At 39.1% G+C, this 72,089-nt stretch overlaps 1 non-coding gene across 1 annotated transcript; it reads right to left on the reverse strand.

Moving 5' to 3' along the window:
- Positions 1-35,907: 35,907 nt before the first annotated feature.
- Positions 35,908-35,979, reverse strand: TRNAM-CAU (transfer RNA methionine (anticodon CAU)). Its single transcript has one exon. It is a non-coding gene; the product is annotated as a tRNA-Met (tRNA).
- Positions 35,980-72,089: the final 36,110 nt, after the last annotated feature.

Below are 72,089 nucleotides of genomic sequence, written 5' to 3' on the forward strand. Positions count from 1 at the left end.
TCCGTACAAACAACACAGGTTAATGCACACAAATGCAAGCTATAAGCTCAAGCTCAAGCATCACAACCTACAAAACAAAGTCAAATTAGTTCACAAGCATCAAACAATCTCAATTTTATTGACTTGAAGCAATCTCCTTAAGCATTGTGCATTTCATCCTGAAAAGTCAAACCAAATGTGAGAAACAAGACCACTAGGCCAAGCCTAGGGTCCAAAAGGGAGAAAAAATCTAAACAGCAAGCCAAACCAATCCAAAATCAAATTAAAACAAATCAAAAGCAAATGCAATTGGTCCCATGCTTATACCATTCTCCATTATCATTTCATGCACAATATACCACAAACTAGGTCAAATACAACACCAAAAGTCCAAACAGAATGGCTTCAATCAAAGGCATACCAAAACAATTCCAAAAATCCTCAAATAATTCACACCTAAACAGGACACAATCAAAAAGTAGCATGTCAATTTTCAGCTCAATTGGACAAAAGAAAGTAGGTCAATGAAAATCAAAAAGTCCAGACACAATTATGTAAGCCAATTCAAGACATCCAAGCAAGCATCCATTTCAATAATTCATAAAACAGTGACAACAATTAAGAAATGAATGGGATCAAAAGCATAATGTCCTATAATGTGTCTAGAATGCTCATATCAAATTTCATCTTCATCCAATACCATATGAGAATTTCACAAGCAAAATGCCAACATGTGTCACACAAGGTTACCAAATGAGCATACAGAGAAGAAAATTATCAATCAATTTGAAATTGCAACCAAACATTCCAGCAAAAGTCACATGTTATCTTGACATATCAATGATCATTCATGCAAAAAATTGGAGCAATCAAACAATCCTAGGTCATGCAAATAAAATCAGAAAGTTGACCTAGCTAGGTGTGACACAAATTGTCACATCTAGATTCAAAAAATCATATCTCAATCATCAAGTATCCAAAAATTACAAACTATACATGGAAATCACCATCAACATGTCCAGAATGAGCACAAAAAATTTCAATCATTTCTTTACAAGTATGAGCATTTCATGATAGATATGGCAAAGTATACAAAAATGTGACACATCACATAATCCCTAAGCTCATTATTTTTCTACTCATGCAAAAAATTCCAAAAAATATCCATTAAATTCTACACATTCTCATGAGAAAAATGCAAAAAATTGCACTCAATTTGGATGATTTTTGAATCCTATAGGAATTTTTGAAGTTCAATGAATCAAATGAAATAATGAAATGAAAAAGAAATAGAATAATTATTTAATTAAATAGGCAGTGGCATTTTTGAAAATATGTGGAACTTTGCCAAAACGGCGCCGTTTCAGGCGCGGAAATGAAATAATCTCATTGGACGCTGGGCGCGGCAAACAGAAGTTTGAAAAGAAATTTGAACAAAATGAATCAAACACTATAATTTTCCAGAAAATCATCATCATCATCATCAGTTTTCCAGAAAAACTCAAGAACACATGAACATCAAATCTCCACAGAAATTAACATGCTTATAACCAATGGAAAGGTCTGAACACCAGGATCACGAATACGTAACTAATTTCACCTAATTCTAACTGTAGCTCACGGATCGAGCGATTTAGGTTTTGACATCCAATCTTAAAATCCACATATCTCGTTCTACAGTTCACTAAATCAAAAACTACCTACATCATGATCATCTACATAGAAGGCACTTCAAAACGCATATGAAAATTCACAAAATCATGAGATTCGAATTCACACCTTAAAGTGATGGCAGTGATGAATTTGGAAGCCTTTGCGCGCAATTCCTCAAAACAGTCCAAGCTTGATGATAGGGAAGGTGAATGCAAAAGATAGATTAGCTCAAGATCACTCCAATTGTGAGAAATTGCAATTTGCCATTGATGAACCAAAGATGAACAGTTGCGAATCTTGATGGTTATGGTGATGCTTCCTCAAAACAGTCCAAGATCATGATCCATGGAAGAGGAAGCAAGAAGAATTTCGTGAATTGGTGAAGAAATGAGGAAGTTCCAATGAATTTTGTTGATGAAGCTTCTTGATGAATTTGGGAAATTGGAGGGAAAAACAGTTAGAGATTCTTGTGATTTGTGACTCTCTCTGCAATTCAGTTATGATTAGGATTAAATACTCCAGCTCTAATCACCTTGTTAATCACTAATTAACCAAATGCAATGTAATTAGCATAATGTGCAATTTTCAATGCAAGGGCAAAATGGACATTTCCCCCTAGGCCTTGTGACAGCTGTATGACAGCTCACACATTCTCCAATTATCAGTTATGATGTGTTGGCATTGGTCCCACACCAATTGGCATTGTATTTTTCAATTTCACTATGCTATGCCACAAAATGCATTTTCAAGTGAAGTTCCAAAATGGCCTATCCAAATATTGAACTTTGTAAGCTTATGAAAATTCAAACCATTTCTAATTGGCATATGTGAGGTGTTGCAAAAACTCCCATTCCAAAATTCCCATTATTTCTCAAGTTGGACCATTTTGCCCTTGGATTTGAATTAGTGCACTTGAAAATTGACCTTTTGCATTGACCACTTTTGATGAATTTTAATTATGCACCATGAAAGTACATGTCAAATGGAGTTTGCTCATAAAAAGATCACTCATTTTGGACACTCCATGTGAAAGTTATGCCACTTTGATTATGGGTCATTTTTGAAATTGAATGGACCATAACTTGCCAACCATACATGAGAATTTCAAGTTCTTGGACTTTTTGGAAAGGTGAGAACAAGATCTACAACTTTCATGTTGAACAAATTTTCATTTGAAGCTCCCTTGGACATGTAATTTTGTGGTGAAAAACTTTCCATTTTTGGAAACTTCCATTACAAGTCACCTTCTATTTTTGGCAATTTTTGTTCTGACTTTATTTTCTCCATTCTTGAGCTTTGAAATGTCAAATAACACTTGTTCCAACATGAATGAAGTGTATCCAACTCTCTCCCACCTCCAAATCCATAAAATCAAGCACAGTTGACCACAGTTGACTTTTTCAACTGATAGATGAATTTGGCAATGCACTGATCAATCTGAGCCCCAATCTTCTGATGAAATGGCTCAAGGATGAAACCCTAGCCTCAATAAGCTCCATAAAATCATGGAATGATCCTCATATCCACCATAGACCCCATCTCCTAGCCATGCCCTGATTGGCCCAATGCAACTGATTAGGGTTGACCAGTGGTCAAAACCCTAATCTCAAGGAATATGCTCCAATACTTGATGATGACAAATCATGATGATGATGTATCCTTGCAACCAAGATCAAGACCAATCCCCTTAAGAATCACAAAACCCTAATTTGGTCCTCCACATCCTCAGATGATTAATGACCAGTCCAAATGAAACCCTAGCTTGCACCATGACCTCTTCATCTTCTGATCAAGACTTGGGAGAATGGCTTGCACAATGTAACCACATGATATGCAATATGCAATGCCTAATGACCTAAAATGATATGTAATATGTTATGCTAGTCCCAAGAGAGGAGGGCAAATTTTGAGGTGTTACAGCTGCCCCTATTCAATCCACTGTGAACCTGTCGATATGAATAGCCTCGGCTTTCAGATGATCAGGATGAAGAGTGATTGAATACCAAGAACAGACGAACAATTTGCACTCTGATGGGAAAATAATTAACAACGCCCGTCAGCATCGGCGAAGAAACAATCTTGAAACAAAAATCCGTCTGGAACGGAGAAAGTCGGCCTGAATACCGAAACAAAAATGTCGACCTGGATACCAAAATAAATGGTAACGCAGGGATAACTATGGCCTGAACACCACATCCGCTCGGGATTACCATCTCTCTTTTTTATGCTTTTCTTGAACCCCGAAAAATTCTCTATTTTTTTCCATTTTCTTGAACCCCGAAATTTTCTCTTGTGCAAATGATCCTCGGATCACCGCATTTGAACCCCGCTCTCCTGTTTGCCACATAATGAACCCCATTCTCCAGTTTGAACCCCAGTCGCCTGACGATAACTCACGATCGCCATTGTGAATCCCGTTCTCCAGAAAATGCCTCAACATTTCCCTTTCTCCATTTGAACCCCATCTCCAGAAAATGCCTCAACATTTCCTTTTCTCCATTTGAACCCCGATCTCCAATCTCTCGTGATAATTCCGCTGGCAACGTCGGAAATAACACCAAACACCACTCTGAGGGCGACATGTCAGAGGGTATACCTTCACAAAAGGAAGGTAACATGTGCATCTCTTCCTCAGAAGACACCTATAACGACCTCCATTGGCCTCAGCCAGAGTCTAAGGTGACACATGAACAGAAGATAATCCTAAGGACCTCATCCCGGATACAATCTTCAACTCCAATCTTCATTTGAACCCCAGAAAATGCCTCAGCATATACTCTTCTCTGATTGAACCCCGATCTCCAGAAAATGTCGCAACACTTCCCTTTCTTCATTTGAACCCCATCTCCAGAAAATGCCTCAACATCTCCTTTTCTCCATTTGAACCCCGAAATCGCGCTGATCGCGTAACGTCTTCTGATATTATTTCCATCTCTGTCCGACGGAAACATTTCCTCCAATATCGCACTACTGGGGAACCTTGCTGATCTTACGTCATGATGCTGAACTCCTCAGAGTAACACTTTCAACCAGACACTGACTGATGACTGGGAGAAAACTCGACGTTTACTGGACATCGAACAATGATGTTGACAGGCATCAAACAAGGATGTTGACAGGACATCAAACAAGGATGTTGACAGGACATCAAACAAGGATGTTGACAGGACATCAAACAAGGATGTTGACAGGACATCAAACAAGGATGTTGACAGGACATCAAACAATGATGTTGACAGGACATCAAACAATGATGTTGACAGGACATCAAACAATGATGTTGACAGGACATCAAACAATGATGTTTACAGGCATCAAACAATGATGTTGACAGGACATCGAACAATGATGTTTACAGGCATCAAACAAATGATCGACAGGACATCGAACAATGATGTTTACAGGCATCACGCAATGATGTTTACAGGCATCAAACAATGATCGACCAGACATTAAACAATGACTGGGAAATAACTTGACGTTGACTGGACATCGAATGATGATGTTTACTGACACCAAAGAAAACTCGACCAGACACTAAACAATGACTGGGAAATACTGCTGCTCCAAAATCTCGATGCTGAACTCCTCAGAGTATCATCTTCACTGTCCGGAAAAACCAATCCTCAAGCGGTAACCACGGCTTGAATCGCGTTGATCGCGTAACGTCCTCTGATATTATTTCCATCTCTGTCCGACGGAAACATTTCCTCCAGTATCGCACTACTAGGGAAATACCTTTGATCAAATCATGAGGCCAAACTCCTCGGAGTAACACCTCTACTTCTGGTAAAACCACCTCTCAAACGGTAACCACGGCTTGAGACTAGCTTGTGCTTGCAATATGATGCATGATTGATTTTTTCTGCGTAATGCTCCATAATTATGGAAATGCTACGCGCTTTATTATTTTTCTATGCAACATGCTATGCTGTTTTTTTCATGATGAATGTATAAAAAGTATCCCCTTCAAGGGATTCTGCTGAGGAGCACGAGACACTCTGTTGAGGAACTCGTCAATACTCCGATCTCCACCCCGCTGGGGAATAGCACTGCTGTTGGGACAAGGCAACCCTTGCTGGGGAAGAACCTCCTTTGCACTCTGTGGGGATACAACAATCTTTGACTTGCTGGGGATGTACATCCTACCTCTGCTTGGAACCCTCACAGATATCTGACGACTTTACTGGGGAAATGTTCACATATAGCCCCGCGGGGAAACAGCAACCTCCAGGCCTGGCGACTGGGGAAACATCGATCTGACACCTGCTGGGGATAACCATCCAAACCCTGCTAGGGAAAACGAATGCTACTCCGCTGGGGACAACCCATGCAATCCACACGTAGGATACACTCAGCTGGGGATGCAGATATCGGCCTGTTACGGAAACTTGTCCAATCCACTGGTAGGATGAACATTGCTGGAGATATATTTCATTGAAACCCGCTCCACTCGGGGATTAGCAACCTTCAGGCCTAGTTGCTGAGGAAACACCGTTTAAACCTGCCGAGGATAACCATCCTGACTCGGCTAGGGAATCCACAGACCTTGGATCTGCTGGGAATTGGTCCTCTCAGCTCTGCTTGGGGACCTCGCTGGGGAAATGAGAAAAGTTGGTACAGAACACCCATCGACTCGTCGAACCATGGTATCCGCCTCCCAATCTCGTATCGGCTTTCCACTTTTGAGAACTCCCAGACTCGTCTGGACCTTTTCTGCTCCATCATCTTGTATTCCCAATCGCTCCGCGCTCGACGGAAAGCGTACTCCTAGGACTTATATAGAAATTTCAATTTTCCGACTTTGAAGAGTCTTCTTGATTAATTCCAAAGGTCGTCGGACGTCTCTCGTCGTCTTTCTACCCATTCACTCGTCCCTGATTGGACCCTGCGGGGAATTTCTACAGACTTTCCAATCTTCCGATTTTGAAGAGTCTTCTTGATTATCATTCAAGGATCGTCGTACGTCTCAACGTCTCTTCGTCATCCCTTCATATTCATTCGTCCCAGATTGGACTCCATAGGGATTTGTTTTGTAACAGCTTCCACATCACAACCTGCAAGTGAGTGAAAAATATCTAACGGTTCCTGCAAAACAGATCGTTAGATAAAACCGTGCCCTAGGCGTGTCAAGATTTCAACACTTGGGTCACTCAACCTTCCGGATAAGATTTCCAACTTTCAATCTTATAAGCATGCATTGGAAGGGACCTGTATGTCTTAAAATGCAAGATTCTTTATCAAAAATATCTGGATGTTTTTGCAATCAAAGCGGTAATGAAAACAAAAACAAAATTATTTGACTGAATATGCATTCTATTGATTGGAAAAGTGTGGCTCAAATGAGCAATACAAAGGAAGCAATTCCTGAAAAGAGGTAATTGCGCACAAAAGGAAAAATCTATCCTAATGGCAATGTGAAACCCGTGATCTCATCGAGTTCCAACTCGGTTACACCCCATATGTCCTCAGACTCTCCGTGCTTTCTGCCTTCTGAACAAGACGATTCTGATTGATCCCTACCGGGTATTATCCATGATGCCTTAACCAAAGCGCAAACGATCATGCTGGACGCAGTTGTTCGTTTCAATCCCTCTTTTGCCTGGACCGCCCTTTCGGGTTTTCAGTCCACCGGGATACCCTTTTTTGCCCAAGTCGCCTTTTCAGGTTTTCGACTTGCCGGGTGTACATTTTTCATTTTTATCCCTAATTTTTGCCCGAACCATTTATTTCTATTTTTGGTTCGCCGGGATGCCCATTTTTGCCTAGACTATTTCGTTCTTTTCGTCCAGCGGGTCTTTTATACGAAGTATTTTTTAACTGCGTCCGCATTCACAGGGGATGGAAAATCCTCGCCATCCATGGTCGTTAGCAACAAGGCTCCACCAGAGAAGACCTTCTTGACCACGAATAGGATCCATAACTGTATCCACTTGCCCCTACGATCGTTTTGAGGAGGAAGGATCCTTTTCAACCCCATATCACCCACGTGATATACCCGAGGTCGTACCTTTTCCGTCAAAAGCACGCTTCATCCTTTGCTGGTACAACTGCCCATGACAGATGGCTGCTAGCCTCTTTTCTTCAATCAGGCTTAACTCTTCGTACCGGGTCCTTACCCATTCAGCCTCTTGCAACTTCACGTCCATCAGGACTCTCAAAGAGGGAATCTGAACCTCAACAGGTAATACAGCCTCCATTCCATATACCAATGAGAAAGGAGTTGCCCCAGTAGGCGCACCGAGGTTCGATACCCAGGATACCAGTTTCCTACTCAATCACGCCGTCGGTGCATTCAAACGTTATCCGGGCAACACAAGCTTATTCACCTTAACCTCCCCATCAGACATCAGAATCCGTTCGGATTCAGGGTCAGGCCCCTCCTCCGGGATCGGTTACTCTCAATCTTTCGATTAGAGCACCTCGAGATGTCCTCATCAGGGAACTCAAACCTCCTCGATTGATAATCCTCAATGGGTTGCAAAGATATGTAATCAGGCAATACACCCCTTGATTGCTTTCTGAGAGTATCACAAATCAGTCAACATTCTTTTGCACTTTCGCAACCCGTCCGATTAATGCTGGTTTCTCAGAAATGTACCTGATCAGATCCATCTTGAAATCCACAAAGTGATATGAACCAGCATATACTGTCTCAGTCGGCGAGTAGCCTATGCCAAAGTACAACAAGTTTTCCCAAACAGTGAATGTATTGTTTCACAGTCGGTAAACTTTTTGCTAAGGTAAATTGCATGCTCTTTTCGACAAGACGCGTCATGCTGACCCAATACACCTCGTAGACCCCTCGAAGGCCGTCAAGCACAGATTAACAATCGCTCCTTCCACGAAAGGTATCAGAATCAGAGGTTCCTGCAACTTATTCTTTTATTTTTTCAATGCCCCTTGGCAATCCTCATTCCACCTGACCGTTTGATCTTTTTTCAACAATTTGAAAATTGGTTCACACGTGGTTGTTAGATGAAATGTGAACCATGACAGGTAGTTCAATCTATCTAATAAACCACGAACCTCTCCTTTATGTTCTCGGTTCAGGCATTTTTTTTTTTTTTTTTAGCAGGATCAACCTCGATTCTTCTCTGACAATGAACCCCAACATCTTACCGGACCACACTCCGATAGTGCGCTTATCTGAATTCAACCTCAGTTTGAATTGTCTTAACTGGTCAAACGACTTGCCCCCAGTCTGCCAGATGCCCCTCTTCTGTCTGGGACTTTGCTATCATGTCATAGCATTCGATTTCATGATGAATCATATCATGAAACAGAGTCACCATGGCTCTCTGATAAGTAGCACCGGCGTTCCGCTTCTCTAGAGGACAGTCTTCTCTCCATGGTAGCTTGTGCACAACGATATCAGTGTTCAACCCTGGCATATTCTGACATGACCAGGCGAAAGTATCCACATACTCCTTCAACAAGGCTACCATTCTGCTCTCGACTTGCCTCTGAAGCGGCCCTAATTTCACTTCCTTCCTGACCTCGGCGGTGCTTGGAATAACAATCTCAATCCGCTCCGCATGCGGCTGAATCACCCTCTCCTCTTGTTTCAATCACCTGGCTAATTCCAGCAGATCACAATCTTCTTCGTCTTCTTCTTCAGCAAGATAGATTGGATTGTCGAAGTCATATAAGGTGTAACCAAATTGTTATCAACGAGATCCGGAGAATTATTTTGTTTCGATATCGGAACGAGACAAATCAAAAAAAGAAAAATGAAAATAAACATTGCCATTTTTATTTGTTTTTAAACTGCCAAAATAAATGAAAAACAGGGAACACCGCTTTTTGACTGAAAAACATCCATTTATTAATGATGCAGAAATGTTGCAAATTATGAACATGAGGTGACCCTTACAGTGGACCATTACGTGTCGGGCAACACGTATGGCTTTCATGCAAATAAAACTGAAAACAGAAATTATTACTCTTCGGGTAGAGTGACCGTGATGATCTTTTTAGGCCTTCCAGTTCCCTGGTACGCACGGCTTTATCCAACCATCAAACTTGCAGTCACTGTCAGTCTCTTCCCCCACCACACAGACGTGATCTGAATCTTCAGCAATTGCACTCACCATCGCCTGACCATGCGCCGGCATGGGATTAGCATTAACATTTGGAGACGGTGCAAAGTTAATAGCCTTGGAGTCCACCAGGTCCTGGACAACATTCTTGAATGCTCTACAACCCTCAATGTTATGCCCCGGTGTTCCAGAATGAAATTCACACTGGGCGTTCTCATCATAATTGGGTGGCCTCTGATCTGATCTCATCGGAACCATCGCCCTCGGCTGAACCAACCCAAGATCCATCAACTTTTTGAACAGAACCGCATATGTCACGGGTGGCTTGTCAAAATAGCGATCAATCCCTTTACCTCTCACTTGATACCCGACTCTCTGTTGAGGTGGCTGACGTTGCTGTCGTACTGACTGATTACCAGTAGGGGTGGTTACCGCAGCAATGTGCTGGTAGTAACGATCCCTACCGTGTCCTCTCTGGGCATACACAACACTTGATTCACCGTCATTCTTCCTTTGGCCGTTCCCAAATGGCTTCTTTACTCCAGATGACGGAGCATTTCCTTGTATCTTCCCCATTTTCAACCAACTTTCAATTCTCTCCCCTGCCACCACAATGTCAGCAAAGTTGGTAACCGGGCATCCAACCATCCTTTCAGCGAAAACCCCTTGCAGGGTACCCATGAATAGATCAGACATCTCCCGATCCACCAGCGGAGGTTGCACTCTGGCAGCCAACTCCCTCCACCTTTGTGCATACTCTTTAAACCCTTCACTTGACTTCTGAGACATACCCTGCAGCTGGGTACGACTCGGAGCCATATCAGCATTGAACTGATACTGTTTAAAGAAGGCATCGCCAAGATCCTGCCAGCTCTTGATGTCAGCAGATTTCAGCTTGGTATACCATTCCAGGGATCCTCCGGACAGACTGTCCTGGAAGAAGTACATCCAAAGCTTTTGATTTGTAGTGTATGCAGAGATCTTGCGGACAAAGGCTTGAAGGTGAGTCTCCGGGCAGGAACTCCCATTATATTTGTCAAATGCGGGCGCCTTGAACTTTTGTGGGATCACAATCCCCTCGACCAGCCCCATGTTGGACATGTTGACAAACCCCGGAGTAGCATGGCTTTCCAGAGCCCTTACCTTCTCTGCCAGTAACTGAATTTCTTTGCTTTGCGGCTGAGCACCATATTGACCGAACGGTTCGTTGTGCATGGAAAACTGATCCGCTTCTCTGTCTTCCTCTCTATCATCTTCAACCCCAAAGAATGGAGGGAACAGACTATCCTTCAGATTATGCCCCAGACCGGGCCCACCACCAGTAGCAGCACCAAATCCACCAGCATTATCATTTACCATACCCACAGTTGCTCTTTTTCCACCGTCTCTGGATCCACCCAGCCCCTGATTGGAGACACCATCCATGTTAACAACACTGTTAGCAGCTGAAGCTCGCTCGAGCTTCTCGACCTTATCAGCCAGAGCCTTCTGACCAACTGCAAAACCCTGCATGATGTTGATCAGCTCAGTCATCTTATCCTTCAGCTCGAGGATATCTGTGTTTGGGAAATCCATTAGTCTGGGAGTATTGCGTCTGGTGAAGTATCTGTGAGGACGTGTTGAGTGCAAAGGTACAGTTCTACGAGCACGAGCAATGATTCCTGCAAAACAGCAAACAGGTTAATATGCATGAATGCACGTCTATCCATACGAGGAAGATTCTGTCCTTTGATTCTGGTTTCATCGAGACAGATAATATTTCACCAATAACATTTTGACATCCAGATGTCTCTCAACCAGATTCTCAATCCATAATACTCCCCATATGGCTAGACGTAGGTTCGATGCAGATGAATGCAAAATGAGAATGATGCAGATGTATGAATGCAATGCGTTGCCATCCTCCGAGTCATCTAATCATCTGCACTGAAGCTGGTTTCTGGACCGATCATAATCATCTGAGGAATATGCAACCACAAATCCAACCCACAGGTTCCGAAATAAACGGAAAACAGATACATCATCATCATCATCAGTCTCTGAGCAGACCCATCACGCAATCTCTGAATCGGCCCGGGGAATCCTGAAATAAACGGATCCCCACTGATAAACAACTCGGCCCGGGGAATCCTGAAATAAACGGATCCCCACTGATAAATCACGGACAGCACTCCGGCGTCTCAGCAATAAATGACCATAAATCCGACTCATAAATAGGACTCCAATCCACGGAACCAAAAGTCACCATATGAGTCACCATCTGAACATGCATCTGAAAGAATCACCCTCCCCTCACAGGTAAATTCTAATCAGGTCATCCTAAGGCGGATAATAGTCTCGACAATCGGGCAGAGATACTCAATGGGTTTGCCCTTTCGGGTGTGCCATTGTAGCTCTCCTGAGATCTTCTAAACCAAAGATCCGGGAAATGATCGGTCACCAGAGTCAACAGCTCAGATGAAGTAACTCAACCAAAGTGGAATACCCACAGAGGCAAGCACTATCAAATGAACCTCGTCCGGCTTGTGGTACATCATGCTGCCAGACACATATTGACTTAACATGAAAGAGGCAACATGAGACCACACTAATCCTAGGTGTATACTCGGGCCTGGGTTTTAGCCCCCACTCAGAACACCCACCCCAAACAGAGGAACCACCTGCACAGAGGACGGCAACATGATAGTATGATGCATGCAAATATTTATGCAAATATATACACTGTTAGAATAATAAATGCAATAAATGAAGCGGCACAAGCGACCTAAACTATCCTAGAACGCTAGGAGAGACTCGCTTAGGGAAGATGGACCAGCACAGGTCAACATCTCAGTTAGAACTCCCCAGCAGAGTCGCCAGCTGTCGCATCCGCGAAAAAACAACTGGCGGGCTGAAACAAAAACACAACACAGAGTCGCCACTGCGCGTTATTTATCCCAAAATAGGGAAAGGAAACGCTCAGAGAAACCTGGAAAGACATGGTCTCGCGACCAAAGAGAAAGGGTAAGGGAGTCGGTTACGCAAGGGGAAGGTATTAGCACCCCTCACGTCCGTCGTACTCGACGGGATCCACGCTCTAAGAAAAGAAAAGGTTGCTAAAACATCACACACACACACAAGGAAACGCAGGTGGGGTTAAGAGAAGGGAGCTCGATAGGACATCGCATCCTATGCCTACATATCTCGTCTGGAACGAGAATCAGAGCTGCTGTAGTTCGGCTCACGCGCGCCAAACAACATACGCACCCAAACAGGCCAACATGGAGCCTGAATGCCAATCACTGGGCTTACATCAGCATCCGAACCAAACACACACCAAAGGGCAAACGTGGAGCCCGACCGCCAATCACTGGACTTACGTCGGCATCCGAACCAAACATACACAAGAAGATAACAAGCAAACACACACAAAAAGAAAAAAAGTGCCCGGAGAGACCTCGCACGGTCTCCTGCCTACATACCTCGTCTGGAACGAGGATCAGGGCGATGTAGTTCCCCTGAAAGGGAAAGAAAACCTAGCCAGAAACCAAGGGAAGACACACTACCAGGGAGCTGTACTCGAGCCTAGTGTTGTCATGCATCATTACCCTACGTTGCGGTTTCTACCTACTTGCACAACTGCAAGCTAATCCTATCCAGGAAGAAAGCAAGCATACAAGCATACAAGCAAACAGAGCAAACAAATATTCACAAAGCACACACTATAACCAGTCAAGTGGGCTCAAACAATGGGTTTGACTGCCGAAGCAAGTCATCTGTACATGGGTAGTATTCGCTCTTAACCTTGCCATTGCGAGGCTAAGGTGAAGCAGATGAAAGGTGAGTGAAGATTAGACTTCACAGCTCTTATCCCTGACCAGGGAGAGCTTCAGACAAAGGAGCGTGGGTCCAGAATGGAGGGACCCTTCTACGCTCAAGGACTCTAACTCGATTGTGCAACAGCACATGATCTTGGGTTTGTGTCCCAATGCATCAACACACAGCCGTGTGAGCAGAGGGACGACTCACAGAATAGTGGGGGATAGATTGCATATCCCTTTGATCCACCAATTGCCTCATAGAGGTCTTCACCTGCTTGGCAGAAATGTAAACAACCACAATCATCGCCTCTTAAGGAGGACTTCAGACAGTTGCCTGGCCAAGTAACAGGCCAGGTCTTCCAGACTACATGAAGAATAGAAGTCCTACCTCAAGTGGTTTAAAAACCAAGCAGCAGCAAGCAAGTTCTTAAAGAACTGTAAGCAACTAAATGTACCTGAAATCAATCAAGTATCATCAGTACTCAGACAGACAAACAATAAACAGCAAATGTTAATCAGTTAATCCGTACAAACAACACAGGTTAATGCACACAAATGCAAGCTATAAGCTCAAGCTCAAGCATCACAACCTACAAAACAAAGTCAAATTAGTTCACAAGCATCAAACAATCTCAATTTTATTGACTTGAAGCAATCTCCTTAAGCATTGTGCATTTCATCCTGAAAAGTCAAACCAAATGTGAGAAACAAGACCACTAGGCCAAGCCTAGGGTCCAAAAGGGAGAAAAAATCTAAACAGCAAGCCAAACCAATCCAAAATCAAATTAAAACAAATCAAAAGCAAATGCAATTGGTCCCATGCTTATACCATTCTCCATTATCATTTCATGCACAATATACCACAAACTAGGTCAAATACAACACCAAAAGTCCAAACAGAATGGCTTCAATCAAAGGCATACCAAAACAATTCCAAAAATCCTCAAATAATTCACACCTAAACAGGACACAATCAAAAAGTAGCATGTCAATTTTCAGCTCAATTGGACAAAAGAAAGTAGGTCAATGAAAATCAAAAAGTCCAGACACAATTATGTAAGCCAATTCAAGACATCCAAGCAAGCATCCATTTCAATAATTCATAAAACAGTGACAACAATTAAGAAATGAATGGGATCAAAAGCATAATGTCCTATAATGTGTCTAGAATGCTCATATCAAATTTCATCTTCATCCAATACCATATGAGAATTTCACAAGCAAAATGCCAACATGTGTCACACAAGGTTACCAAATGAGCATACAGAGAAGAAAATTATCAATCAATTTGAAATTGCAACCAAACATTCCAGCAAAAGTCACATGTTATCTTGACATATCAATGATCATTCATGCAAAAAATTGGAGCAATCAAACAATCCTAGGTCATGCAAATAAAATCAGAAAGTTGACCTAGCTAGGTGTGACACAAATTGTCACATCTAGATTCAAAAAATCATATCTCAATCATCAAGTATCCAAAATTTACAAACTATACATGGAAACCACCATCAACATGTCCAGAATGAGCACAAAAAATTTCAATCATTTCTTTACAAGTATGAGCATTTCATGATAGATATGGCAAAGTATACAAAAATGTGACACATCACATAATCCCTAAGCTCATTATTTTTCTACTCATGCAAAAAATTCCAAAAAATATCCATTAAATTCTACACATTCTCATGAGAAAAATGCAAAAAATTGCACTCAATTTGGATGATTTTTGAATCCTATAGGAATTTTTGAAGTTCAATGAATCAAATGAAATAATGAAATGAAAAAGAAATAGAATAATTATTTAATTAAATAGGCAGTGGCATTTTTGAAAATATGTGGAACTTTGCCAAAACGGCGCCGTTTCAGGCGCGGAAATGAAATAATCTCATTGGACGCTGGGCGCGGCAAACAGAAGTTTGAAAAGAAATTTGAACAAAATGAATCAAACACTATAATTTTCCAGAAAATCATCATCATCATCATCAGTTTTCCAGAAAAACTCAAGAACACATGAACATCAAATCTCCACAGAAATTAACATGCTTATAACCAATGGAAAGGTCTGAACACCAGGATCACGAATACGTAACTAATTTCACCTAATTCTAACTGTAGCTCACGGATCGAGCGATTTAGGTTTTGACATCCAATCTTAAAATCCACATATCTCGTTCTACAGTTCACTAAATCAAAAACTACCTACATCATGATCATCTACATAGAAGGCACTTCAAAACGCATATGAAAATTCACAAAATCATGAGATTCGAATTCACACCTTAAAGTGATGGCAGTGATGAATTTGGAAGCCTTTGCGCGCAATTCCTCAAAACAGTCCAAGCTTGATGATAGGGAAGGTGAATGCAAAAGATAGATTAGCTCAAGATCACTCCAATTGTGAGAAATTGCAATTTGCCATTGATGAACCAAAGATGAACAGTTGCGAATCTTGATGGTTATGGTGATGCTTCCTCAAAACAGTCCAAGATCATGATCCATGGAAGAGGAAGCAAGAAGAATTTCGTGAATTGGTGAAGAAATGAGGAAGTTCCAATGAATTTTGTTGATGAAGCTTCTTGATGAATTTGGGAAATTGGAGGGAAAAACAGTTAGAGATTCTTGTGATTTGTGACTCTCTCTGCAATTCAGTTATGATTAGGATTAAATACTCCAGCTCTAATCACCTTGTTAATCACTAATTAACCAAATGCAATGTAATTAGCATAATGTGCAATTTTCAATGCAAGGGCAAAATGGACATTTCCCCCTAGGCCTTGTGACAGCTGTATGACAGCTCACACATTCTCCAATTATCAGTTATGATGTGTTGGCATTGGTCCCACACCAATTGGCATTGTATTTTTCAATTTCACTATGCTATGCCACAAAATGCATTTTCAAGTGAAGTTCCAAAATGGCCTATCCAAATATTGAACTTTGTAAGCTTATGAAAATTCAAACCATTTCTAATTGGCATATGTTAGGTGTTGCAAAAACTCCCATTCCAAAATTCTCATTATTTCTCAAGTTGGACCATTTTGCCCTTGGATTTGAATTAGTGCACTTGAAAATTGACCTTTTGCATTGACCACTTTTGATGAATTTTAATTATGCACCATGAAAGTACATGTCAAATGGAGTTTGCTCATAAAAAGATCACTCATTTTGGACACTCCATGTGAAAGTTATGCCACTTTGATTATGGGTCATTTTTGAAATTGAATGGACCATAACTTGCCAACCATACATGAGAATTTCAAGTTCTTGGACTTTTTGGAAAGGTGAGAACAAGATCTACAACTTTCATGTTGAACAAATTTTCATTTGAAGCTCCCTTGGACATGTAATTTTGTGGTGAAAAACTTTCCATTTTTGGAAACTTCCATTACAAGTCACCTTCTATTTTTGGCAATTTTTGTTCTGACTTTATTTTCTCCATTCTTGAGCTTTGAAATGTCAAATAACACTTGTTCCAACATGAATGAAGTGTATCCAACTCTCTCCCACCTCCAAATCCATAAAATCAAGCACAGTTGACCACAGTTGACTTTTTCAACTAATAGATGAATTTGGCAATGCACTGATCCATCTGAGCCCCAATCTTCTGATGAAATGGCTCAAGGATGAAACCCTAGCCTCAATAAGCTCCATAAAATCATGGAATGATCCTCATATCCACCATAGACCCCATCTCCTAGCCATGCCCTGATTGGCCCAATGCAACTGATTAGGGTTGACCAGTGGTCAAAACCCTAATCTCAAGGAATATGCTCCAATACTTGATGATGACAAATCATGATGATGATGTATCCTTGCAACCAAGATCAAGACCAATCCCCTTAAGAATCACAAAACCCTAATTTGGTCCTCCACATCCTCAGATGATTAATGACCAGTCCAAATGAAACCCTAGCTTGCACCATGACCTCTTCATCTTCTGATCAAGACTTGGGAGAATGGCTTGCACAATGTAACCACATGATATGCAATATGCAATGCCTAATGACCTAAAATGATATGTAATATGTTATGCTAGTCCCAAGAGAGGAGGGCAAATTTTGAGGTGTTACACTCACACAAGGGTTAGGCTACAAAAGCAAGCCAACTGTATCAGGGTGATGTTAGCTCTTAACCCTGACATTGAGAGTCAAGGTGAAGCAGATGAAATAGGAAGTGAGGGGTGTGCCTCACAGCTCTTATCCCTGGCCAGGGAGAGCTTCAGACAAAAGAAGTGTGGGTTCAGAAAGTGGGAACCCTTCTACACTTATGACTGACTCAACTGTACAACTGTACAAGGATCTTGGGTTACTATCCTCAATGCATCAACACCAGTTGTGTGAGCAAAGGGATGACTCAACTGATTAGCAGGAGATGGATTGCACATCTCTTGTATCTGCCAATTGCCTTATTCAAAGGACTTTTCCTGCTTGGGGACAAAAATAAACAATCACAAACATTGCCTCTTAAGGAGGACTTCAGACAGGTGCCTGGCCAAGTAACAGGCCAGGTCTTCCAGACTACATGGAGTTAGTGAGTTCTACCTCAATTGGTTAAGCAACCAAGCAACAGCAAAAAGCAAGTTCACAATGAACTATAGCAACTAATGTACCTGAAATCAATCTAACATAGTCAGTACACAGTTCAAACAGTCAAACAGACAAACTAAAAGTCAACAGTCAACTGTACACAAGCAATGCATCAAGCAAAGCACAAGCCAATGCTCAACACAAATGACTTAGGAGCCACCTACAAAACAAACTTAATGTCAATCAACATCAATCAAGCAAGCAACTTAAGCCAAGTGAATTAATTCCTCCATGCCATATGCTTTTTGTCCTGAAAACACAACTCAATCATGAGAAGCAAACCCCTAGGACAAAGCCTAGGGTCAAATAGGGAGAAATATTTCAAAACAGAACATTAAAATTATCAAAAATCAAGTTCAATCAAATTATAACAACATCCAATTGATCCCATGTTCAAATCATACACCAAAATTATTTCACAAGGCATTTAAGGCCAAACATGCAATCTAGAAGCTCATTGGACCAAACAGAATGAATCAATCCAAACTCAATCCCAAATAATTCAATAAATACAAAGAAAATTCATGGCTAAACAGCACTCATCAAAGGATCATCACACCAAATTTCAGGTCATTTGGACAATTGGAAGCAAGTCAATTAAAATCCCTAAGTCAAAGCAAGGCAAAACAAGCTCATACAAGGCCCAAAATCATGCATCAACTTCAAGCAAGCACAAAACAGAATTGGCACAAGATAAATGCACCAAACCAAAGCCATGGTAAACTTCAATGTGTCTATAATCACTCCACAAAATTTCAAGTCCATCCAATACATATCAAGAATTTCACAAATCATTTAAGATCATGACTCACAAAAAGTCCACAAATGGTCAAACAGAAATGAAATTCTCAAACAAATTGGAAAAGCATCCAAAAATTCCACAAATATTCACAAGTGAACCTAACATCCAGAAGTATCATCATGAAAAAATTCAGCTCATTTCAAGTTCATATGGCATGGCAAATAAAATTAGGAAGTTAGACAAGAAATGGTGTGACACAAATTGTCACACCTAGATTCAACAGCTCATATCTCACAAACTAGGAATGATAAAATCACAAACTCAAAGCCAAAATGTCACTTAAGGTCTCTAGTTTACACATGCAAAATTTCAAGAATTTTGGATTAAGCATCATCATTTCATGATCAAAACATCAAGCAAGGTGCATGGAAGAACACATGTGAACAAACCCTAGGCCATTCAAAAATCCACACGTGCACAATTTTTGCAAAAATATTCATTAAATTTTTGAGATTACAAGGATCATGGCACAAAAAATTCCAGTCAATTTGGATCATTATTTCATGAGATATGATTTTTGGAATGTGGAAGAAAATTAAAAAAAGATGTGAATGGAAGCATGTAAACATGATAAGCATATGAGGAAAAATGCAAAGCCAATTTATGGAATGGCCATAGCAAGGAATCGAAGGGAGGCCACTTTCAAAATCCAGCGCACGCTCAGCATGGACCTGGACATGTGGTCCAGTCGCATGGCCAATAACACTCAACACCATGCAAAACACGGAACTGAAGATCAAAAGAGATTTTCTGGAAAATTTTCTAAAGTTCATCACGTGTTCATCCTAAAACCTAGCTCATGAACAATTGTTCACCAAAATCCACAAACCTTATATCAATGGAATCCTTGTTCAACATACATCATGAATCACAAATCAATTAAGCCTAATTCTACCTAGATTAAAAGATTTGATAACAAACATTTTCACATGTGAAACTTCCAATCAGCATAACTTCCTTGTTTCTCAACCAAATTCAGTGGTTCAACTTGCAACATACTCTACTAAGAAAGATCTATCCAAAGCATCCATCAATTTTAAGAATTAGGCAAATCGAAAACTAACCTTCTTGGAATTGCAGTGGTGAAATCGTGTGTTTTAAGCCTTGTAATGCCAAAACAGAAGTTCCTTAATGCTTGAATGATTGAATGGAGCAAGGTTTGTGTGTTGATTGTGAAGGATCTAGCTCAAATCTTCATTTGCCATTGTTGAAGCTCACTTTAACAGTCCTTGAATTGGCACGAAAATGGTGAGATCTTGCTTCAATAAGCTTCCATAATGCACATGGATGAAGGATTGATGAAGATCTTGGCAAGGTTTTTGCAGATTTTTGAAGAAAAAGTGAGAGAAAAAGATGAAGAGTTTTTTGATTTCTAGATCTAGATTTCAATTCTATTATGGTTAATCAGAAAACAGTTATGATTTAGCTTATATATGTGATGTTAAACATGTTGCTAATCATGATTAGTGTAATTGCAAAGGCTTAAGTGAAAATCAAGTTTCATGCTAAATGGCAAATTGGCCAATTCACCCTCACTTGTGAAAATCAATGTAACAGTGGAATTTTCTGGTTTGGACCAATTGCAAATGATGTTTAGAGGCCAAGGCAAGTGGAATTGAATGAATACCATGCTTATTTTTCAAAATCACCTTTTTCCCTCCAAATTCAAAATAGGTTCACTTGAAAAATGCACTTTTTGTGTGAGCAAAATTCATGAAATGTAATGCTTGTTTATGATAGAGGACATCAAAAGAAATTTGCTCCAAAAAGTCTCACTCCATTTGGCCTTGTGGATCAAAAGTTATGCACTTTTGAAATTCAACTTTTTTGGACAATGATTTGATCATAACTTGCCAACCACAAATGAGAAATTCATGTTCTTGGACTTTTTGGAAAGGTGAGAGCAAGATCTATAACTTTCATGTTGGACAAAATTTCATTTGAAGCATTTTTGGACATGTAATTTTAAGGAGAAAACCTTTCCATTTTTGGCAATTTTGAATTACAAGTCACTTTCTATTTTTGGAAAGTTTTCATCTGACTTTATTTTCTTCATTTTTGATGTTTGAAATGTCAAATGAAACTTGTTTGGACATGAATGAAGTGTCTCTAACCCTCTCCCACCTCCAAATCCATCAGTTGACCTTTGGTTGACTTTTTCTGACTGATAGATGAACTGGCCATGCATTGATGAAATTGAGCTTCAATCTCCTGATGAAATGGCTCAATGATGAAACCCTAGCTTCCATAAGCTCAATATAATCATATGATGATCCCCATATCCATTGAAAACCTCATCTCCTTGACAAGCCCTGATTGGCACAATGCAGATGATTAGGGTTGACCAATGGTCAAAACCCTAATCTCAAGGTATCTGATCAAGCAGAATGAATCTCCAGGTGAGGACAAAACCATGATGATGATGATGTATCATTTCTACCAAGATGAAGCTCAACCTCCTTGAGAACCAAGAAACCCTAATTTGAAGCACAATCCTCAGATGGCTAGTGATCCATTCATAAAACCCTCAGCTTGAATATCTTAACCTCTTTATCTCCTGATCAAGACCTAGGAGGATGACTTGCTTGTTGTGGCCATATGATATGCAAATATGTAATGCCTAATGACCTACAAAATGATATTCAATAGGTTAAGCTAGTCCCAAAAGAGGAGGGCAAATTTTGAGGTGTTACACTCTCAACTTATAAATTTTTGCTTAGGGTAGTCTTTTCATCTCCTCCCACTTCTTTAATTTCAAAATCTCTCCCTTTTTTCAAAAACCTTCTTTGTTTGTGATTTCAAACTTAGACATATTTTAATGATTAGAAACTTTGGCCTTATGCCAATGAATTTTTTAAATCTTTTCTAAATTAAATTTATAAATAAACTTAACCATACTTGACTTCAACTTCGAAAGACAAAAAGAACTAACAACCCCATTCAAAACTTTGCCCTTTTGTTCCCTCTTCTTAAATTTTTGTTAATACCAATTCACCAACCTATTTGAAATTTATGCCACGAACTACGAGGTTTTGATCCCTCATTTTTATGTTGGTACTAGGCACAAGACCGAAGGTCTTGTCAAACACAAGAATATAATCAATGAATTATTTTCTCATCCCCACACTCTTTTTCATCAAACATCATCTATACCCAAAAACATCTGCATACAAAAAAGGGCTCCCTAGGAGTACCTAGGACACTTTGGGTACTAATACCTTCCCTCTGTGTAACCAACCCCCTTTCTTGTAATCTCTGGCATTTTATTAGTTTTAATTTGAAAACTTCTTATCATTGTGTTTTGTTCATACTTTTCCCTTTTCCTTTGGAAACAATAAAAGCGTGGTGGTGACTCTGGTTTTATTGATGTCAAGTTTATCCATAGCTTGATGGTCACGAATTTACCGCTACAAATACACTTCCTCATAGCTAGATGCTGAAATTTTCTAATTCTTCAAAACTTGATGCCAAGTACCCAATGTTCCAAGTTCAGAACATCATCTCATTCTCAATCATCAGCATGAAGGTTTTTCGGACTCAGATAGTAGACCATTTCTTCAGAAACTGGTAACTTACATTCTGATCTTTGAAACTTCACAAGAGCTTCTAATGTTTGAACTAAACCATTCGGGCCTATGAACTTAACCCTACAAAACAATTAACAAACTATTCTTTAAAGTAGTTGTTAGAAGAAAATATTAAACAATGTTTGGGTTCTTAGTTAGGAATTTGGGTATATCAAAAATAATTATAATTCTTCCCCTTAGATATGTTTCTCCCCCTTTCTCATAAACCAAAAAGACATAGACCAATAATAAAAGAAATGGAAACAAATAAACACAATTTTCATTGATTAATGCCAACAGGAAAAAAGATACACTCAGAAAGAAAAAGAAATACTTAAAGTACTAAAAAAATGTTATTTTAAAACGTTGAGGGTTCTGAGGAGGAAACGGCGGAAGTTTGGATAAAATCAGCTGAAACATCATTTACTGTCTGTCGAAACGTTCTTTGACCAGAGCATTATCAACTTTTATCTCATCAATGGTCTTTCAAGGCGCATTAGGAATTTCTCCATACAAAGTTCCATCAGATTGTTAAGGAAGAGAAACTTCAACTTGTTGGTCTTCAGATTGTTGAATCTCATAAACAACTATTTGATCAACAACTTATTCCATAACACAATCTTGATACCCAGAATCAATCTTAGCATCCTAAACAACTTCCTCAACCACTTCCTAAATAACTTCCTTAACCTTAGGAGCAGGAAAACACAATTTGGAATTTCGTACCTTTCAGATTTCCATTAAGGGAACAAACCCATAACGAAAGTTTCTTTCAGATAATTTATACCCGAAGTTCTTTAGCTTAGAGATTTTGGAATTAATCCATCTTTTGTAGGCTTTCCAATCATAATCACTTTCATCCAGATTTGTTGAAGAAGGACTAATCGGCATAGCTTCATGCAGACAACTTCTTGACTCTGACTCAAATTTCCTCAGAATCTTACCAATGTTGGAACTAGGTTTTGGTGGTTTGGGAAATCTGACAGAAAGATCTATTCTATTTTCATCATGAACAGGGCCATAGAGAGTTAGAAGTGTAGGGAAAATGATCGGGGGTGGTTCGGAATCAGATACTTCTTGTTCAGGTTCATAATTAAACATGCCTTTAGGAGCACCTTTAGACATATGGTTTCCAAAATCTCTTGAGGGAGATGTTATGGGGGTTGTTATATTTGGATTTTCTGTATGGGGAGCAGAAACAGATAGAGGTGGAGCGGGTGAAGATTATAACTGTGAAGGAGATTGTGTTGGTGGTATTTGTTGATGTTGTTGTTGTGACCGAGTTTCAGAAACTTGAGGAGTTTCTGTAACAGGTTCTATGATGGGTGTTTCTGTAGGAGGTGGAAGTAGGATAGGTTCAGAGATTAGTTGGGAAAATATTGGTTGAGAAAAATATGAAATAGGTTGAGAAGTGGGAGGTGACTGGTTTGGTAAGATCCTTTTAGAAATAATAGAATCAGAAACACTGAGATTACTAGCTTCAAGAAGCTTACCAGAAGTAGTGTCAGAAGCTCTGGGAAATTATTGGACAACTCCAGACGTGTCCTTCATAAAACATTTCTTTATGGTGCTGACTGAGAGGTACCTCATCTTCATCCAAAAGGACAACATCTTTCTTCTTCTTCTTCTTCTTCTTCTTCTTCTCCTTCTTCTAAGGCCTTGAAGATCCTTCTTCTCTTGAAGCCTTCTTCCTTTTCCCATTAACATCTGGATAAGTTTCTGGTAAATTGAAAGGATCAACCATTGGGTAAATTCCATCCTTCAGACAACTTTCTAAATAGTATGCCAGAACTTCAAGAGGATCAATCTTGGTGAAGATTAGGAAGTTGTCTACTAGAATCCTCATTCCATAAGTATCATCCTTTACCAAATCATTAGTTAGACCACTAATTTAAAGGTCATCCAATAGACTATTCTCCACAAGAATATAAGAAATAAGCCTTCCATTTGGAATGAACTTACTTTTTCTTTTCTTTGAAGAACTACCAGTTCTGGATTCTCTGATTGAATCCCTCAGAAATTTGAACAAGATGGACGGGAGAGCTAGCTTGAGACCCTTTTCTAGAAAGAACAACATAAACTTCTGATGAGTGTTGACATAGTTAGGACTATTGGTGTTAGGTCTATGGTGAATGCAACCCAGAATGATCTTGAACCACACTCTTAGGTTATTTTTCAAGTCCTTAGCACCGAGACCTTTATCATCCTTAAGATTGGTTCCAACTTTGAAGATGGCAGGAGCAATAGTTGCTTCTCTCTTAACATTGATCTTGGGACTGTGAATTATTTTTCCCTTTCCATTCTGGGAGATTAAATCAGCAATGGATTTCTCAGTAATGACAATCTTCCTATTCATAACATAGGAAGTTATTTTTTCCTTTTCCGCAATAGCCTGCACCCAAAACTGCTTCACAAGCACTAGGTAAACAAGACCAGTTAATATTTCAAAGAAACCCTTCCATTCTTGGCGTTCCAAGGTTTCAGAGTAATCAAATCCATTATCCTTCAAATTTTTGAAGTCCACAATAGTCTCATAGAGAACGGTTAACTCATTTACACAAGTATATAGAGTTAACTTAGGAATCACTTCTATAACATGATGGTTTTCATCAGCCATGGAGCGACTGGGAGAAAGTTATTGTTGAATCTGTTGTTGAGGAGCAGCCATTGTTGAAGTTGAAGGAGATGTTGAACAGTTGTAGAGAGGTGTTTTAGGTTTGAAAGATGAAAGTGTGGGAATATTGTGCGTGTAGTGTGAAAATGTGAGTGAAATGGGTTTATATAGAATTTATTTTCCAATGATAACAAGGTAAAAATACGAAGTTATGAGGGGAAGCATATGAGCTTTTAACCTAATTCCAAGAATTGCAAAACCCAATGTGTCACGCTTTCATCACGCATGCTCAGAAAGTGGGACAACTGTCACCAATTAGAATCACATGAAATCAAATGATATAACAATCATTTAATGCAAGGACTGTTCAGAATCAAGAAGAAAAATTGATAAGATTGCTTCTGATCAAAACCTTTCTGATTAATGAAACTTCCTTACTTCAGAAAGCTCATGTTTCAGAGTCAACAAATAAATTCTCAGAATCTAATATAGAGTTCTGAAGACTTAAACATTCTGAAATACATCTTTTCATTTTGGACATAAATCCATAAATAAGTTTTTTTGAATGAAAAGATATCAGCCCATTGATGGTCTGTATCAACAAAGTTTAGATATAAATACCTTTCTGAACATAGTCACGTAAAAAATGATGTTTAATTTTAATATGCTTAGCTCTATAAGGCAAGATAGGATTCTTAGACAACCAAATAGCAGAAGTATTATCACAGAGAATGGGAATGTTACTCTCAGATATCTGATAATCTTCCAGATGACTGTTTATTCAAAGTATCATTGTACTGCATCCAGAAGCTGTAATATATTCAGCTTCGGCTGTAAAAAGCGCAATTGTTGACTGTCTCTTACTGGACCATGAGGCCAGATTGTCTCCCAAAAATTGACAACTTCCAGAAGTACTTTTCCTTTCTATTTTGTCTCCAGCGTAGTCAACATCACAATAGCCTACGAATTTGTATTCACTTGATTTTCTATAAAACAAACCAAGGTTAGTAGTACCTTTCAAATACCTAAAGATTCTCTTAATAGTCGTTAAGTGATTTTCCCTAGGATCTGATTGGAAGCGAGCATATAAGCATCCATTAAATAGAATATCAGGTCTAGAAGCGGTTAGATAAAAGAGAGAACCTATCATACCTCAGAATAGCTTCTGATTTACCTTACTACTTACCTCTTTTTTCTCCAGAATACATGTAGGATGCATTGTAGTCTTTGCTTGCTTGCATTCTGATAAGTTAAACTTCTTCAGAAATTCCCTTGTATATTTGCTCTGATGAATGTATGTTCCTTTTGAACGTTGATCAATCTGGATTCCCAGAAAGAACTTGAGTTCTCCCATCAGACTCATTTCAAATTTTTCCTGCATTGACTTAGGAAATTCCTTGCATAGTGAAGCATTAGCAGAATCAAAAATAATATCATCAACATAAATTTGCACAACCAAAATATCATTCTTAAAGATTTTGCAAAAGAGAGTTATGTCCGGTTTCCCTCTGGTAAAATTATTTTCCAAAAGGAAGTTACTTAGTCTATCATACCAAGCTCTGGGAGCTTGTTTCAGACCATATAACGACTTTTTCAGTTTAAAAACAAAGTCAGGATTTTGAGATCTTTCAAAATTGAGAGGGTTGACGCACATATACTTCTTCAGGAATATATCCATTTAAGAATGCACTCTTAATATCCATCTGATAAAGGATGATATTATGATTGCTTGCAAACAAAATTAAAAGATGAATAGACTCTACCCTGGAAACTAGAGCAAAGGTTTTCGTATAGTCTATACCATCTTGCTGACTATAACCTTGTGTTACAAGTTGAGCCTTATTCCTGATAACCTCACCCTTCTCATTGATCTTGTTTCTGAAGACCCATATGGTTCCAATGACATGGAAGCCTTTTGATTTCTGAAGAAGATCCCAAATTTCATTTATGGTGAATTGATTCAATTCCTCTTGCATAGCCAGAATCCATTCATTATCTAGAAGAGCTCCATCGATAAATGTGGGTTCTATTAGAGATACCAAACCTAGAAGAGTCTCTTCAGATGGTTTGAATGAAGATATAGTTCTGACTGGAGCATTTTTATCTCCCGGAATCAGTTCTTCATAATGAGATGTTCTTGATCTACTCTTCTTTTGATGAGTTAGATCAACGATAGATTCTGGTTGAGTCGCTTCTGAGTCATTTGCTACAGATTCTTTAGCTTTGCTTTCTGAGTCTTTTTCTCCAGAATCAGTATCCTTGGATTCTGAAAGATTGATATTCAAATCTATAAATTTCTCAACTAGCTTTGACTTTTCAGGGTCAAGCTTATCATTGAATATAACATGAATCGATTCTTCAACACTTCGTGTTTCAGTGTTAAAGATTTTGTAGCCTTTGGAGCATTCATAATATCCTAACAATAAACACTTTTGTGCTTTATAATCAAACTTGCCAAGATTATCTTTAGTGTTCAACATAAAACACTCACAACCAAAAGGGTGAAAGTAAGAAATGTTGAGATTTCTGTTCTTCCACAATTCACAGGGAGTCTTACCCAGAATAGGTCTAATAAAAATCATGTTCTAAATATAACAAGTTGTGTTAACTGCTTCGGCTCATAAATGCTTAGCAATGCCAGTTTCTTGGATCATGGTGCGAGCCATTTCTTGCAAAGTCCTATTCTTCCTTTCTACAATCCTATTTTGCTTGGATTTCTAGAATAGGAAAAATCATGGGAAATTACATTTTTATCAAAAAGATTTTCAAAATGTTTATTTTCAAATTCTCCACCATGATCACTTCTGACTATGACTATTTTACAGTTCATTTTCGTTTGCACTAGTAAGCAGAAAGTAGAGAACTCAAAATGTGACTCATCCTTGTGTTTCAATAACTTTACCCATGTCCATCGACTATAGTCATCAACAATGACCAATCCATACTTCTTTCCATTGATAGAGGCAGTTTTCACTGGTCCAAACAAATCAAAGTGCAGAAGTTTTAACGGTCTAGAGGTAGAAACACCAATTTTCACTTTGAATGATGTTTTAGAAAACTGACCTTTCTGACATGCTTCACAAAGAGAATCTAAAGCAAACTTAAGGTTGGTTAAGCCTATGACTAATCCAAGCTTATTTATCTGAGTAATACTTCTCATGCTAACATGGCCCAAACATCTGTGCCATATCCATTGCGCTTAATTAACAGACATTAGACATTTTACATTTTGATCCTCAAGATCAGAAAGTCTGATTTTATAAATGTTGTTATTTTTTTCCCGTTAAAAAGGGTTATACCATCTTTCTGACTAACAACCTTACATGACTTTTGATTAAAACTGATATCATAACCATTGTCACTAAGTTGACTAATAGACAGAAGGTTATGCATCAGACCATCAACTAAAAGAACATTAGTAATAGAAGGAAGTTTACCATCAGCAATAGTTCCAAAGCCTGATCTTTCCTTTCTGGTTTCCTTTGAAACCAATGAAGCCTTCAGGCTTAAGTTCCAAATCTTGTAACATAGACCTTCTGCCAGTCATATGACGTGAGCATCCACTATCCAGGTACCGTGATTGGTGTTTCAGCTGAGCTGCTAAGGATGTATGTAACATAAATTATTTTATCCTTAGGTACCCACTTTCTGGGTCCTCTCTTTTTAGTTTTCCCAGAGTTTCTTACAACTTTAGGTCTTTGAGCAGAAGGATAATCATGGGGAATTTGTGCATGATACTTAGGTTTCAAAACTGAGTTCTTATCCTTTTTATGTTTTTGTGTTTGTGCAGACATATCAAGCTCAGTGCCAGCAGGCACAAAATGCACATAGAGAGGTTTTGGTTTTACCTTCTGACTTTTGTCAAGTTTTATAGTTTCTGTAAAACCTAAATCTTTCTTGCCATTTATGCTAACTCCACAGATCACAGAAGCCATTTTGCTTCTATCTATACTTTTAGCTAGAAAGTACTGGAATGCTCTGTCATATTTAATGACACAATATATACCAGAAGCTTCTGAGAATATTTCCTCCTCCAATTTTAAAATTTTGCTTTCCAAAGCAGAGTTGTTACTTTCTATAGAAAATACTTTTTCATTTAGAGAGGAAATATATTTCTCAAGGTTACTATGAGTTTCAAAAGCAACTACTTGTACTTGTTTAAGGTCCTTCTATTTACTCTGAAGACTTTGGTACTTTTCCAACATTTTCAGAGGGACATGATTCACGATCAGAACGAGATAGGTTAGAAAATACCTCTTTAGAATTGAAGTCGGATTCTGATTCTGATAATACCTCGTCTTTTGTTTCTTTAGAACCTTTTGGATCATCTGTAGTTTCCATCAATGCAACATTGGCTTTTTCTTCGTCGGAGTCTTCTTCTTCGAATACTGAGTCATTCCATGTAGCCATCAACCTCTTCTTGCCTTTAGAAAAATTCTTCTTAGGCCTTTTGTATTTTTTAGCTTAGGACAATCATTTTTGTAGTGGCTTGGCTCCTTTCACTCAAAGCATATAACTTCTTTTCCAGAACCTTGCTTCTTATGTCCTTATGATGATTTTTGAAATCTTTCTTCTGTTGATCAGTCGTAGCACTTCTTGTTATATTATTACCTTCAGCATTAACTAGGTGAACGTGGCCATCAACTACAAGGTCCTAGAGATCAACATCGTAACCAAGAAAGAAACTTTATATTCTATCTTTCCAATAATCAAATTTCTTACCATCAAAGATTGGTGGTTTTGCACTGTAGTAGTCTCTTTCATTATTGTTAACAATGTTAGTAGCATTAGCATCAACCATTGTTTCTCACACAAACTAGACCGAGACTGAACACAGTGAAGTGTTGATAAATCTTTTATCACAATCAAAATCAGAGCTCTAATGCCCATTGAAGGTGTGAAAAACACAAGAAAAGGGGATTTGAATTGAGTTTTACAAAACAAAAGCTTTTTACCAACTCAAGAACACCACTTAAAAGTTAATAACAAAGAGATAAAAATACAAGTATTTATATCCTGGTTCGGTTGAAACTCAAAGCTACTCCAGTTCATTCGCTAAGGTGATTTTGCCTTATACACAAGGACTTAATCCAATATAATTAATAGATTATAATAATCACAAAGAATAACCTTCTTTGTCTTCTCAAGGATCCAACTATACCCTAGTCTCCTTAAGGACTCATAAAGAATAACCTCCTTTGTCTTCTCAAGGATCTGACTACACCCTAGTCTCCTTAAGGAATCAAACAAACATTTTGAATAATATTTTGTGTGTTACAAGTTGCTTCTATACAAACAAATTTTACACAAATGATAAAAAATTACCTAAAGAAAATTGTGTACAAAAGTTGATAGCTTTTCACAAAGAAATAGACTTGTCAAAATTGTTGTAGCATCGACAACATTCAGCGTTCTTATTTTCTTCAAGTCTTCAAGTCGTACTTATATAGCATAAGAGAAGGACCATTGGAGGGGAAATGGGTAAAGCTCATAGAGCGGATGCCCATTGTTGGATGGTGAAAGGAGTGGTACTGAATATTGTCCTTCGCCCATAAAATCAGTGACATGTGTGATGTATAGTACTGTCCTTTTCCCATGAAATTAGGTAGTCGAAAGGATATTTGATTTGTACTATGCACTATTTGATCATATACCCATTTAATATTTTCGTCAAGTTCATTGGCTTCTAATGAAAGTTGATGAAGCATGAAATGAAGAAACAAAAGTTGAATTCAGAAACTTCAGAATCTTTAGTCAGAACCTTAACATCGTCAGTATTCTGGCTTGAGATATTCAGTATCTTCAGAATCTTCAACTACATAACACAACTTCAGAAGCCTTCCATTCTTCAGAAGCTTGGTGATCAAATTCATGTCCAAAAGCATGAACTGAGAGAACATTGAAACAACAACATAGCGTCTCCTCAGAAGCTTCTCAGGAGTGAATCAACATAGAAGCAGAAAGATCATTGCAGCAGCAACATTGATCATCTTTCAAAACTTCTTATAACTGGCACAAAAGCAGAATTGGAACTCATTGTTCAAAAATTGATGATGTTCTACATCATATACTCAGAATTAGAACGGGTTGTTAAAGCTACACAATAACAAACCGTTAGGGTACCAAAATTGTTCTCAGACAAATACAATATTATTACCATCAAAACTCAAGGTATAGATGTAAAACCAAATATTGTACTAACAAAGCATGGGCGAAAGATAGTGATGAAGTCAAGTATGCATATGTTTAAGATAGTGATTTTGAGGATGTGATACTCATGGCCAGCGCCCATTCGAACACTGATCAAACCAACATGTGGTACTTAGATTTAGGATGCAGTAACCATATCTCTTGTAATAAAACCTTGTTCACCAAGATAGATGAATAAGTTGAGAAAGTGATAAAGTTTGCAAATGGCAGTCACATCACATCAGGTGGAAAAGGAGATATCTACATTGTCAGAAAGGATGGTCGAAAAGCAAGCATCACTTATGTATTGTATGTACCTTCGATGACAAGTAACTTGATAAGCATAAGTAAATTACTTGGAAAAGGGTACAATGTGAAGCTACAAAAAAATCAGATGAAGGTGTATCATGGTGATGGAAGGCTGATTCTGAAGGCACCATTGGCAGATAACAAGACCTTCAAAGTAGAGATCAACCCATTTGATCACAAGTGTCTTGCTTCGACTGCCGAAGAAGATAAGAGCTGGCTATGGCATCAAAATTATGGACATCTAAACTTCAGAAGTTTAGGTATGCTCAACCAGAAGACGATGATGGTACATGGCCTACCTCAGGTGAAGGAACCTAGTTAGGTATGTGAGGAATGTTGCAAAGTAAAGAAGGCTAGGAAAGTATTCCAGCTTGACTTGTCAATGAGGTCGAAAGAGAAGCTGAAGCTAATTCACTCTGATGTGTGTGGACCATTTGAAGTAAGGTCGAATGGATGCAACTACTATTTACTAACCTTCATAAATGAATTCACCATATATATATATATGGATTTAAATCATTTAAAGGAAGAGTGACGTATTCATAAAGTTCAAGAAGTTCAAATTGCATGTCGAGAAGCAAAGTGGATGCAAGTTGAAGAAATTGAGAATTGATGGTGGTGGCGAATACACCTCTCGAGAATTTGCTAGATTTTGCAATGACGAAGGTATAGAGCATGAGGTTATTGCACTCTATACACCTCAACATAATCGCATAGTTGAGAGGAAGAATCAAAGTATGCTAAACATGACTATGAGCATGTTGAAAGCTAAAGATATTCCAAAGAGATTTTAGGGTGAAGCAACTCCGACAGCAGTATACATTTTACATAGATGTCCAACCAAGAAGATGGTCGAGAGAACTACCTATAAGGCTTGGACAAGTGTGAAGCCAGATGTTAGTCATCTTAGAATGTTTCGATCGATGTGCTTCAGGCATGTACCTGAACAATATGGGAAGAAACTATATGATCAAAGTCAGGCTATGGTGCTCATAGGTTATCGTTCAACTATTGCATACAAGTTGTACTCACCAAATGATGATAAACTTATGATCAATCGAGATGTTCTACTAGATGGAGAAAAAAGGTGGGATTGGAGTCATAGGTCAGTCCGACAGGAGTCAGATACAGTTATAATTGTGTTTGAAGAAGACCAAAAAACTGAAGTCCCAACCAATCAAAATGAAAAACCACCTGAACAAAATGTTAGAAGATTGACTAGAGCAAGAACTGAGTCGACAAGGCTAGCTGGATATGAGAGATTTCCAACTTAAGCAGTCGATGCAAATGGTGACTTAATAGAAGAAGCGATGATGATGGTTGAAGAAGAACCAGATAATTAGGATCAAGACATGAATGATTTGAATTGGTTAGTAGCAATGAAAGAAGAACTCAGGGAAATCAAGAAGAACAAGCCCAAGGAGCTTGTCGAAGATTCAATCAAGAAGCCAATTTATGTGAACCGGGTTTACAAGCTAAAACAAATGCCAAATGGTGAAATTTCCAAGCATAAGGCAAAACTAGTGGCGAGATGTTTTCTTCAAAAACCTGGTATTGATTTCGACGAAGTGTAAGCACCTGTTACAAGACCGGAGACAATCAGAATTGTTGTGCCAACAACAACATACAGATGGTGAAAGATACATTAGTTGGATGTAAAATCAGAATTTTTGAATGGACCTTTGGAAGAAGAAGTTCATGTCAATTAACCATCAAGATTCAAAACCAAAAGGCAAGAGTCAAAGGTGTACATATTAAGGAAGGCCCTCTATGGTTTGAAGCAAGCTCCGCGAGCTTGGAATAAGAGAATTGATAGCTTCCTGGTCGAAGCAGGTTTCACAAAGTGTGTCTCTGAACATAATGTGTATGTCAATGATGCAGACAAGGTCGATTTAATCATCTTATTCATGTATGTAGATGACTTATTGATTACATGTGCAGATGAAGAAAATATAAGAAGAGTCAAGTCGAAGTTGATGCAGGAGTTTGAAATGTCCGACCTAGGGAATTTGTTATATTTCTTCGGGATGAAGTTTAAAGACACAGGTGAAAGAGTGCGCATGCACTAAAAGAAGTATGCCCAATATATGTTGAAGAGGTTCAATATGAGTAACTGTAGTGCAGTTGCTACGCCATTAGAAACTGGAGTAAAGTTAAGGAAGGATACAAATGATGAGTTTGTGAGTGTAACACTATACAAACAAATCATTGGATCCTTGAGGTATCTTTGCAATACTAGGCCAAATATTTTTCAAAATGTCAGACTGTTGGGCATATTCATGGAGAAACCTCAAGAATGTCATCTCACTGCAGTTAAGAGAGTGTTGAGATACATCAAAGGTACGATTGATGATGGTGCGTTGATGCCAAGAAGAAACAAGACCAACACATATGCAGAGGTATATGGCTACACTGATTCAAATTTTAGTGGAGACCAAGACGAGAAGAAGAGTATTGCATGCTAGATATTCATGATCGAAGGTGCTCCAATCTCATGGAGCTCAAGGAAGCAAAGAATTATGGCTTTATCATCATGTGAAACTAAGTACGTGGCCTCATCATATGCAACATCTCAAGCAACATGGATAGAGATATTGCTCGAAGAGCTCAAGATAATGGAACCTAGGAAAACAAATTATTTGTCGATAACAAGTCAGCTATCGATCTGGCGAATCATCTAGTGTGTCATAGTTGAAGTAAGTACATAGAGAGAAGATATAATGTTATGAGAGATCAAGTTTACAAAGGAAAGATTGAACTTGAGCATTGCAAGACAAAATGACAACTAACTGACATACTCACCAAACCCCTGAAGAAATTCATGTTCAACAGGTTGAAGAAAAGCATCAGGATGAGAAGTCTCGAGAACATGAATTATAAGGTGTGGTAGAAGTTGTAATTCGATGTTCTATTGAAAGTTAGCATTTGACTATGTTGAAATAGTTAGTTGAGGTATAAAAGTCAGTTGTATTCGATTGAGTTGAATACAAGATATATTTGTTATGTCAAAATGTAACTTATAGTTTTATACTTTGTTTGTTTTATGTTTTGGACTTGAGTGGATTTGTATAATTTTAGGAATGAGCTTTAGTTGCCTATATAAATACATTGTATGATATAAAACAACAGCTTCACTCAATATAAATTTCTCTTTTACAATTCAATTTCTATCTCTTTTTTCTCTTCTTTGTCTCCTATCATTTTTCTTGAAAACCGTTTTGTTTCAATAAATGTCAAAAAAAAATTACAATTATATATAATATTGAGTTGGTATAGGCCGGTATGATGATAAAAAGTCTACATTTTAGCGTCTGTTTGGAACCACGTTAGGCAGCCCCCCTAACACGCGTTTTTTTATTGCTCTAATTTGGAGCTTCTCCATTTTTACGTATTTTGGTCTCGAAATGTGGTGCCTCCGCGCATTTGTTTTGCTAGAAGCTCACCCAAACATATACTTAATAGGATTTATGTTTGGTAAACTTTGGAATGTGATTAGTCAATCTATTTAAGAATAAAGGTATATAGACTTTAATAGAAATTGATTAACTAAACTTGTTCATTTGACCTGCCTAGCTCAACTTAGCATGGGCTAGCTCAACTCCGCGTTTAATTTAGAATAGCAGAACAAGATTATATAGAAATAACAGACAATGTAAAGTAGACCTTTTAGATCAATACAGAGAGACTATAAAAGTAGACACATGAAGAAAATGATCAAATTCATCTAAGACAAATAATGCATTTTTATCTTATATTTTAGAACATTCTATTAAATTTATCACTTATCATAATATTAGGACTACTAGACACATGAAGAAAAATGATCCGATGAGTTGTTTAACTATGTAAATAATTTTTTTTTATTTTTAAAAACAACAAAGTGGAAACTATTATGATTCTCCTCTTCCTAGTATTTTGCAAATTCATATTATGTTTTGAATTTAATGCCAGTCAAAAAGAGCAATTGTTTATCCTTAAAAAAAACAAAACAACTATTCTTTTGATTACAACAAGAAACTTTAATAAAATTAAGTGAGATGTTTTGTTGCTTGTATATTTAAAACGGGAGAGTATCTGTATTTGATATTAAAAATTAAATTTCAATCTTGATCTCTAATATATATATGCCACAAGGATCCAAATAAAATAATTATTGAGCAAAAAAAATCAAAATAAAATTCAGTCCTATATACATACATATTCATATCACCTTCAAAGAATACTATTGTGTATTACATGGTGAAATAACATTAAGTAATTTGTAATCGAACCGTGATTAAAAAGTAGCGGATCAACAAGTGTGTAATCCAACGGTTGAAAAGTAACAGAACAACAACATAATATAATGAAAAAAAAATTATCATTATCAGAGCCTGGTTTCGATCCAGGGACCTGTGGGTTATGGGCCCACCACGCTTCCGCTGCGCCACTCTGATTTGTTGAAAGTAAGTGCAATTTTAGTTTATTTAATAGAAGGTATTTACTGTGCAACACATGCAATCTCTTAAACATTTTATTTGCATAACTGTTAAGTATTTATGTATAATGAATAATGATAGTTTAAATTAGTTCAAATATTTGAAATTATTTTCATTTACTTGAAAAATAAACTAACTTTTTCCCCAAGAACTCAGTAACCCCAACACAAATGTACATTTAGCTTGATAAAAAAACTGACAAATAATTAAGCATGAGTTTGTTTTAGATTTTGATAGTGCTAATTTTGAGTTGGACTTACAAGAATTTGGATTAGAGATTATAATTAGGATAATATTTTTTTTAAATTAAAACAACTTACCAAAATTCATTGTTTATAAAAAATTATTAAAATGACGAGAATCTTTTAAATAATTTGTTAAGTAAATTTTTTTTAAAATATAGAATAATACATAAATAAATATAAAGAATTTAAATTTTTTGTCTCATTATAATACATGAATAATACAATATACAATCTAAAATATCAATTGACTTTTTATAATAATTTTGAAATAATATCAAATTGGTTATTATTAATCTTTTAAAATCACAAACCCTTATAATAGCTCAAAGTACAATATATTTCGACAACGTCTTGGAACTATGGCTCGGTTTTCAAATTTTCTATAACAAGGGTAATCATTTTTTATTCTTTAATTTATTAAAATATTATATTCAATTAAACACGACAATCATGTCATCTCTATCTATTTCACCAACCTTAAAATCATTTGGGATGGATTTTAGTTTCTTAGTCCTACACGATCTTGTATATGTTGACTAAAATGTTCTTGTTTATTGAGTTCCTCGGTTAAAAAATATAAACATCTTGAACACATCACAATTGCGAATTAATGATCGGGAAGCAAAACACTTGAGAGATAAAAATATCGTCTTGGTGAAGGTTGTGTGGGGAGGACCTATGTTGAGAATGTATCAAGTGTGAGTATTGTGCGTAATAGTCTCACATGGTTGGAAATGTGGAGATTTGAACATTTATAAATAAGAGAACCCACCCACATATCACCTTAAGGTTTTAGATGAATATGTGATGTGTCTCTCACAAAGGTGTTGCTCCAAAAAGAAGAAGTCCCACAATGTTCAATGCTCCATAGTGAAAAATGTAATGCCCCGGGCTGCTTTCAGGATTATCGATTGACCCCACAAACCAACACGGGTCTTTTCAGCATGATTTGTCCTCACTCACACGCTTCCCGAGAAACTTCCCAGAAGGTCATCCATCTAAATACTACTCCAAGTCAAGCACGTTTAACTATGAAGTTCTTATCTGTTAGGCTATCAAAAAGAAGATGCATCTTGTTGGTATATATAGTACCAATCAATCCTTATAAGCCTTCATTCAAACATGCAGTCTCATACCTACACAATCTCAGGATCCCTCTCATTCTGATGTGAATTCAGTTTTCCACTAGAAGTTGCTAAGAGTGTCTCATTGTCATGCCTCATGCACCGACAACCACTCCCTCGCCCTCGGGTGTTACATGTAACCACTCTCCGCCCTTTTCGGCCCCGGGTGTTACATGCCCACCAGCTTCCGCTTGATTCGTCCCTGAACCACATCGTACTGGGAAATAGTTGACTCTGATATCATTTGTAACACCCCATATTGATTTCAGGATTATCGACTAACCCCACAAACCAACACGGGTCTTTTCAACATGATTTGTCCTCAGTCACACGCTTTTCGAGAAACTTTCCAGAAGGTCACCCATCCAAATACTACTCCAAGTCAAGCATACTTAATTTTGGAGTTCTTATTTGTTAGGCTACCGAAAAGAAGATGCATCTAATTAGTATAGGTAATACCGATCAATCCTTTTAAGCCTCTTTTTAACCATGCAGTCTCATACCCATGCAACCTCAGGATTCCTCTAATTCCGATATTAATTCAGTTTTTTCCCTAGAAGCTGCTAGGAGTGTCTCATTGTCATGCATCATGCACCGACAACCACTCCTTTGTCCTCTCGTGTTACATGTAACTACTCTTCGCCCTCTTCGGTCTCGAGTGTTACAAAAAACTCCCCCAACAAATGGTATCATGAGCCTTTGGTTCGAGAAAGGGACCGACTTACTTGTATCGAAAGTCAACGACACCACAAGGGTGGTAAATAAGAAACATTCTATTGAAGAGTGTCAACGGTGCCAGGGTGGTGAATAAGAAAAGTTTCGTTGAAGACTGTCAACGTCACCAAGGTGGTGAATAAGAAACGTTCTGTGCGGTACAATAGTTTGTGGAAGTAAGAAGAGCTTCCACTTTAGGGGGAGCATTGTAAACTCACACTTGATGGGGGTGTTGAGAATTTATCAAGTGTGAGTAGTGTGAGTAATAGTCCCATATTGGTTGAAAATGTGGAGACTTGAGCCTTTATAAGTAAGATAATCCACCCACCTATCACCTTAAGATTTTAGGTGAATATGTGGTGTACCTCTCACAAAGGTGTTGCTCCAAAAAGAAGAAGTCCCACAATATTCAATGCTTGCTAGTGAAAAACTCCCCCAACAACCTACTGATGGGAGTGTGACGTGGGAACTCAAGAATCAGATGAGAGAGTCTTATTCATAGTTGTTTCGTTCAGGTAATTTTCGAGGGTGAAAATTCTATAAGTGGGGAAGAGTTATAACACCCCGAATTCAATTAACTTATTTAATTGAATTTTATTGCTTTATTGAATTATTTAAAGGATTTAATATGATTTTAATAATTTAATTGGTGATAATATGTGTTATATAGTGTTTGGAGATTATTAGAATTTTAATTAGTTTATTTAATTAAATTAGTAGAATATTAATTAAATCAATAGAAAAATAAGAGGAATAGTGATATTGGGGAAAAAGTATAATTATTAAAAAAGTAAGGGAAAAATAAGAAAGTGGAGATTAATGGAGGGGTAAAAGTGTGAAAAAGAAAATTAATTATAGTTTAGGTCAAAATAAATAGTCAAGGGAGAAGGGAGTTAATTTCAGTGATACGTAAAAGTTGCAAAAGTGAGAGAAATAGGCAAGTGAGAAGAGAAGAAAAAAGGCTCGAGGGAGGAGAAAGTCACCATAAATAGGGCTTCAGGATTGCTAGAAATTAAGGTAAGGGGTAACTACTATAATATAGGTGTATTACATGAAAGGTAGAGATAGATCATCACCTTCCTCTAGGTTTTATTCACAATTGTTGTGTTTTTATGAGTTTCATGTTGATTATATAAAATCTGTGATAATTGCCATGTTAAATGTGTAAATTCATGCTATGTTACATGCTGAATATTTTGCATAAATCATTGGTATGAATTCTGAAATTGGTTGTTTCCATTGATGTATTTTAGACATGTGAACATAACCTTAATTCCATGATTGATTGATTGATGATTATTTGATGTTGGCTATGTATAATTTGTTTTGGTTGTTGTATAATTGTTATAGAATTATTATGTGTCGAATTCTGAGCATTCGAGTTTTTACAGAATCAAAATCGGAGGTCCGAAATGCCTTCAACGGTGAAAAAAAAACAGAATTATGCATTCTGCAGCAGTGATGTCCTTCATCCTTGTGATGGTCTTCCCGTCATTGTATCCAGCGAGCCGACGGTTGTCAGCTTTGTGACTATCCACCCGTCACGACCAGGCAGACCTTGTGCAAATACGGTTTTTATCAAAACTTGAGTTTTGTGAATTTGTTTGGGACACGATTTGAAGTTTTTGAAAGCTAACGTGTAATACTATCTCATGGTGACGCTCTAAGAGAATAAATATGAATTTAAGAGCGTGAATAAATTGTTTTCTTAAAGTGTAATATTATGTGATGATTAATGATGATGAAAGAACTTTTAAATGTTATGCTCGATTGAATTGATGAATACTTCATGAGGAGTGATGTTGATGTTAATGTTGGAGCTGATGTCGATGCATGAATGATTGACGAGAATTGCATGTATAATCATGTGAAGTGTTATAATTAATTGCATAATTATGAGTGGTGAATTATGATTATGTTTTATGAGCTATTGTATTTTGAATACAATTATGTGATGTTAATGTAATTGTATGTGTTATGTTAAGGTGTGTAGTTCAAAAGTGGAGACTACTATTGAATGTTGTATTGCATTGTTGATTATGGTTAGAAGTGGAACCATAATTGCTGTTATTGCATTATTATATGACATGCATCATATTGTGTTGATATGTTGAAAGATGCGAGTCATGGGTTCATAAGTGGGGGGACTTGTGATCGTCCAAGGTTCAGAAGTGGGGATCCAGGGTTCAGAAGTGGGGATCTGATTCGAATGAGGAACCATTATTGAGTGGACGAGATCCGTAACAAACCTCTGATGTTCAAATTGGAACCACATGCATAGAGTCGATTTGTGAGTCACATTACATACATAAATGCTATGTGAATTGAATTGTTGTGTTGTTGTGTAATTGAATGTGTATGTTGATAATTATGTGATTTAAGCTACCATTGGATTCTTTTACACCGTTAATATTTGAGCATATTCTCACTCCTTTCTTGTTTGTTTTTGTGTTGCTCTTTACATTATCGTACAAATACTCAGGATGACTAAGTGGTGTTGTGAGTTGGAAGATGGCCTTTGAGTTTTTCTTCGTTTATTTTATCATTTATTGCTATTTAGTTGATTTAATGCTCTGATATGCAACATCAGAAATGAGGTGCTTTATTTATTTTGAGTTAATCATTGGATCATGTTAATTTTATTGAGTATTTCAGTTTGATGAGACCATTGATGTTTATGTTATTTATTTAAAATTTCCGCTACGAGTTGATGATTTAAATGAGAAAGTATGCATGTTTTGTTGAGTAGCAACCTAAATGATTGTTTATTGTTTTAAATTAAGAGTTGGGATTTTAGGGTATTACACACCCTATGAGGTGGAAAAAAACCCTATGAAAATTCGAAAATACCCCTTAAATTTCAGAGATGTATCTCCGGACTCACCCTTTGCATCACTAAATGACGCACCAAATGAGTGTCATCCCATTTTAAAACAAAATTTTGTTCCGAAGATGCATCTTTGGACATATCAATTTAATTTATTAATTATTGAGCATCTCAATAAAGTTTTCAGATAAGCATGTCCAGAGTTTTGAAGTGGTAATTTGAAAACCCGTCACCTTTGCATGTTAGGCATTTCTGGATATGTATTTTAGGAAATATCAAATGCCAGTTTAATAAAACAGCCACATGCATGATCATTCCAGATACCCATTTTTTCTAAAAAACCTTCCATTCTCAATCAAGATTTTCACTCCAAAACTTCATTCTTGTGTTTCATCACATCAAAAGGAGCAAAAGAAGCTAGAATTCAAGGTAAAGATAATTTATTTCAGTCCTCATTGCTCATATTAATCTTGATTTTTAGCAGAAAAAACTTACGTCGAATCTAGAAATGTATTTTCAGAGTCTGTATGAATTCCTCAATAAATGCATTTTTGGAGTCTATCTATTTTCATTTTCCAGCTGTCTATTTTTAGTTTTAGTTGTTTTTGAGTATCTTATATTATTGTTTTCATTAGATATGGTGCACCCCGACATTTTCTTCAAACTTATTGTGTCTCCAGATGCCAAATGTTTGTTATAAATGAGGTAGATGTTAGCAACCATTTTAAAAATAAACAAGAGTTTGAATTTCGTTAACACATGCATTAATGATTCGTATGAAGGCATCTAAACTTGGGTTAGGTATTGTAATCAGATGTTCCGATAATGATTCGGATAGAAGAGGTGCATTTGTGACAATGATGTGCAAAAGAGTTAAGAAGTATACAAATCCTCTACAGAATTTCAAACGAGATAACACCGGTTCAAGAAAATGTAAGTGTCCCTTTAAGTTGCGTGGTTATCTTTTGGAAAATAAAAATGAAGATTTAATGTGATATGTGGTTTACATAACCATGACTTGTGTGAAAAGTTAGTCGGTCATCCAATTGTATGTCGCCTCATGCCGGAAGAAAAGGAATATGTTTCAGATATGACATTGAATTTGGTGCAACCAAAAAATATACTTGCAACTTTGAATCGTAAAATACCTGGAAATATCGTGAATATTAGACAAGTCTATAATATTTGGTACCAAAATTACAAGGCGCTGAGGGAGGATAGAACTGAAATGCAACAACTCTTAAAACTTGTAGATGATAACAAATATGTATCTAGGTTTGAACGTGTGAGGATGGAGTAACCGTTAGAGATATATATTAGACTCATCTTGATTCCATGAAGTTGTTCATCACATTTTCTATTCTGCTCATCATTGATTAAACGTATAAGACCAACAAGTACAGGCTTCCACTATTGGGAATTGTTGGTGTTACCTCTACTTAGAAGACTTATTTTGTTGGGTTTGCAATTTTGAAAAGCAAAAGATAGGAAAATGTTACTTGGGCTTTAGAGGCATGTCAGGCAATTTTGGAGGACAAAGAAGACACGCCAAAAGTAATTGTCACCGACCGCGATACCACTTTGATGAATTTGGTTGCAAAGTTTTTTCTGGACAGTGGAAAATTGGTCAAGGAGGGCGTGACATTGGAAAGAATAATGGATGAATGGAACATCATAATAATTTTTTCTGCAAAAGAGTTATAAGTTGACGTTGTTATACATTTCAGGAAGGTGTGTGAGAAATATCCAACTTTATTGAAATATGTTTAAAGTATAATTTTGGACCAAGTGAAGGAGAAGATTCTTCATGCTTGGACCGATCAAGTTAGACACCTTAGTGATTTTATGTTTTCCTTCTCTTGGATATTTTCTACAAGTGCACGAAATATATTAGAGTAATATAAAAGGTTATCAAACCCCTAAAGAATTATAGTCAACTTTACCACAATCTACTATTGTTATCTAAACTTGATACTAGCGAGAAATGATATCAAATTCAAACCAACAACACACAAGTTCAAATTGAACTTCATGGGTGCTACAAAGTGCAATAAAATAGTTGCTAATGAAATTCCAACAAATCATTTTGATTTTATTGCTTTTTTAGATATGCTTGCAGCTATAACCGATGATAAATTACTTTGTATATATATTATATTATTTTAATTTTACTTTCACGTTTATCTATAATTTAATTGAAATTTTCTTAATTTTAGCGGACGTGATTTGGCATGTTATGGAAAACGAAAATATTAAAAAAAATCAAAAAAATAAAAAATAAAATACAAACTCATTGTTCTCGTGGATTCATAGTAAGATTTAATAATGATTTATCATCATATTTAATTATATTATTTTATTTAAATTATATTTTTTCTTAGTATAACCACAAACGAAATTTTTACTCAAATATCTCACATTTTTAAAAACAATCCTAAAATAACCCAGTTTTCAATTTTTTTTTCAAACTATCCCAGTTTCAAAAAAAATGTAAGAAATAGGCGTCAGACCAATTGGCGCATACCCTTAAATTTTAAGTGGGACGCCAATTGGATTGGCTACAACACATGATGTTACCAATCCAATTGACACCCATGTATAATTTGGAAGAGGAGGCGCCAATTGGTCTGACGCCTCAGCGTAATGTGCAATTTTTTTTAAATAGATGTGTTGTGTGATTCATTTTTCCACATCTCATTTCGTCATATTGCAAACATGTTTGGTGTTCGTCGCCACTACGGAAAAGTGATTTATTCGAGAGACAAGCCTTTGATGTTGATGCTATTTTGGAACATTTGTAGTTTTGATCAACTGAAGAGGGAGCTGGTTCGTTGGTTAGATGGAAAATACCATAAGGGGAAAAAAATTAGAAGTATTGAGAGACTCGATAGTATATTTGATTGGGTGCGAGTAAAAATTGATAAGAATGTTAGGGAAATGATGTTTGGACGAGATGACATAAGTTTCATTGCTCTAATCAATTAGAAATGTTCTGTTTTAAGTTTGCTTATGTTGTAGTGATGTTTGTTGTTAACCTTGTTGTAACAAAAAGATAATGATATATAAAAATCCAAGGTTACAAAAATTGAAAGGAGATACTAAATTATGATGCAGATGTTGCTCATAGATTGGGACATATGTTCTTATTGTGTCCTGGTTGACGACATATACTACATAATCTTATCATTTTATCAATCATGTCCATTTCTGTTCTAATACGTGTGCTGTTTGGCCGTACTTTTTTCTTTCTTCGCATCTCATCGTTGTGCCAAACTATGTCACCTTCATATGAAGGTCATTATTCCTCCATTGGTAGCACCGAGAAGCTTTCGTTATACACATTCATGACAGTAATGGCATTGTAAACATCAAATAGATGGCTATAAGCGTCCTGGAGAGTATGTGCGCATGCTGCAATGGCATGGGAGAAAGGAATACGGAATGCCTGGAACTTTCCACAATCGCACAAACTTTTGTTTAGTTTGACAGCATAAGATAAATTTGGTCTCCCCTCATTATGGTCCATTGTTTCCTGTACACTGAAATTTTGCCTATGACGGTCAAAGACTGTAACCGCGTGTGTGCTAACTTTGATACTTTCCTCTTTCATCACTTTCATACAACATTCACTGAATATTTGACCCGACATTAACATTTTACTCCATCTTTCACCTTTGGTTGCGAAGGTAGATGCCAACCTAAAATAGGTTATTCTGACCAAAGCGGTTATTGGTAGATTTCTAATGCCTTTAAAAATACGTCGTTTATGTATTCCACAAGGTTTGTTGTCATGTGGCTTCATTGATAGCCTATGTCAAATGCCTTTATCCACTGCTCTACTGGTATGTTATCCACCCATGTTCCTGCATCTGTATTAGACAATCTAATTTCATCACGGTAATGTTGAAATGACGGATGAGTTAGAGCATACCCTGTGTAGCACCTCAAATTTGCACCTACCTTTTGTACATTCATTTTCATATTAGGTCATTAACATAACATAGTCCACTGCATAACATTGCATTGTCCTTTGCCCAAGTACAAGTCAGCAGACAAGATTAGGTCAACTGGTTAGGAGGATCAGTCAAACAAGCAAGCAGATGCATTTCCCAAGGAAGCAAGGCCCTAGGGTTGGTCCAACATGTTCACATGACCTAGGGGTCCTTTTGAAGTGGTTTGGTCAAAGATTGGATGCTCAGAAGTCATCAGTCATTGTTCAATCCACCAGAAACCTTAGAAATTCAAATGTGGTCAACTGTGGTTAACTGTGCCTGAAATCAAGGATTTGAAGGTGGGAGATGGTTTGAAAGGCTTCATTCATGTCCATACAAGTCTCATTTGACATTTCAAAGATCAAGATTGGAGAAAATAAAGTCAGATCAAAAGTTTCCAAAAATAGCAAGTGACCTGTAATTGGAAACTGCCAAAAATGGAAAGTTCTTCTCCTCAAATTTACATCATCATAAAAGCTTCACATGAAATTTTGTTAAACATGAAAGTTGAAGATCTTGTTCTCCCATTTCCAAAAAGTCCAAGAACACTCATTTCTCATTTGTGGTTGGCAAGTTATGATCAAATTATTGTCAAGTATTTTTGAACTTCAAAGTGGCATAACTTTCAAACCATTTGGCCAAATTGAGTGAGGTTTTTTGCTACAAGTCACATTTGACATGTTCTATCCAAATCCTTCATCACATTTCATCAAAAGTCATCACATCAAAATGGCATTTTTTAAGTGACTTGAATTTAAAAAGGGAGAGTTGAAAAATTGACTTTCAAATTAATCATTGTCTACACATTCTACCAATTACATCTGACTGAAAACCATATTTGGAATGTGTTTAGGCCCATTTTCGTGCGCTGTAGCATGCACCCCATGCATAATGAGGTGATTTAGCAATTTGTCCAAATACTCATTTTCACTAATTACCAAGGCTTGGCTTAAGATTAATTAACAAAGTTCATTAACAGTTGGTATAAATGGTTAATTCTAACAGAAAACACATGAGCGTTCCATTTTCTACTCAGATCTAGATCTAGAAAGAAAACTCTCTCAATTTTTGCTATCAATTTTTCTGCAAAAAATTCCATAAACCTTGCCTAGCCTTTCTTTGTGCCATCATCTCCAAGCATTGTAGAAGCTTTTGCAAGCAGGAATCTTCCACTTTCGAGCAAAAACCAGCACTGTTACATCAAGCTCCTCACATGGCAGTTGAACTTTTGAGCACGATTGAGCAAGAGTGAGCTAGGATCATCCTTCCATTCGCCTCCTGGAGCATCATTGAGTTGCTGTTTCTACCTTCCAAGGCCAAATAACCACGAAATCAACATTGTCATCACTTGGAGGTAAATTTTCGAACCTTGCTAATGTTGAAATCATGATATGCTTTGGATAGATCTTGCCATGCTGGTTGTAATGAACTTTAAATCGTGAAATATCATTGAGTATTAAGAGAGATATGTTGAAATGAAGTTTGATGGTTGGATGTTATTCTATTCGTTTCTTTCATGATAGCTCGAATTAGGGAAAATCATTGTTGGATTGTTGATGCGCTTGAGAAGACGAACACAATGATATATCATTTGTCCATTTTTGTGAAACTTTGTTCTTGCTGGAAATCTGGACGAAGAACACTTTGAATGTTGCATAAACCCTAATATTTTCAACCCAGAACCGTGTTTGATCTGCAATCTCGTGGCCTTGCATGCGTTTCGCGTTTTTGCTCCATGAAGCGAATTACAGCGCGCCAGCTCACTAAGTGAAACGCGGCGTTTCACTTAGTGAGCTTCGTAATTACAAAATTGCCACTGCGTCACATATTAAATCAATTATTTCATTTGGTTTTCCATTTTTATTTCATTTGGTATGCTGATTTTAGAAAATTCATAAGTCACTCAATATTTGTCCAAATAATGTGGGATTTTTTGTGAAATGTTCCTCTTGATCCCTAGTTTTTTATGGTGATTTTTCCAGAATTTATGCACGTGTAGATTTTTAAATGGCCTAGGGTTTGCTCATGTGTGTCCAATTTGTGTATGCCTTGCCTTTTTGCTTGTGAAATGATGATGTTTAATCCATTGAGGCTGAAATTTTTTGTGCTTAAACTAGACATGTTCATGGTCATTTTGGTATAGAGTTTGTGATTTTATCATTGCTGGTTGATGAGATATGATTTTTTGAATAGAGGTGTGACAATTTGTGTCACACCATTCTTGTCCAATTTGATGATTTTTGTTGCCATGCCTATTGAACTCCAAATGACTTGAACTTTTGCATGTTGACACTTATGAATGTTGAGAATGCTTGTGAATTTTTCTGGAATTTTTGAGTGCATTTCCTATGTGTTGGATAATTTCTCCCCTGTTTGACCAATTGTTGATTTCTTGTGAGACATGTTTTCATTTGATTTGTGAAATTCTGATGCTTAATTGGATGGACTTGAAATTTGGCATGAGTGTTATAGACATCTTGAAGTGCATCTTGGCTTTGGTCTCATTCATTTATCATGTTTGATTGCTGTTTTATGATTGGTTGAAGTTGATGCTTGTTTTGATGCCATGAATGAGCTTGCTTGAACTTGTGTTGACTTTATGAATTTCATTGACTTGCTTCCCTTGACCCAAATGAGCTGAAATTTGGTATGATTGACATGTTATGGATGTTGTTTGACCATGAAGTTTTTGGGGATTTATTGAAATGTTTATGAATTGGTTTGAGTTGAATCTTTCTGTTTGCTTCTTTGAGGTTGCAAATTGCATGTGTTGTGCCTTTTCCTTCATGAAATGATAATGATGAATGATATGAATGTGAAACCACTTGGACTGGATTCTTGATTGATTGATCTTGACTTTTGATAAGTTTCATGTTCTGTTTTGACCTTTTGATATCATTTTGACCCTAGTCTTGTACTAGTGGTTTGTGCTCTCACATTTGAGTTGTGTTTCAGGTTAATAGCACAATGGCCTATGCTTGATGATGCTTACTCAATTGGAGTTGACTTGTTGCTTGTTCGTGACTAACTTTGACTTTGTTTTGTAGGTTTTAAAACTTGAGTTTGTGCCATATGGCTTGCACCCTTTGTGCATTGTGATTATTGTTTGCCTGTACAGATTAACTGTTGATCTTTGCTGTTTGGTTTTGGTTTGCCTGAGTACTGATTGTATTTGATTGATTTCAGGTACATTAGTTGCTTTAGTTCCATTGTGAACTTGCTTTGCTTTGCTTAAGAGCATTTGCATTGAGGTATAACATCCTAACTCCATGTAGTCTGGAAGACCTGGCCTGTTACTTGGCCAGGCACCTGTCTGAAGTCCTCCTTAAGAGGCAATGTTTGTGCTTGTTTACATTTGTCCCTGTACATATCAAAGACCTTTGTCAAGGCAATTGGCAGACACAAGAGATGTGCAATCCATCTCCTGCTATTCTGTTGAGTCGTCCCTTGGCTCACATCACATGTTGATGCCTTGTGGACATGAACCCCAAGATCATTGTACATTGTGTCAGTCATATGTGTAGAAGGGTTCCCACCTTCTGAACCCACACATTCTTGTCTTAAGCTCTCCTAGGCCAGGGATAAGAGCTGTGAAGTCTCATCTTCACTCACCTTTCATCTGCTTCACCTTGACTCTCAATGTCAAGGTTAAGAGCTAACCTCACCCTGTTACAGTGGTTTGTTTGTCGAGGTTGACATGACCCCTCGACTAAAACCTAACCTTGATTGAGCCAACTGATTGCATATAGTGTGTGCTATTTGTGATTGTGTGTTTGTTTTAGCTTGCTTCTTGTGCAAGTTAGGTTTAGTTTGGCTTGCTTCCTGTGCAAGTCATGTTTAGGATAGCTTGCTTCCTGTGCAAGTTAGCTAGAAACCTTAACTTAGGGATGATTTGCATGATAACATCTAGGCTCGAGTCGTAGTCTCCCTAGTTGTGTCTCCCTCTGTTATCTGGTTAGGCTAGTCCTGTGTCCCTTCGTAGGGGAACTACGTCGCCCTGATCCTCATACCAGATGAGGTACGTAGGCAGGAGATGAGCAGATCTCTCCGGGCGCCCGTTTTGTTTTGTGTTGTGTGTGTCAGGAGATGGATGTAAGCCCAGCGATTGGCATTCCGTATCCTCTTGTTGGTTCGGAAGCTGATGTAAGTCCAGCGATTGGCATTTGGGTTCCATGTTCGCCCTTGTTTGTGTGGTTTTGTTTGGTGTGCATGAGCCGAGCTACGGATGCTCTGATTCTTCTTCGTCCGAGAAGATACGTATGCATAGGATGCGACATCCTAGCGAGCATGTGTCGTTTCCCCAGTCCGAACTACTTTGACTCTGATGTCTATGCCTGATAGACTAAGTAGGCCCAGGATGCGATGTCCTGCCGAGTCAGTCTTGTTTGTTTTCTTGTGTCTCTTTCAGCCAGTGTGTGTGTGTTTGTGAGCAGTGTTTTAGCAACCATTTTCCTTCCTATTGTGCGTGGATCCCGTCGAGTACGACGGATGCGTAGGGGTGCTAATACCTTCCCTTCGCATAACCGACTCCCGATCCCATTCTCTTTGGTCGCGAGACCATGTCTTTCCCAGGTTTACTTCGAGCATTTCCTTTCCCTCTTTTGGGATAAATAACGCACGGTGGCGGCTCTGTTGTTTTCGTTTCCCGCCGGTTTTTCGCGTAATGCGACAGCTGGCGACTCCACTGGGGAACACCTAGAGAAGTTGACCTTCTGCTGGTCCATCTTCCCTAAGCGAGTCTCTCCTAGCGCTCTCTAGATTAGGGTTTGGTTGCTGTTTGCTGTTATTTATTGCATTCATTATTTATTGTTTGCATTTATTGTTTGCATTTATGTTTGCATTGATGTTTGCATTCATTCATATTCATTGTTCATCTGGCTGGCTGGTTGTCTGTTTCTCTCTGTTGGGGTGGGAGTTACTTGAGGTAAAAGGCCCAATACCCAGGCCATGAGTGAAATCTAGGATACTTAGGAATAGAGTGATTCATGGGAAGCGGGTGGTATTGCGCCACTTAGCGGAACATTGATATCACGAGCAGTTCAGACCTTGGTGGGATATTATCGTTGCATACTTCAGGTGTGTATATGATGATATTCTGCGAAAGGTTATTTATGTTGCGTTTCTCTCGACCTTACCCTGGCCTAGACGACACCCGTGAGTGGGGAGGGTTTGATCATTATTACAGGTACCGTTGGTGACTTGTGGTCCTGTTGGTGACTTTGGGTTCAGACGACAGTGTCTCAGTTGACTTTGGGTTTCAGATGAGTTGTGGTTCCGAGTTTAAACCGAAGCTTCGACCTTGTGTTCTGAGATGCGCCGCCAGCCAGTCTTGTCTGCATCATTTGCATCATAGCATGTTTACTTTCAAAAAATAAGCAAATAAAAAAAAAGAATTAAAAAAAAAAAGAAGAAAAGAAGAGAAAAAAGAAAAAAACTAATCTCTGCATGCATATCATTTCTCAGGTACATTCCAGAGTCTGTTCACTGATAGAGATGGCAACAGTCCCGGAGCCGAAGCGGGAGACCTGTTCCTACAGCTTTCACCGTGAGCCTTTGACGCCTCTGATTGAGTTGAGTAGCCTTATGATCAGTGGTAACCAGAAGGGGTTTGTTGACCAGTATGGAGATATTCTGACGCTGTTGAAGATGGTAGTCGACCCAGTGCCGTTGCAGACTCTTCTTCAGTTCTACGACCCAGAGCTTCATTGTTTCACCTTTCAAGATTATCAGTTGGCGCCTACTCTCGAGGAGTATTCTATTCTGCTGAGTGTCCCGATTCAGCATCAGGTTCCTTTCTTGGACGTGCCCAAAGAGGTCGATTCCAGGGGTATTGCTAGAGCTCTTCATTTGAGTGTCAAGGAGATCAGTGGTAGTTGGAAGACCAGTGGTGGTGTTGAGGGTTTGCCTTTGAAGTTTCTGTTGAGGGTTGCTAGAGAAGAAGCAGAGAAGGGGAATTGGGAAGCTTTTTATGCTCAGCTTGCTGTTATGATCTATGGGATCGTCTTGTTCCCGAGTATGCCCAACTTTGTTGACTATGCTGCAGTCATCATATTCATTGGTGGAAACCCCGTTCCTACTCTGTTAGCTGACACTTACTATGCTATTCACAGTAGGCATGGTAAGGGTGGAGCTATCAGATGTTGTCTCCCGCTTTTGCTTAGATGGTTCATGTCTCTCCTGCCAGTCAGTGGACCTTTTGTGGATGCTTAGAGCACTCACAAGTGGACTCAGAGGGTTATGTCTCTTACCTCCTATGACATCAGATGGCAGTCATACCGGATGGATGTGCGGAATGTTATTATGAGCTGTGGAGAGTTCCGGAATGTGCCACTGGTAGGGACTAGGGGTTGCATCAATTACAACCCAGTTCTTTCTCTTCGCCAGTTAGGGTTTGTGATGAAAGGAAGACCACTTGAGGCTGAGGTAGCTGAAAGTGTGTATTTTGAGAGGCAGAGTGACTCGGCTAGATTGGAGCAGATAGGAAGAGCTTGGAAGTCTGTTGGTGTGAAGGATGGATCTGTCTTAGGGAAGAAGTTTGCCATTGCTATGCCTGATTACACTGATTGGGTCAAGAAGAGAGTGGAAACTTTGTTGTTACCCTACGATAGAATGGAGCCATTGCAGGAGCAACCACCTTTGATCCTTGCTGAGAGTGTGCCCGCTGAGCACTACAAGCAAGCCCTGATGGAGAATCGCCGGTTGAGAGAGAAGGAGCAAGATACCCAGATGGAGCTGTACAAAGCCAAAGCTGATAGGTTGAACTTGGCTCATCAACTCAGAGGAGTGCAAGGAGAAGATGCTAGTAGACTGAGAAGCAAGAAGAGATCCTATGAGGAGATGGAATCCATGTTAGATGCAGAACACCGGGAGTGCTTGAAGCTGCAGAGAGCTGAAGCCAGTTACCAGAAGAAGATCAGAGACCTGGAGAAGCAACTCAGAGACAAAGACATCCAGTTGAAGAAGGAGGTTGACTCGAGACAGGCATTAGAGACCCATCTTGGAGGAGAGGTTGTAGAGCTTAGACGACAATTGAAGGAGAAGATCACCCCTCTACCGGAATGTTCAGAATGCGCCCTGTTGATAGACCAGTGCCAATACCTGAAGACTCTCATTCCGGAAGACCGTTTGTCTTAGATTATATCTTTGATGTGTAGGTTGAGAATCACCTCCAGGCTTGTTGGATGGGATTCATTGTTGTAATCCGTTTATTTGGATCTTTTTTGACTCTGTTGTATGAGCCTGTTGCTCTTATCTATAGATAAGGTTGTTGGTGTTTCATTTTGATCTCATTTATCTTGTGTATGTTGTTCTCTTGTTGCTGCAGGTTGCCATCTTTTAAGGATGAATCAGGCTCTTTGAATGCCTGAGAAATGAACATATCATGTGCATCATACGCATCATTAACATCATACTCATAACATTTTGCATAGCAGGTGTTCTTGTTCGTGACTTCTCACTTTGGTTCCTGTGTTCAGGCAGGATAGCTGATCAAAGACCGCACTGGTACTCAACGAGACTGAACCATCAAAGGAACATGGATCAAGTGCAAGCTGAGTTAGCAGAGATGAGGGCTAACATGGCCCAGTTCATGCACATGATGCAAGGGGTTGCACAAGGTCAGGAAGAACTCCGAGCTCTAGTTCAGAGACAAGAAGTTGTAATTCCGCCGGCCAACCAAGCATTGCCGGAGGGAGGCCCGATCAATGACAACGCTACTGCGGCTATGCCCGTCAACAACTATGCTGTAGGGGATGAAGTGAGAGGTATTAGAGTCAACGGTCAACCGATTGCTCCAGAGACTGTTAATGCCAGAGCAGTCCGTGCTCCGGCCCGTAATCAAGCTCCGATTGTTGACAGACAAGAGGATATGTTCACTCTGCTCAGTGAAGACGAAGACATTTTGGGAAGGGTTGATGAGAGGGATCGTAAAGTTGATGCCCTTGCTGAGAAGATCCGGGCTATGGAATGTCAGAACTCTCTCGGTTTTGATGTTACTAATATGGGATTAGTGGAAGGCTTGAGAATCCCGTATAAATTCAAGGCGCCATCTTTTGACAAATACAACGGCACTTCTTGCCCTCGCACCCACGTGCAGGCCTACTATACAAAAATCTCTGCCTACACGGATGATGAAAAGATGTGGATGTACTTTTTCCAAGATAGTCTATTTGGGGCTTCTTTGGACTGGTACATGGAGTTAAAGAGAGATTCTATCCGCTGTTGGAGGGATCTGGGAGAGGCCTTCTTGAGGCAATACAAGCACAACATGGATATGGCACCGAGCCGGACTCAACTGCAGAGTCTATGTCAAAAATCCAATGAAAGCTTCAAGGAGTACGCCCAGAGGTGGCGTGAACTGGCTGTGAGAGTTCAACCCCCTATGCTGGAGACGGAGTTGACATATATGTTTATTGGCACGCTACAAGGAGTATTCATGGACCGGATGGGGAGCTGCCCATTCGGTAGTTTCTCTGATGTCGTCATCTATGGTGAGAGAACTGAAAGTTTGATCAAGGCTGGAAAGATCAATGATGCTAGTTCCTCCTCTTCTAAGAAACCTTTCTCTGGAGCACCTCGCCGTAGAGAAGGTGAAACTAATGCTGTACAACACCGAGGGAATGTGTACAGAGGAAATCAGAACAGAAATCAGTACCGTCCGGTGGCCGCTGTGACCATCCCAGCACCTCAGCCTCGTCAACAACAACAAAGAGTTCAACAACCACAACAACAACAACAACAACAACAACGTCCGTATCAGCCCAGGCAAAGGATGCCTGATCGACGTTTTGATCCGCTACCCATGTCATACGCCGAACTGCTGCCCGAACTACTCAGGTTGGGGTTTGTTGAGTTGCGTACAATGGCTCCGCCTACAGTATTGCCTCCTGGGTATGACGCCAACGTCCGTTGTGACTTTCACTCTGGGGCACCAGGCCACCATACTGAGAAGTGTCGGGCTTTCCAGCACAAGGTCCAAGATTTGATCGATGCCAAGGCAATCAATTTCTCTCCTGTGCCTAACGTTGTGAACAATCCTATGCCTCAGCATGGTGGGCATAGGGTGAACTGTGTTGAAGGGGAAGAAGCTGAAGATCTGGTTGTCAGTGTTAATGATGTTCAGACTTCTCTGCTGGTTGTAAAGGGCCGTCTGTTGAGGAGTGGTGTTCACCCGGGCTGTGATGAAGACTGTTTGGGCTGTGCAGAATCTGATAATGGTTGCCCACAGTTGAGGGCTGGTATTCAGAAGATGATTGATGAGGGCTGTGTTCAGTTCAATCGGGCTGTCAGAGATAATGGGGTGGTGTCGACTGTCACCATCTACTTTAAACCGTCTGAAGGACGAGGCCAGAGGGTTGTTAGTGCACCTACAACAAGTGGTACCCCAGTTACCATTTCCACTCCGGTAACCATCAGTGCTCCAACTACTATCGTGGCGTTTGGAAGAAGACCAGTTGAAAATAGTAGGGCTGTGCCATGGAGTTATAATAATGCCTACCGTAGCAACAGAAGGGCTGATAATCAGACAAGGCCAGCAAATCAAGCGCCTGTGACGATCAGTGCACCCGTTAAAACTCCTGTGGTTGTGAGTCCCGTTGTGGACAACGTTGGTGGACCAGGAGGTTTTACTCGTAGTGGACGACTGTTTGCTCCTCAGCCGTTGAGAGATGCTAATGCTGAGGCTTCTGCCAAGTCAAAGGGCAAACAGGTTGTCGTCAACGAGGAACCGGCTCAGAAGGAGGTGCCTGAGGGTTCATTTGAAAAGGACGCGGAGGAGTTTATGAAGATCATAAAGAAGAGTGATTATAAGATTGTAGATCAACTTAATCAGACTCCGTCCAAGATTTCAATACTTTCTTTGCTGCTGTGCTCCGAGGCACATCGTAATGCCTTATTAAAGATGCTGAATATGGCTTACGTACCTCAGGAGATTTCCGTCAACCAACTGGAGGGTGTGATGGCCAATGTGAGCACCAGGCACGGTGTAGGATTCACTGACCTGGACCTAACGCCTGAGGGTCGCAATCATAACAAAGCCCTGCATATCACTATGGAGTGCAAGGGGGCAGTGTTGTCTCACGTATTGGTAGACACCGGGTCGTCGCTGAATGTCTTGCCGAAGCAGATTCTGAAGAAGATTGATGTGGAAGGGGTTGTGCTTACTCCTAGTGACCTGATCGTGCGCGCATTTGACGGATCCAAACGTTCTGTGTTTGGTGAAGTTACCTTGCCGGTGAAGATAGGTCCGGAAGTGTTTGATATAATCTTCTATGTTATGGACATTCAGCCCGCCTACAGTTGTTTGTTGGGGCGTCCGTGGATTCACGCAGCAGGGGCAGTCTCGTCGACTCTCCACCAAAAACTCAAGTATGTCTGGAACGGTCAGATTGTGACCGTGTGTGGCGAAGAAGAGATTCTGGTGAGTCACCTATCCTCGTTCAAGTATGTCGAGGTGGATGGCGAGATCCACGAAACCTTATGCCAGGCATTTGAGACTGTGGCTCTTGAGAAGGTGGCGTTCGCTGATCAGAGGAAGCCAGGTGCTTCGATTGCTTCGTACAAGCAGGCCAAAGAGGTTGTTGACTCCGGCAAAGCTGAAGGCTGGGGCAAGATGGTGGACTTGCCTGTCAAAGAAGACAAATTTGGCATTGGTTATGAGCCTCTCCAGGCAGAGCAGAGTGGTCAAGCGGGTCCGAGTACCTTTACCAGCGCTGGGCTGATGAATCATGGCGACGTCTTTGCAACCGGTAGTGAAGACTGTGATAGCGACTGTGATCTAGACAACTGGGTTCGCCCGTGTGCACCAGGGGAGTCTATCAACAATTGGACGGCTGAAGAAGTGGTTCAAGTTACTCTTCAGACAGAGTAATTTTCTTTGTTTTTTCATTTTGCATGAAAACCCTACGTTCTGCCCAAGGCGTAGTGGTTCATTGTAGGGCCTCATCATGTTTTAATGATTATCATTAATAAAGGACGTTTTGCAATCAAATTTTGTGATCCCTGTCTTTCTATTTTGTTTTTCACTTTTTCAAACAATAAAAATGGCAGTGTTTTTGTTTTTGTGACTTTATTGAAATCTTTTTCTAAAACAAAACATTAAAACATGCAGAAGTGACCTTATGGCATCCACTATGAACAATCCTGTTATGGCTCAGTATGATTTTGATAATCCCATCTACCAAGCTGAAGAGGAGAGTGAGGAAGACTGTGAACTCCCGGCAGAATTGGTCAGATTGCTGAAGCAGGAGGAAAGGGTCATCCAACCTCATCAGGAGGAGTTGGAGGTTGTTAATCTGGGTACTGAGGACGCCAGAAGAGAGATCAAGATTGGGGCTGCTTTAGAGGACTCTGTCAAGAGGAGGCTGATTGAGATGCTGAGAGAATATGTGGAGATATTCGCATGGTCATATCAAGATATGTCTGGTTTGGATACAGACATTGTGGTGCATCGATTACCTCTTAGAGAAGAGTGCCCTTCGGTCAAGCAGAAGCTTCGTAGAACAAGTCCTGATTTGGCTGTCAAGATCAAGGAAGAAGTTCAAAAGCAGTGGGATGCGGGTTTTCTGGCTGTTACCAGTTATCCACCGTGGGTAGCCAACATTGTTCCTGTGCCAAAGAAGGATGGCAAAGTCAGAATGTGTGTCGATTACCGGGATTTGAACAGAGCGAGTCCGAAAGATGATTTCCCATTACCTCACATAGATGTATTGGTTGATAATACGGCTCAATCCTCGGTATTCTCTTTCATGGACGGTTTCTCGGGCTATAATCAGATTAAGATGGCGCCAGAGGACATGGAAAAGACGACATTCATTACACCTTGGGGCACGTTCTGCTATAAGGTGATGCCATTTGGGCTGAAGAATGCCGGTGCTACCTATCAGAGGGCAATGACGACTCTCTTTCATGACATGATGCACAAAGAGATTGAAGTGTACGTGGATGATATGATTGCGAAGTCGCAAACAGAAGAGGAGCACCTGGTTAATTTGCAGAAGCTGTTTGACAGATTGGTCAAGTTCAAGCTGAGGCTAAATCCAAACAAGTGTACGTTTGGCGTGAGATCTGGGAAGCTTTTAGGCTTTATTGTCAGTGAGAAAGGGATTGAGGTTGATCCAGCAAAGGTCAAAGCTATTCAAGAGATGCCTGAGCCGAAAACGGAAAAGCAAGTCTGTGGGTTTTTAGGGAGGTTGAACTACATTGCAAGGTTCATATCTCACCTAACTGCCACGTGTGAACCAATTTTCAAATTGCTAAGAAAAGATCAAGCAATCAGGTGGAATGATGACTGTCAGAAAGCTTTTGACAAGATAAAAGAGTATTTACAGAAACCTCCAATCCTGATCCCTCCAGTTCCAGGGAGACCTCTGATAATGTACCTATCAGTAACCGAGAACTCGATGGGGTGTGTATTGGGACAGCATGACGAGTCTGGTCGAAAAGAGCATGCCATATACTACCTTAGCAAAAAGTTTACCGACTGTGAAATAAGATATTCACTACTCGAGAAAACTTGTTGTGCTTTGGCCTGGGCTGCTCGCCGACTGAGGCAGTATATGTTGAACCATACTACCTTATTGATTTCTAAGATGGATCCAGTAAAATACATCTTTGAGAAGTCGGCTCTCACCGGACGTGTTGCCCGTTGGCAGATGATCTTAACAGAGTATGATATCCAATATACGTCTCAGAAGGCCATCAAAGGTAGTGTTTTGTCAGACTATCTCGCCGAGCAACCGATAGACGACTATCAGCCGATGATGTTTGAATTCCCTGATGAAGACATCATGTATCTAAAGATGAAAGATTGCGAAGAGCCTCTTGTCGAGGAAGGACCGGATCCTGATGACAAGTGGACACTGATGTTTGATGGGGCTGTGAATATGAACGGTAACAGTGTTGGGGCAGTGCTCATTAATCCCAAAGGTGCACATATACCTTTCTCTGCCAGATTGACTTTTGACGTCACCAACAACGAAGCTGAGTATGAGGCTTGTATCATGGGGATAGAAGAAGCCATCGACTTGAGAATCAAAACGCTTGACATCTATGGAGATTCCGCTCTAGTGATCAATCAGGTCAATGGGGATTGGAATACGAACCAGCCGCATTTGATTCCGTATAGAGATTACACCAGAAGAATACTGACGTTCTTCAAGAAGGTGAAGTTGTATCATGTCCCGAGGGATGAGAATCAAATGGCTGATGCTTTGGCTACTTTGTCTTCCATGATCAAAGTTCATTGGTGGAATCATGTGCCACATGTTGCGGTGAATCGACTCGAGAGGCCTGCGTATGTGTTTGCAGCCGAGTCTGTTGTGATTGATGAGAAGCTGTGGTATTATGACATCAAGAACTTCCTCAAGACTCAGGAGTATCCTGAAGGTGCGTCAAAGAATGATAAGAAAACCCTGAGAAGGCTAGCTGGAAGCTTTTACTTGAATCAGGATGATGTGCTGTACAAGAGGAATTTCGACATGGTTCTGCTCAGATGCGTGGATAGACACGAAGCAGACATGTTGATGCAAGAAGTGCATGAAGGTTCATTTGGTACCCATGCTGGTGGTCATGCAATGTCCAAGAAACTGTTGAGAGCCGGTTATTACTGGATGACTATGGAATCCGATTGTTTCAAGTATGCTCGGAAGTGCCATAAGTGTCAAATTTATGCTGATAAGGTGCATGTACCACCAAGCCCTCTGAATGTCATGAACTCGCCTTGGCCGTTCGCCATGTGGGGCATTGATATGATTGGGAAGATTGAGCCTACTGCTTCGAATGGACATCGCTTCATCTTGGTTACGATTGATTACTTCACCAAATGGGTGGAAGCAGCTTCCTATGCTAATGTTACCAAACAAGTGGTTGCCCGGTTCATCAAGAAAGAAATCATCTGTCGTTATGGAGTTCCCGAGAGAATCATCACTGACAATGGTTCGAATCTCAATAACAAGATGATGAAAGAGCTTTGTAAAGATTTCAAGATTGAACATCACAATTCTTCTCCTTACAGACCGAAGATGAATGGTGCTGTAGAGGCGGCTAACAAGAACATCAAGAAGATTGTGCAGAAGATGGTCGTGACGTACAAGGATTGGCATCAAATGCTGCCTTTCGCTTTGCATGGGTACCGTACCTCAGTACGTACGTCGACCGGGGCAACCCCGTACTCCCTTGTGTATCGTATGGAAGCAGTCCTACCAGTTGAAGTGGAGATCCCTTCTCTGAGGGTTTTGTTGGATGTCAAGTTGGATGAAGCCGAGTGGATTCGGACAAGGTTTAACGAGTTGAGCCTTATTGAAGAGAGACGGTTAGCAGCTGTGTGCCATGGGCAGTTATATCAGAGAAGGATGAAGAGAGCCTTTGATCAGAAAGTGCGTCCTCAGAGCTATCAAACTGGTGATCTAGTTTTGAAGAGGATCCTTCCTCCCGGTACAGATAACAGGGGCAAGTGGATTCCTAATTACGAAGGTCCATATGTTGTGAAGAAGGTCTTCTCCGGTGGAGCCTTGATGCTTACAACTATGGATGGTGAAGATTTTCCGTCCCCTGTTAACTCAGATGTAGTCAAAAAATACTTCGCATAAATTGACCCGCTGGACAAAAAAGAATAAAAGAGTCCAGGCAAAAAAGGGCATCCCGGCGAACCAAAAAACAGAAAGAAAAGGTTCGGGCAAAAATTAGGGATAAAATGAAGAATTTGTACACCCGGTAAGTCGAAAACCCGCAAGGGCGGCTTAGGCAAAAATGGGTATCCCGGTGGATTAAAAACCCGAAAGGGCGATCCAGGCAAAAGAGGGATTAGAGCGAAGGCTACAGTCTGAGTTATCTGTACTTCATCGCACTTCGTCGTCTGCCATCTCGAAAGAAGTGATCGCTCCAGTCATTCTTCTCAGAAAGCAAGGAGTTGGGAGAAAAACTGATGATCTGTGAGTTATAACAGAATTGGGAAATAGTGGATGCCGTGTTCACATTGCCATTAGGATAGTTTATTTTTCTTTTGTGCGCAATTACCTCTTTCTAGAAATTGCTTCCCAATGTATTTGCCTTTTCAGGCACATTTTCAATCAATAAAAGTCGTTATTCAGATAAATAGCTCTCTTGTTTTTATTTTTACTGTTTTGTTTGCAAAAACGTCCGAATTTTTGATAAGCATTGCATATAAGAACATGAAGGCTAAACAATAACGTGCAAAAAGATAAAACATTTGAAAATCATTTTGAATGTCGAGGACACTTGAGCGTATCTTGTCCATGTATCCCCTGGGGGCATTTTGTTGTGCTGTTTTGCAAATTGGCATCTGTGAGGACGGTTCCCCAGCAGATATTTTCCCTAAGCAAGTAGGGAAGCTATCAGAGCTATGTTCCCCTGCGGAGATGTCTGTGGATAGGCTATTCTATTCCCCAGCAGGTCTAAGGATTGCATATACCCAGCGGAGGTGTCGGTAGTTTATTCCCCACCAAAGTTGTGCTCTTCCTCAGCAGAGTGGTGTGTTATCCCCAACAGGGTTGCTTTCCCTAGCACTTGAGCAGAGATTGGTATTGATGATTTTCCTCAGCGAGTCCCCGAGTGGAGCAGGTTCAATAAAATTTAATTCCAGCAGTTATCCTATCTATGGACTGGATGGGTCGTCCCCAGCGGAGTAGCACTTATTTCCCAAAGCTGAGTTTTTCCTACTTGCGGACTGGTTGGCTCTCCCCAGTGAAGTCACCAGGTTGTCCCTAGCAAGTCGCCTTATTACTCCCCAGCGAGTTGTTTTGTTTACTCCTCAGCGCAGTCGCCTTGGTTCGTCCCCAGCGAGTTGTATTGGTTGTTCCCCAAGCGGAGTCCCCGAGTGGATTGGGTCCTTTGAAGGATGTCCCCAGCGGAGTTTATCCTTTCCCCAGCAGCAGTGCTATTCTCCAGCATGAGTGAGAAGTCGGTGCTCTCCCCGCAGAGTACTCCTCAGCAGAGTCTCCCCGCAGAGTTGGAGTATCTGATCAGTTTTGGCTCCCCAGGCGGAGAGTCCATCATTTGCATTTTACATATAGTGATCATTGCATCCTCAAACTGCATAGCATTTCCATTCAATATGGAGCATTACGCCTTAGAAAAATTCAAACATATGCATTCATGTGTTAACCCAACCAGATCATATCCCCGGCAGAAGCGGATCGTTGTTCAACATCTGTACAACACGTTTGCTATAGTTGCTCCTGACAGCATTCAGGATTGATATTCCCCAGAGAGGTTTATTTCCTCACCCGTCCGAGAGCGGAAAGCTTGTTTCTCCCCAGTGAGATCCCTAGCAAGTGGTCAGCCTTGCCTTGACATATTCAAGATGTCATTCTTGTGATACCAGTAAGTGTCATATCAGCACCCGCGTGTGTCCTTTCTTTGGTGTCGGTAAACACCATTGCTTCGGTGTCAGTAAAACATCTGGTCCTACCCCAGTCATCGGTAAATGTCTGGTCATTTTTGGTGTCGGTAAACATCAGGTCCTATCCCAGTCATCGGTAAATGTCTGGTTGCCCTTGTTTGATGTCGGTAAACATCATCTTTCGATGTCGGTAAACGTCAAGTATTTTCCCCAGTCATCGGTAAATGTCTGGTAATTCCTCAGCTAGAGATCCCCAGTAGAGTCGTCGGTAAACGTCCTATCTGGTTTCCAGTTGCAAGTATTTATTTTTCCTTCCCCAGTGAAGTGTTCACCTCTCCGTTGGTGTTGATAAATGTCGAGCTTCTCCCGTTCGTCCGTTGACGTCTGGTTGCATATCTTGTTCCCCCCAGTCATCAGTAAATGTCTGGTCGCTTTTTGGATGTCGGTAAACATCATCGTTCGATGTCGGTAAACATCGAGTCTCATCCCAGTCACCGGTAATGTTTGGTCATGCGTATTTCCTTTTTGATAAGAATCAAAAATCCCCAGGAGTCGTCGGTAAACGTCTTGTCTGATTCCAATTGGAAATATCTTTTTCCTCCCCGGGTGGAGACGCCATCGGTAAATGGCCTCGTTTGCTTCGATATCGGTAAATATCGAATGCCCTGTTTAGCCGCCATCGGTAAATGGCCCCGCTTTCTTCGATATCGGTAAATATCGAGTCCCCAGTTGGAGCAGCCATCGGTAAATGGTCTTGCTGAGGTTGATATCGGTAAATATCAAGTTGCTTTGAAGCCACCATCGGTAAATGGTCTTGCTTCCTTTTAATATCAAGTTTGTTTCCCAGCAGCCATCGGTAAATGGTTTCGCTGAAGTTGATATCGGTAAATATCAAGTTTCCAGTATTTAGCCATCGGTAAATGGTTTCGCTTTTCTGAAGTTGTCGTGCAACCGTCATCGGTAAATGACTTGGATTTTCTTGTATCATATCCAGCAGAGTGCAAATTTCTACGGTTCTTCGGTATTCAATCCCTGCTTACCCTGAAAGTCTGACAGCCATTGCTCTCATCCATTCGGGTTCCCAATTGATTGAATAGGGGCAGCTGTAGCACCTCAAATTTGCACCTACCTTTTGTACATTCATTTTCATATTAGGTCATTAACATAACATAGTCCACTGCATAACATTGCATTGTCCTTTGCCCAAGTACAAGTCAGCAGACAAGATTAGGTCAACTGGTTAGGAGGATCAGTCAAACAAGCAAGCAGGTGCATTTCCCAAGGAAGCAAGGCCCTAGGGTTGGTCCAACATGTTCACATGACCTAGGGGTCCTTTTGAAGTGGTTTGGTCAAAGATTGGGTGCTCAGAAGTCATCAGTCATTGTTCAATCCACCAGAAACCTTAGAAATTCAACTGTGGTCAACTGTGGTTAACTGTGCCTGAAATCAAGGATTTGAAGGTGGGAGATGGTTTGAAAGGCTTCATTCATGTCCATACAAGTCTCATTTGACATTTCAAAGATCAAGATTGGAGAAAATAAAGTCAGATCAAAAGTTTCCAAAAATAGCAGGTGACCTATAATTGGAAACTGCCAAAAATGGAAAGTTCTTCTCCTCAAATATACATCATCATACAAGCTTCAAATGAAATTTTGTTCAACATGAAAGTTGAAGATCTTGTTCTCCCATTTCCAAAAAGTCCAAGAACACTCATTTCTCATTTGTGGTTGGCAAGTTATGATCAAATTATTGTCAAGTATTTTTGAACTTCAAAGTGGCATAACTTTCAAACCATTTGGCCAAATTGAGTGAGGTTTTTTGCTACAAGTCACATTTGACATGTTCTATCCAAATCCTTCATCACATTTCATCAAAAGTCATCACATCAAAATGGCATTTTTTAAGTGACTTGAATTTAAAAAGGGAGAGTTGAAAAATTGACTTTCAAATTAATCATTGTCTACACATTCTACCAATTACATCTGACTGAAAACCATATTTGGAATGTGTTTAGGCCCATTTTCGTGCGCTGTAGCATGCACCCCATGCATAATGAGGTGATTTAGCAATTTGTCCAAATACTCATTTTCACTAATTACCAAGGCTTGGCTTAAGATTAATTAACAAAGTTCATTAACAGTTGGTATAAATGGTTAATTCTAACAGAAAACACATGAGCGTTCCATTTTCTACTCAGATCTAGATCTAGAAAGAAAACTCTCTCAATTTTTGCTATCAATTTTTCTGCAAAAAATTCCATAAACCTTGCCTAGCCTTTCTTTGTGCCATCATCTCCAAGCATTGTAGAAGCTTTTGCAAGCAGGAATCTTCCACTTTCGAGCAAAAACCAGCACTGTTACATCAAGCTCCTGACATGGCAGTTGAACTTTTGAGCACGATTGAGCAAGAGTGAGCTAGGATCATCCTTCCATTCACCTCCTGGAGCATCATTGAGTTGCTGTTTCTACCTTCCGAGGCCAAATAACCACGAAATCAACACTGTCATCACTTGGAGGTAAATTTTCGAACCTTGCTAATATTGAAATCATGATATGCTTTGGATAGATCTTGCCATGCTGGTTGTAATGAACTCTAAATCGTGAAATATCATTGAGTATTAAGAGAGATATGTTAAAATGAAGTTTGATGGTTGGATGTTATTCTGTTCGTTTCTTTCATGATAGCTCGAATTAGGGAAAATCATTGTTGGATTGTTGATGCGCTTGAGAAGACGAACACAATGATATATCATTTGTCCATTTTTGTGAAACTTTGTTCTTGTTGGAAATCTGGACGAAGAACACTTTGAATGTTGCATAAACCCTAATATTTTCAACCCAGAACCGTGTTTGATCTGCAATCTCGTGGCCTTGCATGCGTTTCGCGTTTTTGCTCCATGAAGCGAATTACAGCGCGCCAGCTCACTAAGTGAAACGCGGCGTTTCACTTAGTGAGCTTCGTAATTACAAAATTGCCACTGCGTCACATATTAAATCAATTATTTCATTTGGTTTTCCATTTTTATTTCATTTGGTATGCTGATTTTAGAAAATTCATAAGTCACTCAATATTTGTCCAAATAATGTGGGATTTTTTGTGAAATGTTCCTCTTGATCCCTAGTTATTTATGGTGATTTTTCCAGAATTTATGCACGTGTAGATTTTTAAATGGCCTAGGGTTTGCTCATGTGTGTCCAATTTGTGTATGCCTTGCCTTTTTGCTTGTGAAATGATGATGTTTAATCCATTGAGGCTGAAATTTTTTGTGCTTAAACTAGACATGTTCATGGTCATTTTGGTATAGAGTTTGTGATTTTATCATTGCTGGTTGATGAGATATGATTTTTTGAATAGAGGTGTGACAATTTGTGTCACACCATTCTTGTCCAATTTGATGATTTTTGTTGCCATGCCTATTGAACTCCAAATGACTTGAACTTTTGCATGTTGACACTTATGAATGTTGAGAATGCTTGTGAATTTTTCTGGAATTTTTGAGTGCATTTCCTATGTGTTGGATAATTTCTCCCCTGTTTGACCAATTGTTGATTTCTTGTGAGACATGTTTTCATTTGATTTGTGAAATTCTGATGCTTAATTGGATGGACTTGAAATTTGGCATGAGTGTTATAGACATCTTGAAGTGCATCTTGGCTTTGGTCTCATTCATTTATCATGTTTGATTGCTGTTTTATGATTGGTTGAAGTTGATGCTTGTTTTGATGCCATGAATGAGCTTGCTTGAACTTGTGTTGACTTTATGAATTTCATTGACTTGCTTCCCTTGACCCAAATGAGCTGAAATTTGGTATGATTGACATGTTATGGATGCTGTTTGACCATGAAGTTTTTGGGGATTTATTGAAATGTTTATGAATTGGTTTGAGTTGAATCTTTCTGTTTGCTTCTTTGAGGTTGCAAATTGCATGTGTTGTGCCTTTTCCTTCATGAAATGATAATGATGAATGATATGAATGTGAAACCACTTGGACTGGATTCTTGATTGATTGATCTTGACTTTTGATAAGTTTCATGTTCTGTTTTGACCTTTTGATATCATTTTGACCCTAGTCTTGTACTAGTGGTTTGTGCTCTCACATTTGAGCTGTGTTTCAGGTTAATAGCACAATGGCCTATGCTTGATGATGCTTACTCAATTGGAGTTGACTTGTTGCTTGTTCGTGACTAACTTTGACTTTGTTTTGTAGGTTTTAAAACTTGAGTTTGTGCCATATGGCTTGCACCCTTTGTGCATTGTGATTATTGTTTGCCTGTACAGATTAACTGTTGATCTTTGCTGTTTGGTTTTGGTTTGCCTGAGTACTGATTGTATTTGATTGATTTCAGGTACATTAGTTGCTTTAGTTCCATTGTGAACTTGCTTTGCTTTGCTTAAGAGCATTTGCATTGAGGTATAACATCCTAACTCCATGTAGTCTGGAAGACCTGGCCTGTTACTTGGCCAGGCACCTGTCTGAAGTCCTCCTTAAGAGGCAATGTTTGTGCTTGTTTACATTTGTCCCTGTACATATCAAAGACCTTTGTCAAGGCAATTGGCAGACACAAGAGATGTGCAATCCATCTCCTGCTATTCTGTTGAGTCGTCCCTTGGCTCACATCACATGTTGATGCCTTGTGGACATGAACCCCAAGATCATTGTACATTGTGTCAGTCATATGTGTAGAAGGGTTCCCACCTTCTGAACCCACACATTCTTGTCTTAAGCTCTCCCAGGCCAGGGATAAGAGCTGTGAAGTCTCATCTTCACTCACCTTTCATCTGCTTCACCTTGACTCTCAATGTCAAGGTTAAGAGCTAACCTCACCCTGTTACAGTGGTTTGTTTGTCGAGGTTGACATGACCCCTCGACTAAAACCTAACCTTGATTGAGCCAACTGATTGCATATAGTGTGTGCTATTTGTGATTGTGTGTTTGTTTTAGCTTGCTTCTTGTGCAAGTTAGGTTTAGTTTGGCTTGCTTCCTGTACAAGTCATGTTTAGGATAGCTTGCTTCCTGTGCAAGTTAGCTAGAAACCTTAACTTAGGGATGATTTGCATGATAACATCTAGGCTCGAGTCGTAGTCTCCCGAGTTGTGTCTCCCTCTGTTATCTGGTTAGGCTAGTCCTGTGTCCCTTCGTAGGGGAACTACGTCGCCCTGATCCTCATACCAGATGAGGTACGTAGGCAGGAGATGAGCAGATCTCTCCGGGCGCCCGTTTTGTTTTGTGTTGTGTGTGTCAAAAGATGGATGTAAGCCCAGCGATTGGCATTCCGTATCCTCTTGTTGGTTCGGAAGCTGATGTAAGTCCAGCGATTGGCATTCGGGTTCCATGTTCGCCCTTGTTTGTGTGGTTTTGTTTGGTGTGCGTGAGCCGAGCTACGGATGCTCTGATTCTTCTTCGTCCGAGAAGATACATATGCATAGGATGCGACATCCTAGCGAGCATGTGTCGTTTCCCCAATCCGAACTACTTTGACTCTGATGTCTATGCCTGATAGACTAAGTAGGCCCAAGATGCGATATCCTGCCGAGTCAGTCTTGTTTGTTTTCTAGTGTCTCTTTCAGCCAGTGTGTGTGTGTGTGTTTGTGAGCAGTGTTTTAGCAACCATTTTCCTTCCTATTGTGCGTGGATCCCGTCGAGTACGACAGATGCGTAGGGGTGCTAATACCTTCCCTTCGCATAACCGACTCCCGATCCCATTCTCTTTGGTCGCGAGACCATGTCTTTCCCAGGTTTACTTCGAGCGTTTCCTTTCCCTCTTTTGGGATAAATAACGCACGGTGGCGGCTCTGTTGTTTTCGTTTCCCGCCGATTTTTCGCGTAATGCGACACCCTGCATTCACCACTTTTTTGAGAAGGTTCTTGTCTTTGATTACACTCATGAAGTTTTATGCGATATGTCTAATGCAATAGACATGGGTAGAAGGAGGATCATGCCATCTGTTATCATGGTTATTGTAAGCACTCTCAATGGTAGCATGTCTATCTGAAATCAAACAGAGATTGGCTTGTGGAGCGACATGTGATCTGAGATGTCGAAGAAAGAAACCCCAACCACCAACAATTTCACCTTCAACCAGAGCAAAGGCAATGGGAAAGACATTATTGTTGCTTCCGTCTTGTGCAACAGCCATAAGCAAAGTACCCTTATATTTTTCATATAACCATGTTCCATCAATTTGAATAATAGGTTTGCAGAATACAAAATCTTTGATGCACGGTTCAAACGCCCAAAAGAGGCGGTGAAAGACTCTATTTCTAGCAACACAGGTTCCGTCTGGTGCAAATCCTGGCAATGTCTCCATAATTGCAACAGTTCCTAGTGCGTATGTTTTTAGTGCCCATAAAAACCGTGACAATTCTTTGTATGAATCCTCCCAGTTGGCGAATACCTGTTCAACAACCTTTGTCCTTGCAATCCATGCTTTCTTGTAAGATGGAGTATAATTCTATCTTGTTACGACATGAGATATTATTATACTCACCTTCATTGATGGGTCTTTGTTAACAAGTGGCAAAATGTCTTGACATATCAATGCATCACTTAATTTACGGTGATCTTGTACAACATTAGTTACAATGCAACTGTGAGGTGGGCCTATAGAAGCTATCTCCCAAGAGTCGCTTCTCTTCTTGCGATATGCAGCCAACCGAAACTTGCAAAGGATGTTACGACATTCAACGACATACCTTCTTGAATAAGTGCATTTCACGGTGAAATCAGCATAGTTATTCATGTGAAATTTTTTGATAACTCACACACATTCTTCTTTAGTGCGGAACATGTCTCCCACTTTTAACTCACCCTCTGATTGTGGATACGGGTTATAAAAAAGCACTGTTGGATGTTTAATCGTCATGCAGATCCATGTTTTTCATATGTTAAGGCAGATTATATACATGACTTGGACATAATGGTGTTGGATGATCGTCATGTTCAATGTTGTTGTTCAACATATGATCGACCTATGTCTCGGTCTCTTCTTCTTCTTCATCAACGACGTTGACTTCTGCTTCTGCTTCTAGGTTGGCTTCATCTGAGTTATCTGAATCAAATTCATCAGATTCAACTTGATTAGTTATCTGAGATTCCTGAGATGATATACTTGGTTGAAGAGTAATATATAACTCAATAGAGTTGCAACTAGAATCTTCGTGACTAACAAACATATATTCAACATCTTCATTGTCCTGTACCTTTAGTGGAAAAAATTTACATTGACTGTTCTCGAAAAAAATTGGATTTTGATACGTGATTTGTGACACAAGACCATATCCTATACGTGATTCAATTCGTTTTTTCAAATGTAAGAAATCTGAATTTCTCTTGATCGTAAGTCAGATAGTATCGGTGTTTCAAAAATAAAACCCGAATAATGAAAGCTAGGTGTTACATTATGCTTTTATTTTCCGAAGGTAGTGGTTTTAGTATGCATGTTATGTATTTACCTTTACCAATGCATGTTGATAGAATAGAAAGTTACAGTTGGGAGTCTGCTTGTTTGGCTTATCTTTATAGCTCTTTGTGTAAAAATGCATACAAAGACACATCTATATTTTCTGGATGTGTTGTTTTGCTCCAAGCATAGGGTTAGTCCAGACTACCGTCCCTAGCGTCAGTTAACAGCAACCCATTCACATTCTCGTATGCACAAAGTTCTTAAAAATGGACTATATTTACTTACTTTACCGATTATTACCTCTAAATAGTATTTTTACTTTTATGGTGCAGATGGTTGGCACGTGGTATGAGTTATAACAGATGTCCTAGACACTGTATTACCTAGTATCGCAATCTCTTGGATCACTTTCGACCGAGAGATGTATTGCCATTAACCTAATTATTTCATAATAATTTGTTAATTTCTTCTACCAAATTTATAATCTAATATATGTTCACATTTCAGTTCATTTGGCGTCCATATCTAAATTTGGATCATTACCATGAAATCAATGAACAAGACACAATCGTTTGGTTTGCATGCACACCGATCATAAGATTCACCACTGTGGAGATGCACAATAATGATCGTGTTAAATTGCAGTTCGGTATGCTTCAATAAATCCCAGATCCCCCGGCAAACCTCGGAGAATGGCATCTACGCAAAGTTAACGACCAATGGAACTTTAAGCCATGGCAAAGCTTCGCCAGACCTGAGTGTCGAAAATGGAAGCACCGCCAAGACCATGTCTTAACTGATGTTGTGATGCCAAGTGAAGAAAAACTAACTCATAATTATATGACTTGGTACAGATCGATTGGATTTGAGTTCATCGCTGAAGATATGTACCTATACGATCCACGCCAGGCAACTTACACACTAGAAGGTTCAACATCTAACCCCTAACAACATTGTCAGACTCACAACTCCCTATCCATCAAAATTTCTGATCCACAAACACACAAAACTACAACCCTAACATGCCAAACACCCAACCACAATACCAAAAGCATACCCCTTACCACCAACAACAAGTAGATCATCATCAAGATACCCAACATCGCTATGCATCCAACATATCACTCTATCATAGCCTCCTTAGCCAAAACACCCAGCGATCACTTAACACCAACCGTCCCTCCTCCTACTATAGCCAAGAAGCCCAAACATCACAAAACCAAAACCTTCAACAACCATATGGCTACCAAACACCACAACAATCATTTCAACCTTTCCTCGACGCATCATTCACACCAGTGTCTCCCTTCAATCGTCCGGGTCGCCTCCAACAACTCAAATACAACCCAACTACTCTGGCATGGGTCATGAACTCAGCTATGACGGTACCCCTTCGATGCATACACAAGACTATGTTGATTTGTCTGACTATCTAAGGCAATCTCCTGCAGTTGGTGGTGATGTTCCTGGGTCCTCAGATACTCAAACACCTGGGGGGAATCATCAACGTGGGTTAGGGTCACGAGTTCGGGTAGCTAGGGGATGTGGGACCGGAGGTCGGTTAGGTGATCCCGGTCATCGACATTAGTCTTTTTTGTGTAAACGCGTATTAATATTAATATGAATTGCTCCGATTTCGACTTTATCTAAAATGTACAATATTTTTCAAAAAAAATTACGAAACACACACAGGTGTCAGACCAATTGACGCCTCTTTTAAAACTTAACAAACTGACGTCAACTCTTAAAAGTGGAGTACTTTGGGAATTAATCTGAAAAGTGAATTATTTTTGAAAATTAGGGTTATTTGGGTAAGATTTTCCCACATAAACAATAGAATACATTGCACTTCATGGAGAACTTATGCTTAACAAATGCAAGAATATCTTCAAAATCATGGTAAATCGAGTGCAATCGTACACTAAATTATAATCCTATAACTTTTTCTACTAATTTTTTTCTCCAAAATTCTCACCAATACAATTATAACAGTTAATTAATAATTCATAAAAACCTTTAAAATAAATAATAATTTCCACTATACAATAATAATAATTTATTAAAATCTTAAAAAAATAAAAAATATCCCATCCACGTTAAAAAAACCAATTCCACTAATATAATAATAATAATAATTTATTATAATCTTAAAAGTAAATAATAATTTCCACCAATACTACAATATTAATGTATAATAATTCATTAAAATCTTTAAAAAAAATAAAAAACACTCCATCCACGTTTTAGAAAAATCACTCCCACTAATACAATAATCACTAATTAATAATTTATTAAAATCTTAAAAAATAAAAACATCCTCATCCACGTTGCAAAAAAACCAGTTTCACTGATACAATAAATTACTAATTAATAATTCATTAAAACCTTAAAAATACTCACATTCTTATTTTCACGATTGATACAGTCCAAAATACCAATTAAATTAATTAATTTCTCAAATAAAAAACCAGGTTGCCAACCTTCCAAAGCCACCAATTATGTTCCTAATTGATTTCAGTTCGAATTTATTTAAGTACTTGTATTTTGTTTTCAGTTCCCTGTCATTACATAATATTTAATAGACTGCAACTATTTTCCCTTGTAGCTAATTTAATTTTGCATGCAGGAAATTTAATGGAATTAGTACAAAATGTGGCTGCATTGTTGAGAGTTATGCTTTCAGTTTTTGCTTGTGTTTGATTTTAGTGTTTCACTCTCCTGTGTAATGAGTCTTTTTCACACCCGCAACAGCAACATCCTCATCGTCATCCCAGATTCGCTCCAAGCTTCAAGCCACTAGCATCATCTTCATCGTCGTCCTTCACCGCCTCTCTCGGTAAGTATCTTGTTCTCTCTCCCACTCACTTTTTTTTCTCTTCTTCACGATTCGGTCAAGCTCACATTTATAAATATTTTGTTTCTTCATTGATGACAATCTCTCCAAATTCTCTAGTGTTTAAGTCATAACAAGTTTTCGTTATTATTCGTTACACATATAAGATGTGTTTTTGGTGGGAGAAAATAAAAAATGCTGATATTACATATACATATGTAATGATGTTTAACTTGTGCAATAAGGAATATGTATGATGTGTTTTCTTTATCCTTGTTGAATTCCCTCTGTAAGCAATTGTAAGTTTCTACTACTTTCGTCCTTCTAAATATTTCATTAAGACATTACGATTTTCATTTCTATATTAAAATACAATACATACGTTCCTTCTATGTTTATTCTATTCAGTGATTACCTATAATTTTCATGATATTTGTACTTTTAATTATTATTGTTGTTTGGCTATATAGAATTATCAATATGGTCTTAACTTGATTATAAATTATTACTCATTCTTTCCCAAGTGTAAACTTTTGTCCGGTCATTTGGCTTCAATCTGCATTGAACTAAA

The sequence above is a fragment of the Lathyrus oleraceus genome, chromosome 3 (assembly GCF_024323335.1).
Source record: "Lathyrus oleraceus cultivar Zhongwan6 chromosome 3, CAAS_Psat_ZW6_1.0, whole genome shotgun sequence".
In the NCBI taxonomy this organism is placed as follows: domain Eukaryota; kingdom Viridiplantae; phylum Streptophyta; class Magnoliopsida; order Fabales; family Fabaceae; genus Lathyrus; species Lathyrus oleraceus.